Raw genomic sequence first — 71,821 nt, forward strand, 5'->3', positions numbered from 1 at the left:
TCTAGGATAACTATCCTAGTTTTCTTAACCCTTTTTCCTTTGACATGGCTTCCAGGACTTTCTTTAATCCTATTGCTTTCTTTCAGAGACCTTTGGCTTATCAGGGACCATCTAAAGCAGGCCACTCAGTTGAATCCAATGCCAGAAATCCAGTTTGACCATGAGATTGCAACTTCTCTGGACCTGAACATGTAATCCTTACTAATGCAACCTGGGATTTCCCTGACTATCTGTGTGTATTAGTCTCAACAAGTTGTTGCGTCTGATGCTGATATGACTATTGTGTTCCAGAAACAATAAGAACCCCGAGCAGTGCAAAACTAGGTATTTTTATGTCTACCTCTGTCAGTCTCAGATCCTCCCTTTTATATTTAGGTTTTTGTTGCTTTCATCTTTGTTAAATTGTAGCTTTTGGGAATTGTTCCAGAGTATTAGCCTGTCAAAATATTTTTGAATCTCCCTTCTGTATTCTAGTGTACTGACTAGGCACCCCACTCCCCGCAATGTTTGGCACCTAAAAAATAATGAACACATCTTCTAATTCTTCTTCCAAGTCATCATTTTTTTTAATATTAGAAAGAAGAATAAGGCTAAGTACAAAGTTCCATGGTAAACTGTTCAAGCAATTGCCTCAAATTTGTTTTTATTAATCAATCAACGTCTTGGGGAGAGAATTGTTCAGAAAGCTGCGAATCTGTGATGGTAACAGTAGATTCAGTATTCTAAGTGGTTTCCTTATGCTCGTGGCAGTGATAAGCATTTTATACATATCATCTCCTCATCATGACCACACCCACGTAATGATTATTGCTATATGCATGTTTCATATAATGACTACATTTCATATATGGAAATGTGTTTCCAATGCTTCATATAAGAAAATTGTGGCTCAGGGAGGTTCAGTAATTTTCCATATATCCAGTAGAATATGGGGCAGATCTGGAATTCACACACTTCGGTCCTACGCCAAAGCTCATGCCCTTAGTCAAAAGGCAGCCTGCCCCCAAACACTATCACTCAACTTAGCTGTGGGAGCCAGTGAGGAATGGCTGAAAGGTCTCCATGATCTGCAGGGACGTAGTAAATCTGTAACAAAAGGAAAGGAGAACACAGAATGACCTGTTCTTCCTGAGTCCAGGCTGGCTCCTAGGAATCTCCTCCTTCCCTTCCAGAGCACAGGACTGACCACTTTGACAACCTATGCTATCGTTTTGCACAGGAAACAATAGCATGATTCCTCACCTGTTGTTTCCAGTACCCATATTTTTCCCTTTCTAAAAGCGAAGTGTTTTCCAGCCCCTGCTAGTAGACATCACTTCCCTTTCACATTCTTGATCATAGGTTCCTGACCATAATTTTAAGATCAAAACTGCAAACTCTTTGACTACATTAGGATGTCCTTCTTCTACACTTAGCTTGACCTCTTTCAAAGTGCTTATTGGGTACTAACTATTAAAATGATATCCTCTTCCCTCAAGTTCTAATCTTTTCTTTGTTTGCTTTCTTCTGAGATGATATTCCTAAAAAACGTTTTGTGTGCTGTATAATTAGCATTTACCAAAAGATGGGAGTCAATTCTCTTAAACTGTCCCCTAGAGGGTCCCAGAGAACTGAGATTGTGTGACAACATATTCAGAAAGGATCACTTTTACCCTGGCTGTTGTGGCTCAGTTGGATGGAGTATCGTCCATACGCCAAAAGGTGGCGGGTTTGATTCCCCGTCAGACCACATACCCAGGTTGCAGATCAGGGGCATGTGAGGGAAGTGATCTATGTTTCTCTCTCACATTGATGTTTCTCCCACTTTCTCTCTCTCCCTTCTTCTCTCTAAAATAAATTAAAAAATAAAAAAGCAACACTTCCATTTTAAACTTTTCATTAATTTCTATTTGATGTTTTCATAAATCTCATAAAGTACATTTCTAAGGGAAAGTCTTGGGTATCAACCAGTAACCTAACCTCATTTTATAGATGAAAAAAAGCCCGGCCGGTGTGGCTCAGTGGTTGAGCGTTGTCCCATGCAGCAAGGGGTTGCCAATTTAATTCCCGGTCAGGGCACATGGCCAGGTTGTGGGCCCGATCCCCAGTGGGCGGCATGCAGGAGGTGGCCAGTCGATGTTCTCTCTCATCGATATTCCTATCTCTCTCTTCCTCTCCCTTTCTCGCTCTCTAAAATAAATTAAAAAATTAAATATATATATATATATAGATGAAAAAAAAAGAGGCCTGGAAAGACCAAAGGACTTGCCCACCATAACATAGCCAGTGAGTGAAAGAATCATCTTATATTAAAGAAATGAAAAGGGTCATAAAATGAGTATTTCTCTATTTTTGTCAAAATTCATAAACGTGAGTTTTAGGAAGTAGTTCCAATATAATGCTAATTTCTCATAAATGTCCCTTGTACTTAAGAGATACTTCAGCTTTGATGTTGTGCATTGTATGTGTTTATTCATGCTTTAAAGGTTATATTTCTGCTCTACATCTTTCCACGTCTTTATTTGCAAATTTTCCCTCACAGATGTGTATTGGTCTACTGGTTGCAATTTGAAACCAGATTGTTTAGTGTTCTCACCCTTTGAGATTGCTCCTTCTTAAAGCAATAACATAGAAAATGTCCACAATGATGGAAATACCTGTCCTGCGTTAGTCTGGCCAGGAAAGAAGCGTACCTCTCGCATTGTGTATGTCAGATATCCACCAGTATTAGAAAAAACTCTTCTGTGGCTGTTTGCATCATTTACACCAAGCCCCCCCACCCCCATCTTCCATTCCTTAACCTCTTTATCTCTAGGAAACGGGAATGTGAAGACTGTACTCTTGGCAACTTTATACCCCACAATTAAATAGAAAAGCCTAAGGACTTCAGAACACCTAAAATATGTCGTAAAATTACTCCTGCTCCTCAAAAGTGCAAGAGAAAGTAGGAGTTTCCACAGCCACAATGATTTTTATTGTCCCAAGTGATTTCAGCTTTACAAATGTATTGGTTAAATACTACGGTTGAAGAAATTATATTTCCTTTGCAATGTGTGCCTCCGTCTGCATAATCATGAAGAGTCAATCACGAGATAATTCCACTCTTGTTTAAAATTTAAACACTGATAATACCGACATTAGTCCCTCCTATTTTGTTTCCTCAAACCCAGATTACTAAAACCTCTGTGGTAGCAAAGCCCTATACATCCAAGGGCAGGTGCTTGAATTGGAGTTTTACACATTTAACAAGTAATGCTTCCAAATTTACAATAAAAACACAACCAAGATTCCCCAAAAATATGATCATGAGAAGCCTTGACATTAAAAATGTGAGAGAGAAACAGAGTCAGGGTGTCACAGTAAAAAGTGTAGCTGGCATGTTATTAATCAACTCAGTGAATAATAATGCTTCTGATGGGTAAGAGGAGGGGGTAGTCTCTCGATATGTCAAAGTACGTCCGTGCTACCTTTTCTCTCTTCCTTTTCCTGTTTATAAATCCTGGGGAAAAATAACTCTGGAAAGACTTAACAGTCCCCAAATACTGTCTTCTTAAGTTCAGAATGAAGGAGAGCGGACAGCAGCTTGGTGCTAGGGGGTAGTGCTGAGTTGGGAAGACCTAAGTTGGGATTCCCGCCTCCACTTTCTAACCAGGAGTTTAGGAGTCCCTGACTGACGGAAGTCTTCACGTTGCTGGCACCCAGCTCCAGTGTCTTGTGTCAATGTTGAGAAATTAAATTGCTGTGCAAAGTGACAATGTCAAATATTCCTTCACAAGCGTTGTTTGAATGGATTCTCACCGTCATTCCCATTTCATAGCCCAGTCCACTGAAGTCCACGTTGTTAAGAAGCTTGTCCCATCCCTGAGAATGAGAAGGGTCAGGGTTCTGACTTGACACAATACTCCTCATTCGAAGCCTTGGTTTTTTTTTTGTTGTTGTTGTTTTTTGTTTTGCCATTCTATTATTTTTGTGTTTGGAGAAGATGGGAAACCCTGGCGAAGCGTGTGATCTGTGAAAGAAAGTGCAGTCCATGAAGCAGCCACAAAGAGGTGGTTTATGCATCATAGGTGCCAAGGTGAGGAATAGGGGGAGGAAGGCTGATACAGTTAGATAATTCATAATTAGATTTTCAGACGAAAGGAGAAATAAGACATGACACTGCTCATAGGAGATCTTGATTAAATGTACTATTTTTCGGTAACTTTTTTTTTTTTTTTTTTTTTAAGTTTTAAACCTACTCCAAAAGCCGCCAGCAGAGGGCTTCCCGCTAGGTGCATTCGCTTTCCATCAGTGGCTCCGGAGCTACCGTGAAATATTCCCTCTCTCCGAGGCTCAGAAAAGGAGGGTACTATTAGCTCTCCTGTCTGTTGGAATAAACGAACATAAATATAAGTGAAAGGGGAAATAGGAATATAACTATCTAGGATGTCTTCAGCACGCTTGGACCTGGGCGAGCGTGTGCGTGCCCTGAAAAAAATAATAATAATAAACGGGCACAAGGCCAGACGACAGGAAAAAACGAAATGATTATAAAAATGCGTATGAGTTGCTTAACTTTCCTTCCAAACCAGAGTTTGTTTTGCCTATGCTTTTGCATTTATTGAGTCCTCGCGGGAATCTTTCCTTACATGACGTCGTTGGAGGTTAAAGCAATGAACACAACACAAAGTTAAGGGCACAAAAAGACGGCTCAAGTAAGGAAAATTTTCTCAGCAGAGATTAAGCTTATATTTGTACATTTTTAAAGCGTTTGAACTTTGTAGGTGCTGAAACAATCGTTCCTAAAACTAGTAGATACAATAACTTAAATGCTCTTAGCAATAACAGGTTTTCAAGAACCGGAAGGAATCGCTAAAAGAAATCTAGTGGCCGTGTAGAATTTGCTTATACAAAATCCCGACAGAGGGCGCTGTTGCCCGTTCAATGACTTAAAGAAGGCTTCCTAGGAAAAATTTCCCGTGCAATTTCTAAGACTTTTTGAATAATATCCACGTTGAAAAATTGACTCGGTTTTAATTATCGTTATGTATTTCTTTGGCTGTCTCTTTGTGTGTGTGCATATATTTTGAAACTTATGCTTCATTCTTAATAAAACTAGACTGGTTAATTTTCCTAAAGAATTTATATAAATTTTAACCAAATATTTCAAGACGTTTCTAATTTTAAAATTAGCATACAATAAAATTCATATGCAAAATTTTAAATTATACATATATAAGGCTATAAAGTAGTTATACCGATATATTTTTAAATCGTTTGTATATCAAGTATTTCTCTCGGTGTTTTTTGGCTAAAGCTTTAGAGTTTATTGATTTTAGTCTAATTAATAATATAACAAAAAGAAATGAAAAGTATGTTTAAAGCATTTGAAGAAAATTAAGATTTTTCCAAATGCTTTTCATCTGGGGTAAGAATAATCTTCAGATTTAAAAAAAGATAATGGAAATATTTATTTGAAAGGGAGAAGACAATTATTCCCATTAATAAAATGGTGTCTAGAGAATCTGAATTTCCAATTCTATAATCTTTATCTTTACAAAATATTGATCTGGGACTGATTTTAGGTCTGGAAAGGGTGGAAAGGAAGGGTAAACACCCTTTCAAGTCCTGCCACGCAATAAAATTAGGAAGAATGCCTTCCCATGTTCAAAACAGCTCTGGGGGCAAAGAAAAAAAAATCTCTGCTCATGCTTCTAGTGGAAAAATCTGTATAGATTTTGCATAATGTAAGGTGTTCATATTTAAAGTAGAGTAAAGGAAGGAGGGAGGGAGGAAGGAAGGAAGAAAGGAAAGTAGGAAGGAGGGAAGGAAGGAAGGAAGGAAGGAAGGAAGGAAGGAAGGAAGGAAGGAAGGAAGGAAGGAAGGAAGGAAGGAAGGAAGGGAGGGAGGAAACAGGATGGAGGGAAGAAAGAAAAGATGGGGGAGGGAGGGAGGACAGAAAGGCAAAACATAAAAATTGAAACTGGAAATGAAGGTAAGGTTTATTTCTAAAGTTCCTTCTGAAGCACCTTCATTGTGTTCCTTTCATTTCACCTCTCATTTTTAAAAATTCAATTAAAAATCTTCCGAATTGTTCCTTCTGCACTCTATGAAGAAGCATCTCGTTGGTTTTTGTGGAGTCGCTATCCACCTCAGTTGTCGGAGCCCTCTCCTCAAAGTGTCCGTCCCTGCTCCCGCCTGGCAGCACTCAGCAGTCCTGAGATTTACAGACAATCGCCCTTTGCAGATTCATTCTTATCAGGTTTAATAACTTCCACCCCAAATTGCCCTGGTCCCTCCTCATTCCCTCCTGTCATTTATTTTCTGCCCCAGGGGTAGAGATCTTCCACTGGACTTCCCTTCTGGCTGTGGGGATCCTTTAGCACCCTGAAAGCGAATAGAAATAAAATAGAGGGGGTGGGAAAAGGAGGAATGAGGTGACTATTCAGCTCGTGATGATATTCAGAAATCCTGTGCCTTAAAGGGCGCCCATTTTCCAGGTTTGGTTAAATTCGTTCTTCTTGTTTACGTTGTCTCTTTCTCTTTTTTAAACTATACAAATCACCTTACTACAAAAAATACATTCAAACCAAGCAAAACCCCACACATTACAAAATATGTTTCACTATGTCATTAAAGAACATTCTGCTCAAGCTTTCCAAAGGTTTAGGTGATCATTTTTTGATTCTCCATGATTAAAACCACTTAAAAGTTAGTTATAGACAACAGATGTAAATATAAAATGTATTATGTCTCTGCGAAGAAAACTCCAATTTCACTCACTGTGTAGACGGGTGTGTGTGCCTATGTTACTTCCAACATCTGAAAAAAGAGAAAAACTTCATAAAATGGAGATTCCAGCCAAGAAAAAATGGCACATGAAATCTGTTAAAAACGCACACAAACAGCACCTAAAATGGCAAACGGTACAGACTGAAGTGTTCATATAGTATTTAAGTTATCAAATGTGTTGGTCAAAATAACCAGAAAATATTAGAAATGGTCATTGTGGTGAGCTGGCTTTTTGTTGTACAGTGCCAGAGGTACAGGTTTAAAAAAAAAAAAAAAAAGTTGTGTAGCCATCAACACTGAGAGATCACCCTTAAAATCCCCAAATCAAGCTTTCAAAACACCCTCCTGCTGAACACACATGAATAGGAGCTTTTGTGTTTAAAAATCTCAGGAATGGGCTTCCTTTTAAAATCTAGATAGAAAATGGGGGGCTGTTGGCCCCCTGGTATCTCATTATGAATTTTAAAGACTTTAGTTAGTGGCTACAATGATTCATCATTTTCAATATAGAGGTTTTTAAATGTGTACATTTATATTAATCACACCGAACAACCATTTCTCCTTTAAATGCATGTTTAGAGTCTGTAGACTGCATGACCCAGGGGTGCTTATATAACTAAATGTGGGTATCTGGGTGTAAATACGTGTTTATGATTTTTATAATATATATGTCTGTGGGTTGCATCTAACTCTTGCGTGTGTAATAATGTTTATCTCTCTGCTGAGGCTTACTTCTCCAGCCTATTGTTTGAGACAACAGATATAAGTTGCGATGGGAGAGGAGCGTCGGATTTGGTGTGTATCCCCCATTTCCAATTATAGATGGATCATTACAGACAGCGGAGTCCTGAGAAGCCAGACATCTGCTCCTCACATGAATGCACTCACCTCCTAGAGACCAGGCTGCCATCATGCTCTGGAAGCTCGTGGAGAATGTCAAGTACGAAGATATCTATGAGGTGAGCGGACACCCCAGATGCATCTTAAGAGTTTTGTAGATAGAGAATTTGAGCTTCTTGACGCTCCAACTGATATATATTTTTTATGCTCTATACTCGCAGATTTCCGGTCGGTTTTCTCAGCTTTCTCTAACTTTTAGAAAAGCTGGCTTGGGGAGACTTCGCTATGCTGAAAAGGGACTTTAAGGTTGAAATCTGACTTAGAAGATTTCTTTTTTTTTTTTTTTTTCTTTTCTTTTTCTTTCTCTCTTCCTCGCCACCCCCACCCCCATCCCCTTAGACTCCGATGGGGAAGGTGAGCAGAGAAAACAGACTGCTAAAGGCAGAGGCTCTCCTCGTTTTGAGTGTGGGAGAGAATTAGGTTTTCAAGCCTCATTGGTAACAGACTCGGGCTTTTAATTTTTATTTTCAATAAAATTTCTGAAATCGACAACAAAAGGATCCAAATAGAGGACGGAAAATTATAAAGAGGGACGTAGATAGATGGGTGTCGATAGAACACAAGCCAAGGAGTCGTCACAATTTTTTTTACTTCTTTACCTGGGTTTTGCTTCTCTAAGGGTCAGAGCGTCCAAATCACCCCGTGTTTGGGCTTTTTTTTTTTTTTTTTTTTAGCGAATTTGCTATCCCTGTTCAGTGCGTATGGTTCTCTAGCGCAACTCTCCCTCCGGCCGGAGAAGTTGGCGGCAACCGGGGCGCCTGCAGCTGGAGGGGCCGGGCGGTGCCCGCGATGCCCTCTTGGTCTCCGGCGCCGAGCGTTGCGGCGGCGGGGCGGCTCCCGGACCAGGCGGGCGGCGGTGCGGGGCGCGGGGCAGGGGCCGTGCGGCGTGGTGGGGACCCGCGGAGCCGCATTCCGTAGCGGGATGCCCTTGGAGACCCCGAATTAGGTACAAGTGGAAGAGGGTAGCGACATTTTCCAGGGACGTCGAGGGAGGAGAGAGAAAAGCCAGGAGAAAGGCGATGGGCGAAGAGGAGTTAGAGAAGGGGAAGGTTGGAACTGGAGACGGGGCAGTGGAGGTTGCAAAGAGTTGGAGAGAGGAGGGAGGACGGGAACCATCCTGGGCGGCGAGCGCAGGCAGAGCTGGGTTGGAAGAAGCGGTCTCTGTCGGATGCACAGAGCATCCCCCCCCCCCCCAACCAGTGGGGGCAGCGCGACCCCGCCGTTCCGGGACATTTCGGGAAAGCCCGGCCCCGAGCCGCGCTGCGGATACCGGGAACCGACCGCGCACAGAAGCGGCCCCGAGCTCCGACCGATGCCGCTGGCCCAGTCTTGCGGGACAGACGGGCTCGCCCGCCGCGCCCTGCAGGCAGAGCCCACGCCCAGTGCCCCCCAGCTCTGCCCAGCCTTGAATCTTAATTTTGGGGTGAGAGAGAGAAAGAGAGATTCCTCTTTCTGCCAATGATACATGATCCTTGGGGTTTCCCTTTCCTCTCTGTGGTTTTGTACCGACTGTAACGAAGAGCCTCGCCTCCGCCTTGCGGTGTTTATTTCGGCCTCCTTTCTTTAGCAGGCAGGACGACGGCAAAGTAGAAGACGCTATAACTAGCGTAAAAACAAAACAAACAAAAAACCTGTGAGCGGCTGAATGGGCCTGACACTGGCGGGGATGGGGCCCCGGTGTAAACAGCTCGCGGTATATACATGGAGGGATATCTACGCTCTCAAAAGGAAGCAGGACATAACTTGTTCTTTGATTATGAGAAGTAAACTGGCTAAATGAGAACGGAGGGAGGGAGAGAAGAATGAAGGGAGGGCGAGAGGAAGAGGAAGGGGTGGAGTACAAGAGGAGTAGAGAATGAAGGGGAGGGAGAGAGGAAAAAGGCAGAGAAGGGGAGACAGAATATTGCAGGTATTCCCAGCTGCTAAATTTTGTGCTAAAAAATATAGAGGAACCCGCAGCCTGGTGGAAGGAGCCAATTTAAGTCGGGAGGAAGGTTGAACTTTAACAGAAATGGCAGTCAAGCCAGTTGAACGGGTTCCTGAAATATCCGAAAGGTTTTCTGTTGCCCCTGGCTTTGCCTGGAAAGGATAAGTTTAGTGTACCTGAAGATTGATTGCATATATTTTAAATTGAGGTAAAAATCACAGACTGTGTGAGCATTAAAGAGAAGAAGGCTGCACCAGGGATGAAAAGTCCCCTTCTCACCTCTGCCCTTTAACAATAAGCATACTCTCCAATATTCAGTGAAGGTCTGTAAACGTCACTGTAAACAACGGGGCCCACCGGTTTGCTTTTCTCTCCCCTCCAAAAGAGGAGGCAACGCCTTTTTATATTTATTATTATTCTTATATTTTAATCTGCACACTAAGCACCCAGGGCGATCAGTTCTTCCCGTTAAGAAAGTCCCCCTCCAGGAACAAGGACACCTACGTTCTGCACAAGCCCCCCGCGATGCTCTCCCTCACTGCCCTGTCCAAGGAAACAGAGGCTGCTTTACGCGTGTCCCCAGCTCAGTTAATTGAAGTTCTGCCTCTTTCCTGCTAAACTTTTTCCCCAGTCTGCCTTTGCCAGCCCCCTCGTCTGATTACATCTAGTAATTCTCCACTGAATGAACGTCATTTACAATAGTAGGGGAGCTCGGCGCTGGCTGCTGCTTCACGCTCCATTTGTCCTCCATTCTCCCTTTAAAGTACTCGTGTAATATTAATAGTCATGAATATCAATTATTATGAGGCGGTGTAGGCAAGCGGAGGGAGGAAGGGGCGCCGGAGCAGTCTGAGCCCAGCTTCGGGTGGAAGAGGACTGTTTCTGGAGCCCGGAAGAACGGCAGAAGAAAAAAGGCCAAAAAGACAGCAAGAGACCGATGAACAGCTCTGTGTGTGACAGGCGGCACCAATCTTGTTGGGGGGGGGGGATTTTTTTTTTTTTTTTTTTTTTTTTTTTTTTATGGCTTGTCCTGGAAACACCTCAAGCTCAGCTTCTGTGTCCAGCTCATTTTTTTTTTTTTGCTGGACTCCTTGATTTTTTTAAATCATTGTTTGATTTTGAGCAGTAACCAGGCTTTTTTTTCCAGATGTTAGTCCACACCTATTCATCCATGGTGAGTTTGGATTCACGTTGTACCAGAATTGCATGCTCCCTCCTCTCACTGTCTCTCTCCGTCTCTCTGTCTCTGTGTGCATTTCACTCTCTCTGTCTCTGTCTTCCTTTGAGCGCCTTTGGCTTGGTAATTTAGCACCATAATTGGACGAGGCTGCAGCTGCTTCTCTTTGCATTGTGTGTTCTCCGTCTGAGCTCCTGGAGTCAGCTGGGGAGGGGGAAGGCCAAAGACAAAACTTTTTATTTGCCATTGCAGTTTGGAAATTTAGGTGACTATTTCTCCAAAAGAACCATGAAGACTTTACCATGGTATTTCCACAGAGGAGAGGGAGAAACTTAAACACCCTCCCCCCCTTACCCACACACACACACCTCCTCCCTTTTTCACTTAGTTTACCACTCCAGATAGGACCAACAGGGAGTTGTCTGGGCCTTTTCTCCCCCCGCTTCCAACCTCAGGTCCTTCATTTTCACACCCTGGAGTATATAATAGCATTAGCTAGGAAAAAAGCAACCTTAGAAATAACTCCTTCAAACCACAACTCAACATGGGCTTAGGATATGATTTCTAACGAGATCCATTTCAATCAAACACTATTTAAATTAATTCCTCTTGGGGAAGAAGAGGTGACTGAGAACTCAGATGTGGCAGATGCCTCAGAGCTCCTGGAATGATCAGGTTTTGTGATCAGGAGCTCCTGGGGCAGCCCACTGGGTTGCCAGTGAAGGAAGAAGTTGGATTTGAACTGGAGGAGCAGCACAACTAAGAGTGTGAAGTTTTATTTGTTATGCTTTGGAACTCTGGCAGAGTTAGAAAAAATGGGTTAAAGCACCCAGAAGAGCAAAAACTATATGTAAGACTGCTATATTTTTAATTAAGGAATTTAGATTCTCCCTCCATACACAGTTATTTTCCCCTCACCCTTTTTGCTGGCTTTGCACTCCCAACTGAAGGCTCAGATGTCGGCTATGTGGGTGATTCTCCCCCCCCCCCCCCAAAGCCTTGCATTTGGAATTGCTGAAAATCATTTGCCCCTGAGTCAACTTGGCAGTATAAGTTTCAGACTCTTGCTTCCCCTGTCCCGGGAAGAACGTACTGAAGCTGGGCTTCTCCATTTGTCGCTTGTATTTTTTTCCTCCCCTTCTGTCTTTCTCTCCTCTCCTTCTCTCCGCTCCCAGGACCGGCACGATGGCGTCCCGAGCCACAGCTCTCGGCTCTCCCAGCTGGGCTCGGTGTCCCAAGGACCTTACTCGAGCGCCCCGCCGCTGTCCCACACCCCATCGTCAGACTTCCAGCCGCCCTACTTCCCGCCCCCCTACCAGCCGCTCCCCTACCACCAGAGCCAGGACCCCTACTCCCACGTCAACGATCCCTACTCCCTGAACCCACTGCACCAGCCCCAGCAGCACCCCTGGGGGCAACGGCAGCGGCAAGAAGTAGGTTCCGAAGCCGGCTCTCTCCTGCCCCAGCCTCGGGCCGCCTTGCCCCAGCTCTCGGGCCTCGACCCCCGAAGGGACTACCACTCGGTCCGCCGGCCGGACGTGCTGCTGCATTCAGCGCATCACGGCCTGGACGCGGGCATGGGTGACAGCCTCTCGCTGCACGGCCTCGGCCATCCCGGAATGGAAGACGTCCAGGTAACCACCACCAAACGAACAAACGAAAAATCGACAATAAGTAAATAGCGAATACTCCGGGGAGGGGAACAACGGGGTGCGGAACAACAGGGTGGGACCGCTCTGTCTCCTTTGGGGGAGGTAGTTTCCATCTTTAGAATAGGACGCGCTGGACACAACCTATATGACAGTTTGTGTGTGTAGGTACGTGTATGGCTCTATAGTGGCGATTTGTGGAGGTCCAGTTATGAAAGTTAGAACCACTAGAAATGAATAATAAAGGAGAGAAATAAATGTGTATAGTTTGATCATTTAGGATCATCAGAATCAAAGCTAGATGTTTTTATCTTGCCTTAGCTACCGGCTCCTTCCTATTCTCTTGCGCTTTGTGTTAGCAAGCTGGGTATCTCCCCAATGCACCGCCCCCCTGCCCCCAGCACGTCCCATAGTGATCCTGGCAGGATGACTTGGCAGGTGAAGACCCCGCTGCCTAAGGGTTGGGGCTACTGCCTGGAAGCACCGGGGGTCCTCTGTAGGCTCTAGAGGCTCCTGCTGGATTTGCAAAGACTTTGTTAAGCATGACAGTGCACATTGGAAAAAAAATATGAGCTACATTTGTCCAAGACAGGTATTACTTCAAATGTCCCATGACCTGCAGAACCCTTTTCCAAGATAATTGAATTTCAGAATCGTTACCCAAGAATTGGAATATTTGTGGGGAGAGACCCAGAAAGCTATAATTCTGTTTGGGAGACCATGAGAACAACTCTCATCTTAGAGATTCTTTTCACCGTTTTGTCTATTAAAGGATTGTGAAGTAATATTCTTCAGGTCCCTCTTCAGCCCCCCCTCCTCTATAAATACTCTCCCCTCCTCAAAGCCACCATCCCAATTGAAAGGCATCACGTGTTTATTTCTTAAAACAAAAGGCTCAAAACACTGCCCCTACCCATACACTATCCCATCTGCAAGCTACACAATGGAGCCTGATTTGGTTGAGAATACTTGATTAAACTAAACAAAGAAACATCAAAGAAATGATTTCTAAAACCTGTCTTGGTGATTCTGAGCAGGTTTCCTTTTTTCTACTTAGTTTAAAGAGTCTCTAGAAAAGATAAATATGGTTGAAAGGTATTTAATTGACACTCGGGTCTCATTGACATAGTTGTATACTCTGTGTATCATTTTAGACATACCTCTGAAGCAACGAAAAACGAAATGGGGAAGAGAAAGGGGTGCATAAGTCCTTACTCTCTAGTTTGGTGGGAAACAATGTATGTTGAACAGTTAAAATGTGGTGGCAACATCAAATGCTGTCTGTGCATAGTATGTGATGGTTTATTGTTTTAAAGGAAATTCAGTTATTTATTATTTCCTGTATCATCTGATTTGTGGTTGAATTTACCCACAGTAATAAGAATGATAGTTTTGTTGATTTAACCAAGCTTGACTGTCCCTGTCTGGAGATAATGCTCATTTCAGAATATCATATGAGAAAAATATTATTAGTTGTGGGTTGTTTTTTTTTTTAATGCATTGGAGTAATATGTTTCTGGGGGTGTGTAGTATTTTAATTAACCTTTCTGAGTACAGTTCAAAGTGCTAGACAATGAAAGTGGATCAGCTCACACCATTGCTGTTGGCAATGCTAACACCGGCAGGCACCTTACACCCCCCACACCCTGCTGGCCCAATGGCTCAGGTGAATCAACATAGGAATTCCCCCCCAAAGAGGGAATGGACTTATTTGGTTTTAGTTTTGTTTGTTTTTTTAAGGATATAATTGTGAGGAGTTTTGAGTGTTTGACCAAATGCAAAGGGCAGAGAAAAAACGGGGCCAGGTCTGTGCCTTTGGGAGAACATCCCTGTCAAAACGTGGCACAGCGGGGAACACACACTGCAGAGGTGAAGAGAGCTCAGAGGGTAGAAGGTGTGCCCCGGCCTGAAAGCTCCCCTACCCACCCCACCTCTGCCCGGTTTCTTCCCCCAGAAGCATCCCATCAGGTAGTCCGGCGAAATGGAGACGTGGTCTGGGTGACCCCTGGGGCAAAGGGTCGCAGGGGATACACCACCCGCGCCTTTCCCTGACACGGATGATTTCGCCAAGTTGTGTTTGACTTCACACGGGTCAGATGACAAAGAAAGAAGGGGGAGAGGATATATACCTAGGACCAGACCCCTGAATCCAGAGGTTCTACTTCCGACTTGGGATCTGGAGCTCAGCGGGGGGCAAAAGTTACAAGAACCTGTCGGGCTTCCATGTTCCCTGCAGCTACCGAATGGGTTGGCTGCCGGGTCTTTAAAAGGGACCCGAGAGTGCCTGGGCCTGGACCTTAGTAACTTACTTGTTCGTTCTCAGGGGCCTAGAGATGTTCGGGATCCCCTTGACCCCCATCCCAGCCGCACACCAGACGCATGCCGAGGGTGCTGTTGGGAGGTGGACCTTACAAGGATGGGTATTCACCTGGCCGAGGGTTGGGGGGAGGTGCTGTTGTATGACACGCACACGCATGACCACCGCCCCAACCGTGAGAGAAGAGGAGGAGAGCTAATTAAGCAAATGCTTCTAATATTTTTTAAATGAAACTATAAAACCCTGTCAATTTCTATTTCAATTTACTCACAGTGGCTATTAAACTAGCAAATCGCTGTTTGGGTTCTGGGTATGCTACATTTCACCCAGTGTGTGTGTGTGTGTGTGTGTGTGTGTGTGGCGGGCAGGGACAGTGTTAAAAAGAAACTCAGAAAAACAGCATCAGAAAGAAAGAGGGACCTACTTTGGAGTTTGCTTAGTTACCAGGAAAACCTCTTTCTTCTTCCCATCTTTGGTCTCTAACCTCTCATCACCTCTACCACTCATGAGTATAAACATTAAGGATGTTAAGTCAAACCTCCCAACACGCGTGCACGCGCACGCACACACACATACACACACTCAAACACACCCTGGTGTCTTAAAGCAACCCCTGGTATCACTTTTAACTAAAGAAGTCTAGTAATTATGAGTCTGAGTTGTTTTTCTGCGCTTCCGCATGCAGTCCTAATTAAATCTTTACGACCCTCCCTGTGACGATTAAGCGCCAGCATGCTGCGTGAATATCCTGTACAAAAACCCAGCAGGCGGCCGTAATTAGATAGAAAATCAGACAAGAGCCTTCTCATTAACTACCACAACTACCCCACGTCGCTGATGAGGCGTATATACATATTTACGTACTGATGTGAGCGTGAGGTGTGGGGGCGCGTGGGTCCAGGCCCGTGAGAATGCGGGTCTGCCCGCCCACAGACCCAGGTGAACGTTCTTGTCCTGCGTGGACACGTCGCCACTGGAGACACGTGAACATAGATAGCTGTGAATCTCGTGTGTGCGCGCTTGTGCGTGGTGGGGGTCTCCTGAGGAGTTTCCAACAAGTTACATGAAATCTTTTTTTTTAAGTTTTTTTTTTTTTTAACTATTCCTTAAGATGTGCATGGCATGTTCCAACATGGAGAACGGTTCTTCTTGAGAATAACAATTTTCCTCACCTTTCTGAGAACAGAAGAGTGAATCTTAAAAACCAAAAGAAACAAACACACTTGCCCTCTCCGTGATTAGATCATCTCGTTTCTAATATGCTGCTTATTTAGGGTAGACACTGTCTCCCCTGTGATGAGCACACACCTTGTCTGAGGACGCAGCACGAGTGTGTGGGAGGTGTTGTGAAAACAGTGCACTCTCAAGTCCTTTGCTTTTTACTTCTTTGTACAGTGGGCGACAATTTGGTCCAAACTTAGATTTCTGTGGATCAAGGAAAGCAGCTGTACATTTCAGAAGAACCTTGCATTTATTTTCATCGTGGGGGTAGGGAAGGGAATCCACTGCTTTTGGACGCCCAGGGATGCACAGCCAGACAGTAAGAAACTCATTCCAACAGCTACTTCCCTTCAGAAGTGGTGCCAACACCCAGAGTGGAAACTTTCCTCCTGAGGGATGAAACTGTGGCACAGAAGATGAATGCTCTTTGCCAATACCTAGGTGCTGACTGGGAGCATCCAGGCCTCTGTGTGTTTCTGTGTGCCTGCAGTTAGTTACTGCCTTCCTAACAGGTGTGCTTCTTGCTGGGAAGCTGCCGCAGCCGCGTTGGGAGGGGGAGCACATTGTGCGGTTCCTCCGGGGACGATTGTACAGCAAGTAGTTCATGGCGCACAGGGATGTGTAGGGACTGCAGTGGCTGTGCGGTCCTGGCGGCTCGCAAAGGTGTTCCTGTGTGTTGCTGTTTGCATTCCATTCCAAACTGCTCAGACTTTAATTAAAATCCCATCATGTAAACTGTTATGTATTTGTAGAAAGACTCTGGAGTTAAGATGCACTGGGATAGAACAGAAAACTGAAATTGCTCTTACTAATATTGGTGAAAATCTTTCAGCTGTTGCCAAATTTTCGCAATTCATAAGAGCAAATAATATAAAAGTTTATATGTCTATGTAATATCTGTGTTTAATATAATAACTAAACCAATACTGCATCCCAGATGTCTCTCCCAGTTTCCTTTTTCCTCTTCTTTCATTGGAAGAATGTATAATTTGGGTGAATTTCATCTCTGTGTCGATTTGGAGATCATAATGATAATAATAAAACCCCCCTTTGTGAATTAATATAAATGGAAATAACAGAAACTCCAGTATGGAATGACATGATTTATGTGTGCGATTCTTTAATATCCAGTCAATTTGAATAGTGATGTTTTTATATTCACAGTCAGTTGAAGATGCCAATAACAGCGGCATGAATCTATTGGACCAGTCTGTCATAAAAAAAGGTATGGATTATTTCCTCCCCAAAGTAAACAAAGTTTGCCTGTGCATTTGTGTCTTTATGATGAGTTTTGACTTTAGGGGAATTCATTATTTTATAAGACACAAATGTTTGTTCACATTGATAGAACACCGGCTGTCTGGGTGAAAGGGCATGTCGGGAAGAAGGAAATGGGGAGGGAGGGGGGAAAACCACAGGCAGAAACCCGGATGAGAGAGACTGAGGGACAGAGACTTGCTGTTTTTCTCATGGTACATTTGGTAGCAATTCTAGATACTATCTTAAATAATTGAACTGCCATCATGGATGGAACTAGCTGGGAAACACCACTTTCAAAACGTACTATAATTATTTCATTGATAACTGGAGTTTGCTAAACAAAACCCTATGTCATTGAGATAGTCCCTTTTTGCCTTGATTGTATTTGATTTTTGTGTGTGTGTGGTGATTTTGTTCCCAGTACTCTGTTTTATGAGTTGTTTCTTATTTTTTTTAATTGTGCCAAATGTGTTGCTAAATATGCGTATCCTGAGAGGCTGAGACAGCCTAAGCACATTTCTAAATCTTCCCACGTGTGCGTTCATGATTTAGTGTGACTGTGGAATCACCCCATACTGTTAAAGGGCACGTGATATTAACAAATGTTTGCAGTCTCTTGTACAGCTGTAAGCAAAATAATTAACTAATTAAACTAATTAAATGTAATTACAATAACTCATTTCGGGCGTATTGCAGCTGCTTAATTTTTCCCCCCTCTTCTCTGACAGTCACTGAGAGAATGCCTGGCGATTAGTGTGGTTGTCAAAAGGCCCGAATGTCACTGACGTGCCACAAATTTAGGAGCTTTGAATGTGTAAACAGAACAATCTTTAATTATCACAAGAACTGGTGTTTGGAGATATAGTTTTAACTACAGTAACCCTTTCTTATCTGTGCTGGAGCAGACCTGTCCTTGTTTGATGTCAACAATCCTTGGTTTCAGTCATTTATGATTCATGGCAGCCACATGACTTTCACAAAAACAATGAAGAGAAAAGATGTTTTGGAATAATCCAGAGTCAAGCTGGTATAGTAGGAGGGTTGTGAAGTAAGGATTCCAAAACGGGTGAGGTATTCTAAAATTTCTTTTACAAAGGCACAGAGTAGCTCTGAGCACTGGGAGGTGGACGCTGAACTTAAAACGATACCATTTGGCTTTGCAGTTTAGTATCTGAAGACGAGTAAGGTCTGGGGCAAAACTATTTAAGTGTTGCCTTAAACATCTCTCCCCCTCTTCTTTGGACAGTATCATTTCTTCAGTGCTTAATGCCAGCTTTTGGGTTTGCTCAGTGTCCCAGTGCTTAGATATGCAACTGTGCTGACAGCTCACTTTCACCATTTCCTCCTGGGTCTTCTCTTTTGGTTAATTGCTGGTTAATGGGAGAAGGGGGGGGGGCAATTCTTTATTGGCTGCTTTTGTTTCTTTTTTGTCTGTTTTAGTTGCCCCCCCCCCCTTTTCATGGAAAGCTAGAACTCCTGAGCTCCGCGTTTCATAGCCTAGAAACAGCATTTCAGCTGGCAGAGGAGCATGCCCAACCGATGACCAATCAGAAATATCATTAATAGCCAGGCCAATAAAAATATTTGGAACTTAGCTTGCCTAACCAAAGAGAGCAAAACATATTCTTAGAAGTGTGATGCTTTCCTCCAGGGCTTGTGTATGTTTGTCAGCAGAATGTGAATATTTATGTGTAAAGGTATCTTCAGAAATAAGAAAAGGAGAATATTGACTAAAGTTACTGGTTTTGTTTTGGAAACATGCAGTATTTGTTATGGCCCCCAAAGCTGTGTTGTTGGTTTTTGTTTTTTTGTTTTTTTTAATGTGCAACTTAAATCGCCTAAGTGGCACCCCTGTCACTGTATTGATTTAGGGGGTGTGGTGTGAATGTGAAGTGTTAGGTCAACTCCATTATTTAATATTTTAGGTATTTGCTTTATTACATGAAGAAAATATCCTAATATCATATTTTTATCTTTAGAGAGTCATGGGCAAAATAGAAATAAGTGGTTGATTTATTTTTCAAAATTACTATGAACCACTTAAAAATAAGGTTATGGGTTCATTAGCTCCTTCTCTGCTCCCTGGTTTCCCATCTTTGTCCCTCCCCTCACTTTCATGAAGGTTGTCTCTAAACATTAATTTCATAAAAGAAGAGGTAGGAAAGTTTTCTGAACATAATGTTTTAAATTTCAACAACTGGCAGGGGACTCAGTTGCTTCATTTATTTTCTAATGGGCTTTTAAAGAGAGTTTTAAAATTCTATCTTGTTAATAAAAGTGCCCCAATGGGCCCAGGTTTGGGTGTCTCTGCCTGTGTTTATGAAGACAGAATATGTAGGCATAAAAGACCTCTCTCTCTCTCTCTCTCTCTCTCTCTCTCTCTCTCCCCCTCTCCCCCTCCCTCTCTCTCCTCATTATGGAAGGCCATCCCACTTCTAAAATTTAACCAGTCCAAATTTTCAGCCATGTTGATATCACCCCATAGATTGTAGGCTAGCTCTCTTGTTATGTTTGCTATGTGGGCTTAGCTGACATTTCTGAAGTAATTTAGTTAAGAGGAAATGAGTTGTTCCCAGTAGAGAGAGCAAACGAGTAGAGTGAAGGTAGCCAGCGTGATAAATGGCTCTTTCATTTGAGGATCTCCAGAGCTCGTTTACGGCTAATTTTCTGTATTGGCCCCCTTTGAGCTATTAATGCAATCGGCAGGGACCGTGGCCCCTCTCCTCTTAGCTGCCCCATTAGAGCTCCCATTAAGCTGCCAAGTCTTAGAGTCTCAACTCCATGGCAGGGGGGGGGGGGATAATGAAAGGTGCTTTTTAAACTCTTCTAATCTAAACCGGCAGAGGGTGGTTAATACGATTTGAAGGGGGCTGGTCAATGAGCAATCAATAAAGTAATAATGAGAAGGATTCGGTACATTAACAGTCTAAAAATCCAACGAGACATTAAAAAATCATTCTTAACTCTCAGTTCCATTACAATTGGGAATCTGGGCTGGTTGGGGTGGGGAGGATGGTGCCCAGCTAATATGATCACTGCCAACATCCTACACACTAACTTTTTAAAAAAAGAAAGTCTCACCTAGGCCTTAAGAAAAAGTTTTTGGTGCAATCAGAGGCCAGTTTGCAATTGGTTTGACACCTTAGGCATCAGAAAAAATGCTGGGATTTCTTGGAAAGGCTAGCATGGCTGGAATCCAAGGTCCAAATGTTGAGACTGTGGGGCATTTTCATTGGTCTTGGGGATATCCTGTTTGGTTAGTTTCAGTTCAACCTCATTCTCTCCCTCTTTCCCGTTAGTTCTGGCCCCTTCCCCACAAAAACACTTTGATTAGTGTGGGTTTTCTTTTTGGGTAGGGGAGAGTAAAAAATTTGCCAATTTCAATTACAGTGGTTCTGCTGGGATTCTTGCTTCTGACTGAAAAGGGAAAAAGTGCGGAGAGTCTGTCAGTGCCTCTGAAAGGGTATGTTTCTTCTCAGATGGAGAGATTTGCCTTTCCTAGAGCTGACTTGGATCCCAAAAAGTAGAAACTCTGAGGTACATTCCAGCACCCAGGGAGTAATCAGAGTCCATAGAATTTCAAAGCTGGGAAAGTTAGACATTCTTCTTCAACATACCCCACCAGCCCCAGTGTAGGCACTCCAGAGAGCAGGTGAATTACTTTCAAGGTCCCACATGTCAAGTAAGTGATGAGACCCAACTCAGTTTCTAGCTTCTTATACTTTGTCCCTAAAGGATGCCAACACTGACTGTTTGTAGCTTTTGTATGTCCCAGCTTTCCTTGTGGGAATCCTTTTATTTTCTTTCCAGGATTTCAGTACTCATTTTATACACTTGTTATATGCATATATTTGGAATAAAATTTAGCTCTCAGGTCCGGCCGGTGAGGCTCAGTGGTTGAGCATCGACCCATGCACTCAGAGGTCACCAGTTTGATTCCCTGTCAGGACACACGCCCTGGTTGTGGGTCTGATCCCCAGTGGGGGCATGAAGGAGGGGGGCATGCAGGAGGCAGCCAATTGATATTCTCTCTCATCGATGTTTCTATCTCTCTCCCTCTCTCTCTAAAATCAATAAAGAAATTTTTTTAAAAAATTAAGCTTTCAGGTAGATGAGAAACAATGCAAGTATAAGGAAAGGGGTGATCTGTTGGTTAGAAGTAATTATTTCAAGCTATGCTCAACCTCTTGGAGGCTTCCTGGTATTGTTTACATATTTAAGTCCGTGTACCTCTCAGAAGGACTTAATCCTTGAATCTATTTCTCCCCTTCTCCTTCACCGGTAGATCATATTCACAGAGGGTCTGTTTCCAGTCAAACACAAAGATCTCAAAGCTACAATTTCACACTTAAGTTATAGAATACAGAATTATAGGAGCCAGCCCATTAATATTTTGGCTCTGTATAGTCCAATAATAAATAATATTTTCTCTAATCAGCTTTCCTTCCTCTTTCTTAAATAAAACTCTAGTCACTGTAATGAAAAAAATCGATCAGTTTTTAAACCATTTCCTTCTCCCCAAAATAATGCAGGGGAAAAGGGAGGCGGGAAGCAAGTTTTGAGGGCATTACATCTAGAAGTTGGCCATGCTATCCAACTGAGAACTGAAGAGAAAAAAAATAGTTTTAATATATGCACAGAAAATTGTAAACATGTAAAGAACTGAAAGCTTCATGCTGAGTTTTGCTATGCTCCATTTCCTTACCATTTCCTGCTGTCGCTTTAAACCTATCTTAGTCATCTCTGGGTTCCGTGAGCAGGAACAGTGTACTCATAATTACTAACAAATCAACCGGGGCCCTGTTGCTCTCTGGGTTTATTGATAAACTGGAGGAAAGCAGAAGGGAAAAGACCAAGAATAAAATATAGGGTTAATCAGCTGAGCTAAGCAGGTATGAGAGTGGAGGGAAAGGTTAGGGTTAGGGCTATGGACTTAAAGGAAAGTTGGGACAAGGAATGTGTAGACTCTAGTTTAGGAGACTAATGCTAAGATCAGGGTAGAAAGAGGGTTATAACCTGTGGATGAGAAAATAGATAGGAATATGATTGATACTTAAATTTAAAAATGGAATTAGCTGAAGCATGTCTGTTCAAATAGTCTCTGGATTAAAAACAAACAAACAAAAAACACCCCCTCCCCGAGACAGCAGTGTGCTGACAGGATTGGTGATATTTAGGTGATAATGTATATGCAGAAAGGAAGGCACAGCCCTCGGGAGGGAGCAATATACATTCCCCAAAGGAAATAGCTCTTGTCAGGTAAATCAGGCAATTAACAATAGTGAAATTAGAGGGCAGGTTATAAAGTGTCTCTAAAGGCCTGGCTCTTTAAGAGATTTGGCATCTGGGACTGTGAGAAGCAGGTAAAATTCCAATCCTTAGGAGATATTCAGTTATCTGGAAACTAGGAACTTACTATTTTTAGCTTAGTGGGTTTTGTTCTTTTAAAATATTCCAAGTAGTATTTAAATATAAAAATGTTGCTGAGTATTAAATATGAGATTTTTATACAATTTATTTCTATAGTTAAGACCATGTTAAAATACAAAGGGTCATCTATATTTTGGGGGAAAGTTTTCCAAGGTTATCTAATGTCAGTTCCCATGACCATAAATTATTTGTTTATAGTGCTTGAATATGAATTCTGACATATGGAAATCAGAACTGCTGAAAGGAATAAGATAGATTAAAACAGATGTGAATGCTGTATAAGAGAATCAAATGATAGATGTTTCCACCCCAATCACTGTCTATTAAGTGAATTTAACTTCACATTTTACTCAGATTTAATTAACACTCACACTTCAACTTTTCATTGGTTCACTCTTAAATGGGAAGTAGCGTCACTGATGGGAATGTGATGAGTGGAATGAGAAAGAAGCAAAGCCCTCTGTAACTCACCACCACCACTTCAGTGCACAGGATCCATTCTTATCTAACATCATTCATCTGCCCTGTGATAAGGTCTTGGACTCCGTGGACAGAGCCAGAAATCCAAAAATATCTGCTAAGAAGTAGCAACAGGGAATTCTTTCGTCCCCACACCCATTCCCCTAGGAAAGCCCTTTTCCAGAAGGTCTTTGTAAAGGGCTAAATACAATTCGTAGAAAATAAAAGATTTAGGACCTAACTGGCTTTTAGGAAGTATGAATGCTGAAATCTGTGGTACAGAGAATAAGCTGTTACAAAAATATTGTGTTAGTCTGTTCTACACAAGGGAAATTATACAACTTGTTTGACATATAGGATTCTAGGCTCCAGGTGGCAGAAAGAGCATATCTTCCTAATACCAGAATCACAGGGTGAGACAGAGTCTTTATTAATGGAAGCCTCCTTTTTCATGCCAGATGAATGTTTCAGTAAATCCCCTGGACTGGTGATCAACAAATATTGTTTGAATAGTTGGAGGCTTCATTACCCAATGGAAGAAGCTAAGATGTAGGGCAAGCAGGGAGGAGAATTTGCCTGCCCACTGGCTTCTAGAGCGTGCAGAAAGAAAATGGGTTTCAGAAGTTTAGAAGTACAAGGGGAAGAGAGTGCCAGGGAACTGGGATGTTGACCATTCACGGCTCCTCATTGCCAGCCTCTGGTTCTGCTGAGCTCCACCTCTTCCTGAGGTACAGATGACACTGAAACAATTAAACAGAAATACAGGCTGGAGAGACTGTGTGTGCCTGGGTAGCAGTGGCAACCAGCTGTCAGCTCTTATTAACTTCTGCATAAAACATACCTTGAGTGCGGTTTGTTATCAATTACTTGCCGAAATGAAACAACTGGGGCAAGGCAAGACCGCAGCTCATATGAATTAGAGTGACTGGTTGATTGATCAGGGCACCTGTTGTAAATCATAACTGCTCCAAACAATCACCAGCCGGTGCTTTATGTTAATTTGTAAACAAAATTCATGTCACTGCGGAATTGCTTTCACTGGAGAGGAGCATTTGGGTTCATTTTGAAATGAATCTGTTGTTATGATGTAGGGATCCAGTTTGGAGAAATGAGCAGCTCTTTTGGACCCAGCTCCCCAGCTTAATGGTATTACTTGACTGTTCTTCGGCATTTGATGAGGCCCAACTTCCTGATCCTCTCCAGTGATGACCATGATTTGGGTCCAAAGGGAGAGGAGGGAGGGATTCCCATAAGAACCACTGGCATTACCATTTTGTATCATTCATAGTGATAATCACCTCAGCACTATATGTGATTATCTTCAGGAGACAGATGAGGAAACCAAGATTCAGAGAGGTTCAGTGAGCTGTCTAAGGTCACACAGCCAGCATGTGATGGAATAGGATTTGCCTGGTTCCGTAGCACAATCCAAACTCTGGGTTGAGCCTTTTATCGATTTGTGTAGTGAACAGGGCTGTGGCAAGCGACACTCATCAGTCGACACCCATGGGGTAAGTTTCCAGAGAAGCGATGGCTTTTCCATTTGCTTGTACACAGCTCTGAACGCACCGCAGTCACTGGAACAAAACTTCCTCCTCCAGCTTCCCGCTTGGCGCCCGCCCCGCGGCCTGGGCCCCGCGCACGCACGACACATTCTATCAGCCGGTCACCAGGATCGAAACCCGGTCACCTTTATGGCATATTTTTCTCTCTCCCTCTAGTTCCGGTTCCTCCCAAATCTGTGACTTCTCTGATGATGAATAAAGATGGCTTCCTGGGAGGCATGTCCGTCAACACGGGCGAGGTGTTTTGCTCAGTGCCCGGCCGTTTGTCTCTGCTCAGTTCCACTTCAAAGTACAAAGTAACTGTGGGGGAAGTTCAGAGACGGCTGTCGCCCCCCGAATGCCTCAATGCCTCTCTCCTCGGCGGCGTCCTCAGAAGGTAAAACGCCCCACACTGGTTTGGATGGGGTTAGGGGGAGAGCGCGCGCGCCGAAACCGACGTGGAGCCGGACGCGGTTGCTTAGCAACCGAGCGGCCAGCGCGCACAGCGTGCGGGGAGCCGCGGCTGCCACGTGCTCGGGGCCGCGCGCGCAGTCGCCTCCCTCGGACCCACGCGCCGCAGGCCCGCGCCGCGCACGCGCTGCCTTGCTCTCCCCTCCCCCCCGTGCTGCGACCCTGGGAACCTCACACTTTCCCGGCCCTGGCCCGGCGTCCCGCTCCCTCCTACCCCCAGGGCGCCTCCAGGCATTCTAGCCAGCGAGACCGGGGACCTACACACACATACCGAAAACAGAAATTTCACGGAGTGACCCTCTTCCTACCTGCAGTGTACTCCGAGCAACCTACTTTGATTAAAAGGCAGTTGGCGGCTAAGTTGGTGACAACCCACATGCACGGTGGTGCTTCATAGTTTGACAAACTCTGTTGTAGACTTCTGACCTCCTTTCTTAAGTTCTACTACCCCCAATGATAGCAATAACACCACTGGAGAAGTATCAACAGTTATTCCTTGGGGCCATTAAGATGCTCCCTAATATTGGAGGAAGGCAATCAATCCATAGACTGTGAAAAATAGGGGAGAAGATGACTTTTATCTTAAGATTTACAACCTCCCCAAAAGTCCCTGTCAACACCTGAACCCTTTGGTAATGTCACTGATACGAAGGTGACATTGTAGGAGATGAACTTCCCCAGTTAGCCTAGTATAGGGGTTGAAAGTCCCTTTCTTTCCTAAAAGTGTCTGTGTAAACAGTACAGCAAGAGAGGTCAGAGTAACTGGTTCTTGGCTTGTATTTTTGCCCAGGCCTTAGCACAGACAAGGAGAGCCTTGGGAGGAAGTGAGGGTGTTGACCCACCGGCTTTTCTCACTTTGAATCCTCTAGCTGTGCTCTACTTTGGTTCAGTTTTCAAGGGAGTTCTTGGAGCCCCAGAGTGTGGAAGTTTCTTTCAAACACCCCCAGGCCTTGAGCGTGTGTGTATAAAACTTGCTATGAGATTAAGTGAGATAATATAAAGTGTTTATCACACATAACTAAACTCCCTAAAGTGTTAGTTTTACTGTTGTTATGATTACCATCACCATTAGTTTCATGTTTCAGTCTTCCTTCCCCTTTTAACCCAACTCCATTTTATAGCGACTCTTGACCCCTTCCTGGCAAAGCCCACCTGTTTCAGCTAGTGCCTTCTCCTCTCTGAACCACACAGTTTTCTCCTTTTCTGCACGGTTGTGCTCACCCAGTTTCTGCTCACCTAACTGGCTCCGTGACAAGGAAAGAGCTGTGTGTGTGCATATGCAACTTCTACCTTCTCTAGACTCACAACCTACACCCTAATCATTGCCATCTGCTATCATTTTTTCCCACGAGATAAAAAAAGAAAATGCTCAATATTTTATGCTCTGTATTGTAGAAATTAAGCCAACCTCAGCAAACTATCAGCAAATAACCAAAAGGAAGAGAGGAGGGAAATGTGCTAACCTCAAGTTAAAAACCTCTTCAAGCTCCACTGGGCTTTAGATTGCTAAGTCTAAACTTTGTTTCAGGAACACTCCGAGGTTAATCAGAATGTTAATTCTTGCAATTTCAGAGCCAAATCGAAAAATGGGGGGAGATCTTTGCGAGAAAGGCTAGAAAAAATCGGTTTGAATTTACCCGCGGGCAGGCGCAAAGCAGCAAATGTCACGTTACTCACCTCCCTGGTGGAAGGTAAGCAAGACGTGTGGCCATTTCACCAAGTGGCTGAGCTTAACTGTCGGCTGAAGGCTGACATTTTACACATTTCATGATTAACTGGAAATCATTGCAATTGTTGTGCCCTTATGAGTGGATGTCAAGCGACTGTTGGAGAGAGAAGTTCAAAGGTCTTTTTACTTAGAGGGAGCAAGCAATTGTAGAGAGGCCAAGAGACGCGGATGAAGGTGCTCTGAAGAGGACTCAGGTTCAGCCTCTAAGCCAGTGCAGGGTTCACCTCTGCCACCAGGTGCAGGACCCAGTGTCTGAAATACCCTCTAAACTCTTGCAAGAGTAACTCTATAAATAGCAGTTCATTCTATACTCCTCCTTTTCAGATTTTACATCTGAATCAGTAGTAGAAAACATATTGTCTAGTTATGAAACTATTATTACATTCATAATTCCTAACAGTTATTTAAAAACTCCTGTCACTCCCAGGGCCCTATCTCCTGCTGATTGATTAGGAGGGACGTCTTGTTATTGAAATACAGCCCAGGAAGGCCAGTGATGCCTAGGAGAAAATTGGGTGGGAGTTGAGGAAACAGGGAGGGGAATCATGTATGATCTTCAGTGTAGATTCATCAGTTGTGAGTTAAAGAGACAGAGTTATAAAAACACGTTATAATTTGCCTATCATTTTGAGGTTGGGGATATTTATGATGTATACTAAAGAAATTTTCTGAAGTCTAGAAAAAGAGGATCTGCTGGTGAATTTGTGGGATGGGGAAAGGAGAGGAAATACAGCCAGATAGCCCTAATGGGGGAAGCTGTAGAATTTTATCTAGAGTCTAACATGTATATTTTTCTTCTCTTTTCATGGGTGTGATATTATGGGACTCCTGTGGGGAGTTGGTTTTGGAGGAGGGGGTTCTTAGAATATTTAAGCAGCAACCATCAAGTCATCACATTTATAGGTATTACACTTTGCCAGCTTTAAGGCAGGGTTGCCTGGCCCAAAGTTATCCTCCAGGGGCAACAGTCACCAAATATTCAGACCACACTTATTAGTAGTTGACTCTCAGCCTGAGGGTTTTACTTTTCGCCCTTCAGGGAATTGGTATTATCACGTCCCTCATTTTGAAAAGCAATCAAGGTAATTTCAGCCCAAGACAGGCATTTGGATGGAGGAGGGAGGAGACTGAAATTCCAATATGTGGTTGGCAGTTTCCAGTTTTATGAGTCGTCGTAAGCACCATGTCTAAAGTCTTTTGTTGTTATTATTATAATGATGGTTAAAAATAAAACATGGTCCTTAAAAATAATGTGGCTATGGGATAATTCAACGTCTTTCTTTTTCATGTTTGGGACCTTTCCTCAAACCCCTAAGATTGTGCTTTAAAGGGTAATAATACCTTATTTGAGGGGGGCTTCCACCTAAGCCGAGGAATTTCTCAGATATCAAAGTTTTCTATAAAGTCCTTAAGTAGGAGGATGATAACAGGGATCTCTGAAGAGGAGAAACCTGAAGCCTAACTTAGCTGGAAACAGACAAGGAGAATAACTATTTCATTGCAGGGTAAAAATACTCATTCCATGTACATTTTTCGCATGTTCTTTAATATATGTGAATATCTGTACACATAGACTTATGTGTGTATATATTGGTTATTAATAAGAGATTTCTCCTAATATAACTATAGGAAGATACAAACAATAACACAAAAGATAGGATGACTTTTACATTTATTTAAAGTGGTGTAATGCTACCGAGAAGAGTGGTATCTGGCTTGAATATCCAGCCTCGTGTCTAGGTGCAATTGTAAAGTTGTAAATTCCTGAACATATCAGCCCACGTTTTCCTTGAGACAAAGCATGGAGTGTGGGAGACCTGAAGCTATTCAGGGAATATATAACTAGGACTTGGCTGGAAGGATGATCAGGGAGAGTCTGGAGAAAGAGGCAGGAGCAAAGTTTGTTCCATCAACTTCAATTATAGCCAGAGAATCATTTTTGCTTCGGGCATCTGTCACACCTTTGCTTTTGCCCCACAACTGCCCCTCTCTTCTGTAAATAATAAGAACTGACCAGGGAGCCTGCCCTGCTCTGGGATGATGAGGGACTGGGTGCTGATTATTATCTCTGCTGCTGCCTTTTTCAGGAGAAGCTGTTCATTTAGCTCGGGATTTTGGGTACATCTGCGAAACAGAGTTTCCTGCCAAAGCTGTTTCTGAGTATTTGAACCGGCAGCACACGGACCCCAGTGACCTGCACTCCCGAAAAAATATGCTGCTGGCCACCAAGTGAGTGTCACAAATGCCTGACTTCTACCCAGCCCACTCACCTGGTTTGGGAGGAGGGGGAGGGGAGGGCAGTGCAGACCTCCTTTTTTTGGGCAAAGAGAGTGCTCAGAGGTAGAAGTAGCATTGATTGGCAGCCTGTCTATTGCTGGCTAGGAAGCCCTCCCTACTCAGCTCGCTGCACCTCCTCTGATGCCCCCACCTCCCCAGTTCATTGTGGGCTGTGGGTCTGTCACTGTCTCCTCTATTTCCAAGTTTCTGGGGTAGGATGGCTTTTTAGAGTTGTCTTCTCCAACCCTGGAGATGTCAGGCAGATCTGTTCCAGGTTGGTCCTTGGTCCAGTTCTTCCCTAGATCCCTATGTGCATATTTCTGCCTGGGTTTCACCTCTCCCTGTCACACCCACACAGCCACGTGTGCTCGCTCAGGATGTCTATATGTCACCCACGTGTGCCCATCTCTACCCGCAGCTCTGATTACTCTCTTTCCAACGTTGCTGTTTGGCATCTTCCACAGACGTAAAATTTACTACAACTCCAGAGGGGAAAATAGTAAATCTCTGGCTAAATTTAGGTCTAGAGCTCATTTGAACTTTTACAGTGGGTTTTCTATTTATTTGATTTACTCCTGTCTTTGGCTTCCGTGTCATATTGTTGGTGTTTTATGGCCAGCTCAGGCCTGCAGTGGGCGGCGCTGCGTGCGCCCGCGCGCTTCTCCAGCCGGCGAGACCCAAACAGCGGCGCTCATTTATTTAGTGCTCCAGGACGCGGTTTGTTCCGTTGACAGTGTAATTTAAAGAAATATATGGAAGGCTGAAAAATCATTTGCTCAAATTTGTCCAGATGTTTTTGAGACGTGATTGGAATTTGATTGCCCCTTTCCGCAGGGTCAAAAAATATTAATGTCCCAGAACTTTAATTGCTTACAGACCCTGGTTTGGGCTTTGAAGATTTAAAACGTTTGACTTTAAGCATTTGTTCTCCCCAGTTCAGAATTTCCTTTTTGGCACTTCGGTAATGAGTACAAACTTAAGGAAAGACTTAACCATCTCTTCCAATGATCAAAACCTGGCACCCACCCTGTTTTTAGAAGGTTTTCCTCTGATGTGACATTAGCAATATAATAGATCTTTGTCAGTAAATTGTCCTATCCCCTGCCCTTGTGTCTGGTGGCAGGGCACCAGTTGGTGCTTTATAAAAGAGTAAAGGTACTTTGGGGGGGGGGTGTAAAACCAAACTGTGCAAATTAGATAACAGGGTTCCATGAAGGACTTTCACGTCCCTAAGGAATGCTAGCAGCTTCCCTCTTGAAGCCTTGCGGCTTAGGTCAGCACTTTTTAACCTGGAGTGAGAATCACAATCGTCTGGGACTTTATCAAAATGGTTCTGTGGACCTAGCCCCAAGCCCCCCAAATTGGAATCAGTGGGGGTGGAGGCCTGGATGTGTGCATTTGAACCCCACAGGTGTTTCCGACATACCTCTGGCTTAGAACTGTCCTATTTAGGTCAGAAATGTTACCTGTTTCTTCTTTGATGTGAGGATGTCTGTGAGCATTTTGAATGGATAAACCACCAGGAAGAGGGTAGAGAGAGGATGCCTGATTGCGTTCTCTAGCCACCAGCCTTAAAACAAAAAATACCTTTCAGGTGCTGCACATCAGGGTTGGGGAGGAGGTATTCTCCACTTAGGTTCCCCAATACTCCTCGTGGGGGTAATCTCCTGGGAAAGGATGCCCAAGGGGCACTCACATTGGTCTCTAGGCACCTGCCCAAATTGCCTGTTGGCCATGTCAGGTGTTACCAGGTGTCAGGTCATCCCAAGGGGGCCTGGGGCTGGAATTCTGTAGTTTTTTATTTCTCACCATCCCCCATAGACATGGTGGAGGCAGGCTGATGGAATGAGCCTGCCAGTCGGTAAAAAGCTGTGGCCTTGGGGATGGCATGCCTCTGACTGCCACCAGAGCCAAGCTCTTGGACCTTCTGGGCTAAAACCCTCCTGTCCACCTCCTATATTAAGATTTTCTCAAGTAAACTCAATCTGTAGTTAGGTACACAGGATTACTAAGGCTGGCAGATTCCTCTAAATTGTAGGTGCCTTGAGGAAAAAAAAAAAAAACCTTCAACAAATAAAAGTCTACCCTCCCCAGTGTCTTAACCAGCTACCTTTAGGTTTTATTTAAACAATGTAGGAATCCTTTTATATTGACAACAATTCTGTTGTACAAAAATTTTCAGTCACCTACACTTGAAAGGAAAAATGAAGGGGCAGAAAATTACCTCCCTTCCCCAATACTGCAGGTAAACAGATTTTTGCTTTGAACGAAATCAGCATTCTCTTCTGCAATAAACAGTTGCTTGCCCTGGGCCATGCAAGGCTCCAGCAATCTGCCTCTGTGCGAAGGACAGGCTTGTGGCCCAGGGGCTTAAATCTTTCAGGGCTTTTTGAGCCTGATCGCGAAGAGGTTGGAGAGGGTTTTTTAAAGAATTGCCAGGTTAGAGCTAACAATTACTGAATATTCCAAATCAATCGCTAAAGCCAGGCGGATTTCCCAAAGCAGAGTTATTTGGTCCTGGAATGAAGGAAAAAAGACTGGAAAAGAGGAAAAGGCTAGGCTTTGGGATGCAAGGGGTGCATACTCTCCCCACCCCCGCTTTCCTTCAGTCCCAGCTGCTCTAGAAGGGCAAGCGCTGGGAAAGGAAACAGAGCGGAATCGCTCACATTAGCCTCGCTCTTCGGCTCTACGGTGACCAGGCGCCTCTGGGCTTGTGTGAGCGTCTCCTTTCTAATGTCAATGACAACGACACTAAGGGTTCTCTCCCCCTCCCCCCCATCTCTCTCACCCCTTTGCAGGCAACTTTGTAAAGAATTTACGGATCTGCTGGCACAGGACCGGACGCCGATCGGGAACAGCCGGCCCAGCCCCATCCTGGAGCCGGGGATCCAGAGCTGTCTCACGCACTTCAGCCTCATCACGCACGGCTTCGGCGCCCCTGCCATTTGCGCTGCGCTCACGGCCCTGCAGAACTATCTCACCGAGGCCCTCAAAGGCATGGACAAGATGTTCTTGAACAACACCACCACTAACAGGCACACGTCTGGGGAAGGCCCAGGTAGTAAAACTGGAGACAAGGAGGAGAAACACAGGAAATGAAAAAATTAAAAAAGGAAAAAAATGTTTTAAATACAAAAGGAAAACAGAAAAAAAAATTTAATTTTAGCTTTAAAATATTGGATTGGCTTTGGAAGAATTATATTAGGTAGAATACACATACAATCAAAATTAAAACAAAAAAAGCTAAGTAACTTAAAAACTGAGGCATACAACGGAGCAACAATATCGGTTCTCAGTGTCTATTTCAAGATACACTTGGAGACAACCGTCCGGATTTTCCACTTCGGTTCTTTCGAGCTTAGTAATACTGATAATAAAAGAAAACCATGTTTTCCCCCCCCTTTGGAAAATAAACATAAGACTAAACATGAGAAAACGCTAACTTATTGGAAGAAAATCGGAGAAACTGTTGGTATCAGTGCTTTGACAGCTGGTTGAAACGCACGAACTTTTTAATTTTTAATATTTTTTTAGGAAACTGTCTGGAAGTCCCTGCCCTTCCCCCTCACCTCAGCCCTCTCCCCACCACCCTTTTCTACATTGCCCTGTCTTCCTCAAGCTGTCACCGGAATCTTCCGGGATGAACACGAGTGTGGTTAGCCCTTTGCGTGGTGTTTCGGTCCTCTCAGTCTCCCCACCCCGCCTTGTGTTTCAAACTCACCTGTGCACAGCTCCCCAGCCTGGGGTTTGCCTACTTAGGGAGGGCGAGGGCGGGTGGGGCTGGAGGCCCGCTGACATGTGGGCAGTGGCGACAGCTTCTGGTGCCCGCGGCAGAGCAGAGGCTCCCGCGGCTGAGGAAAATCCGGACCAATAAGTTGATTCAGACTCATCATCAGTTCCTTTCAGAAATGTTACTAGTTCCCAGGCTTGCCAGCATCGGCATACAGAGAATCTTGCATTTGTTATAATATTTGTGTCACCTACCAATTTTAAGAATAATAGTAAAAAGAAAAAAACACAATATGAATACATTGATTAGTATGTAATTCCTTCGGAGGGGTATGTACCATTTCATTCTCTTCTGTTTTCCAAAGCTTTGCCCGCATGGTTTATGAGCTTCTTCAAAGAGGACTGGGGCTTCCTACACAATCTATAAGGTACAGAGAAAAAAAAAATTCCGATCCCTTTTTTAATCAAAGCCTGTGTGTCAGAATTCTGCAGGTGCACTTCTTTAAAGAAGCTCAAAGGGAATAATTTAGAAAGTGGCCAATATGAGATTGAAGCAGCTTTGAGTCTAGTTGCTAACAGATACCTCAACACGAAATTCTGGGGGACAGCTAAGCTGCAAAATGAATTGTAGGGGAGAAGAGTAGGGGTTTTTGGAGCCCAATATTTTAACAGTGTTGTCCTGCCTTTAAAATGAGTTCTATTTCCTTGGGCTCTTTGGCGGTTGCTGTTTTGGCAGGCAAAGCAGCAGCTTTGGAAATGTTCCTGGGGAGGAGGGTGGTGCAAGCTCCCATGTTTCAGCAACAATTGCTTTCTTACAAGATGCTTTATGAATGAGGCATTTTTCCTCTCCCAGACGTGCACTTGTTTTGGCATATGATGGTAAAATAATGCAAAGTGAAAGGAGATGTATTTCAGCTTTGAATTTCACCGTCTGGATACACTGGGACTATTCCTAGTGGATAAAGTTTCTTGCATTTACTATCTCTCACTTCTGGCAGCCCCGCTCCTTTCTCGGGCTTCATCTGAGCGCTATCAGGAAATAAGATCTGGAACCCATTGTCCCCACCCTCCTAAAAGCAGTGGGAAATTCCCCGCGGGGTGGGTGGGTGAGATAGGTCTCTAAATTTAGTATCCATACAGGCACCTTTTGATACAAAGTAGACGTTATGACTTTTGCAACATCCCTTGAAGATAAAGATCCAGATATCTGTTCCACAGAATTTACAGTTAGGATCCTCTGGGCCTCTCAGTTCTGACGCCTGCCCAGGGTGGGTCTTGGCCTTGGGAGGTTGAAGGGCTGGGTTTAGGAACCTGCTGAGAGCTTTGCGCTGACATCTGTGTGGGGGAGGGAGTTAGGGAGCTGGTTTCAGGTCAGCAGGAGGGCCCAAGCAAAGGTTAGGGTCCCATCTCAGCCCCTCTACTGCCAGCTCCTTGGAGGGGCTCTGCCCTAGAAGAGTTGAAGGAGTACCAAGGCCTGGAACCAGACCTTACGGAGAGTGTAGACACTCCATGCCTCCCCAGCTCAGAAGCTGAGCCTATGTCTGAGGGCCTGGCCGCTTGCATTAGATGTATTCTGATTGCGAAAAGGCCGGGAAAAACCACACTGAAAACCACCGTCTCCTTTCCTTGCAGGGCAACGCGCCCCACGCGTGTGACGTGCGAGAGACGCGATGGAAGCGCCTTGCTCTTACTGTGCAGGTCCTGAGAGCGTGTGGGCCACTCGCGCCCAGTCGTGTTGAGGACATAGAATCAGCTGCTGGAGGGGCCGCGGGCCGCGTGGGCCCTTCCCGCTCTCGGTCTCATCTTAAGGGCTAAGGCGACCGAGATAGCCCCATTCTCCAGTAGGTAATGGGGAGGTGTCCGAGGGCTGCAGGCGGGGAGGGGTCTCAGTGCTGCCTAGGCCCTTTGCTACCAGCGGCCACTCGGGGCGCCTGTCCCCAGAGGGCAAGTGGCCTAGAAATGTCCAGGGAACCGGAAGTTTTCCCCGCCTTTGCTAGGACGAAAACTCCATCCTCAGGCTCCTAACGGCGGGTGACGGGATGGAATATGATCTTACTTGGCTACACAGGCTTCCCTGGTCCTTCACCCTCATTCCTACGTTCCTCTCACACCCCACAAAGTAGAGCTGGGTGTGCGTCTCCTCCGCCCCCTACCCCCTGTGGAGAGAGCTCGTGCCCCCTCACCCTCCCTCACTTCAGCTTTCTAGTACGACTCCCACCCCATTTCTTTCCTTAGCTAGGCTCTCTATGTTTATCTGATAATTGAGTTATTAAAAGATTTGGTTTCCTTGGGCCCATAAATCAATAAACAGTAGGATTAACGCAAGAGTTTGCCTTTTAAATCAAGGGAAACAGTTAAAGCAAGCCTTCTTGAGCTTTGTTTTCAAACCAAACAGGTGAGTTGCAGCTCTCCCCTCACCCTACGCTCTTTGGACAATTTATCAGGCCCCCTGCCCCTCTCAAGTGCTCGGTGGCGAACCAAAATGGCTACAGACAGAAAGGAGGAGTCAGGCTGAAGCAGTATTGCCCTCACACTTTCCAATTTGTAAGTTCCTTTGGAGGTTCTTAAGGTCTCCTGACCATTCTCTGACCACCACTGCCTCTTTCTATAAAATTGTGAGTCTCAGGGGAGCCCTCCACCAATATAGCAGTTCTGGGTAGGATGCCATCTCAAAGTGATCTTGAACTTCTCCCCCAAATTGGAAAGGTACCCCACCCCTGCCTCGCCCCATTTATCTTGCCTTTTCTTTCCTTCTCTCTGGCTCCACATCCTTAGCGTTCTCCACCCCCACATAAAGAACCGAAGAGGCTTTTAAAAGACCATGCTGTTTTATTTTCTTTGGCCAAGGAAACTACTTTCTCTCAAGCAATTATTTCATATTCTAAGAAAACTTTGGTCAAATAGAAACCCAGAAACCCCGAACTTATCTACACACTACACTGTTCCTCTGGTACAAAGCCTTACTTAGAAGGGCAACTCATTCCTACTTACAGTGTTTATAGAGAATTTGTCATCACATCTGATATCCTGTATGCGTAATAAATTTTATGGAAAGGATATAACCTTAAATCATCTGATGTTGCCTCAAAAGCCCAAACAGTGTTTTCCCTCCTATGCTGATGTATGTTAAGTTATCTGGGGGAAAAAAAAAAGAAAGAAGTTAAATATCAAAATTTGTTTTATTTTCATTTAAAAGTGGAACAAAAACTATTCTTTAAATGCCAATATTGACTCCTCTGTTGAGTTGGTCTCTAATTCACTAACATTGTTTCTGCCACACAATCAAGAAATATCAATCTATTGACTCTTCAGAAGAACTCTGGAGGGTATCCATGTTAAGTTTGTATATATTTATTTATGCTTAATTTAATGGGAATGTGTAAATATGGCGAGCAAGTAGTTTGGGGTTATTTATCTGTGAATCTATACCTCTGTGAATGGGTGGTTAAAAAAAAAAAAAAACCCCGCTTGACCCTAGATAGAATCCTATCTGAATTTTTCTGTTCTTTATAGACAAGCTGTTATGGTAATGGGTAGAAATTGGTTTATTGTCCAGTGTTGATCTGATTTACATAAATAAAAGGATCGTTGTGTTTTCATCTTCAGTTTCTTGAATATGGATATTGTTTAATTCTACAAACAGAAAAAAGAAACTATAGCCAAGAGGTTTTTTTCTTTTTGTCCCCCCTCACCAAAACATAGTCAATGTTTTTGTTACATCATAAATACAATAAATTTTGCTTCTCAGAATAATGGACACTTTTGTTTTCACTAGGAGGTGTTTTTAATTTTTTTTTTAATTCCAAATTGACACTCTTCTCTCCCATTTCTAACCAGATTTGCAATAAAAGCTCATGTTAATGGTATCTCTTGCTTTATTTTGCCTTTTTAAAGAATGAGGCATCAAATTTACATCCCACTAAGTATGTAGTTACTGGGACATGTAACTAAATTTAAAGGGTTCTGGGTGCAAGTCAAAGATGATGCTCCCCTCCCTACTGCAAGTAGTCTAGTGTTCTGGCACAGTGTTCCTCAAACGAGATGGTTCCTGAGAGATGCCCACAGGGCCAGGTATGGGCTGCTGCTCCCCAAACCTTGGGATCTGGAGGAGGTAAATGGCTCGCTTCAGGACTGAACCCAACCCTGACCTCATCAGCAGTGCAAGGCCCTCCATAACCAAATGAGGAAAAGCACCCTTGACCCAGAGGAGGAAAGGCTTAGCTGTTTCAGGGGGTTGGTTCTTACCTGCGGCTCCGAGGCTGCTTAGAGAAGCCAGTGCTTTTCTCATTTGGGTTAATGGGCTGCAGCCCAGTCCTAATGGGCTGCAGTGATCAAACATCTCAATCTGTATTTCATCCCAAGGTTTGGGCGTCTTCCCTGAGGCTAGGAAAATAAAGTCGTCCAAGATGTTACAGAGTTTGGACGAGTCACTGTTCCTTTTTGTAACTCAAGGTCTTTATCTATAAAGACCTAAGGTCATTTCCAACGTCATCATTGCTTAGTTTAATTATAAAAAGCAGAAACAGCAATATGTATATACATTTGAGGATAATTAGCAAAGCTAAATCTTGATAAACCCAGCTTGCAAAAGTACTTAACATAGTTGGTGCTCAGTTACTTAATAATATGCCTCCTATAACAATTTTCTGTTTTTCAGGTAATCTTTCCCAGTTGGACTGCCCTATAGGAAAAGAGAGAAGGGACAATGTAATCTCCTTTATGTGAGATTTCCCACTTCATGGCTTCCTTATTAATTAAGGGGGGGAGGATATCATCGCTAGAACTATAAATGATTGACTCAAAGGAAGGGAAGTAGAAGGAAGAAAAGAAACACCAAAGGAAGTGTGATTAAGAATGCATGCAATCCATTTATCTAGAAAGAAAACAGGTATAAGCCTTTGTCTCTCACTCAACTGTATTATATTGAGTTTCCTTTTCATTTGTTTTTTTGGAGAGGGAGGGTTTGGTTACCACTGGGATTACACAAAAGGGGTGGTGAGTAATCTCCATATCCTATGGCAGATTCTTCTACAGAAGGGTTAGCTCTTGCTCTGGAGAAACAGACCTGTCATCTATTATCCCACAGGTAAATTATAGACCCCCTTCCCATCATCATTGGACAAGGAGAGGATCTGAGACAATCACCTTTACTAGGTAAAACCCCAGGTCCTGAGAGGCCTGAATGTGAGAAAAAAAGAACTGGAGGAAGAACCTGGAAGGAAAAACTGGGAAGGGAAGGAAGGGGTAGGAAAGCCTGAAACCATCTTTGCTTACAAAATGGCCCTGGGCCGCCTGTCGCAGCTCCTCAGCCCCTTTGTTACTGGGCTGCGGAGGGAGTGAGGAAAGAGCCACAGCTGGAACAGCTAGGCCAAGGACCCTGACCACAGGCCCGGCAGGGGGACCCTAGGTGACCTTGGAGGAGGTGTAGCTGTTGCCCCTGCCCGCCTGGAGGCAGCCGGCCGGGGTGAGCGGTTTACAGTGCTCCAGAAGCCCGCCCGCCGGTATTAGCGGCTTAAGGGCCCTGATTAAAAATAATGCTAGGAGGAAGACCCGATTATTTTTTTATGAGGCCACATTCTTTTTCTTCATTTGCAAGTAACAGCCTCGTAGGGTCTTTTCCTAGGGATCCTGGGCAGCCTGAGCTTAGAGCCACCAGAGAAATGCTGGCCTGATGGGACGTGCCCCTTCTTGAGGGTGCTCTCAACGCCCCGACATAAGTGCCTTCCGCGCTGGTACTTCGAGGGAGGTTGTCTGTCATGTTGAAGCCTCAGAAATTAAACTTGCAGCTCACAAGTCCATTAATTTTAGCTTCCCATTAATCTATTTATAAGTGAGCCAGCGCTGGCTCCATAAATACAGTCCTATAAAATTGAACTCCTTCCCATAAATCTTCCAAGTTGTTTATTTACATCTATTCCCTCTCCCTCTAACGAGCCTCATTTAACTTAGGGAAGACCCGGGCGGACCCGACCAGCGACGGGAGCGCCCAGCCCTCCCCAACTTCCCCGCTGGAATCCTGGGCTCTTGGGGAAGGAAGGAATTGCGCAGGGATAGGAGGGGGCAGAGGAGGAAAACTCATTTTTCCTTCTTGACTTTGTTTCCTTGTTTCTAGCCCAAACTCACGCTCTCCATATTTCCCATCACAAGCTCCTCTTTGATTTATATCGTCATAAACAGCTTTCTTGCAACTATACTTCCCTCATTGCTCGGGGTGAGCTCCTTTTTCACTTCCCTGGCAGCCAGTATTTTTAAATCAGACCTCATAAATAACCTCCAGGCTTCCTTAGGATGAGGCCAGTCAAACCTCTCTCCGAGCCACTTTCTCGGCGTGGGTCCCTCCGTGCCCCGCCCCCAGGTCACAGACTGGAGCACTCCCATGGCCTTTCCCCCGTGTTTGCAGCTACCGACAGCAACGAGGAGACTGGTCTGGAGCGCGGTGACACTCACACCCGGGCAGTGTCCGCGAGCTCACGGACCACGCGTGCGCCACCCCAGCCTGCGCCGAGCGCATGCACCGGGCTCCGCTGCCGGCGTTTAGGCACGCTCTCGGGTTGCTGGCAGGGTTCAACCAGCGCGCACGCACGGACGCGCGCGCACGCACGCGCCGCGGCGCCCCGGGGCGTGATTTAAGCCTCCGCGATGCCCAGGGCTCGGCCTGCCCTCCCGGCTGGGTTTCTGCTGCGCGCTCCCCGGTCAAGGCACGGAGTTTGCAAACGACTGCTGCGTGGGCAAGCTGTTTATGCTCAGAAGGAGGGTGCAGTTTTGTCACACAAGTTCAGCACGTTCCACACTGGTCAGAAGCTAGCAAGGTCAGGCCGCGACTTTTTGCCTACTTGTTCGAAACCTATTGGTTCCTGCTCATCCTGCCCCACCCCTCCGCCCCCCATTCTCTCTTCTCTTCAAAGGGCTGCAGCCTTCTGGAGCTGTAACTCAGGTGAGAGGCGTCCAAACCCAAATAGGGGTCACACCTGCTGCCGGGAGAGGCCTCTGCATAAAAATGTTCTTTAAAAAATTTTAAAGCAGTATAATAGCCAATGGACTTAGCAAAGCGTGACCTGCCCAGGCCGCAAGGAGGGCGGTTCTGGCAGTCATCTGTGACTCGATCACCAGTTAACGTTCTGGACGTGCCTGCTCTCGGAGATATTAGTAAACATTTCAAGGATGTGGCTGTCAGATGTCATTAGCCACCGCACTTAACTGGGAGGAGAGCATGGTCAGGGCATATGTGCGTAGGATATTTTGGGGAGGTCAGAGTCTGCCCTGTGTAACAGGAAAATGTTCTGACTTGCACATTTATCAAATGGCTAGAGAAAAGGAGCTGGCACATGAGCAGAGGGATACAGAGATGTGGGAAGGAGAGCTTGACTCGCACTGGGCATGCAAGTCTTTCCAGAGTGGAAACTACGACTCACATTAAACGTGTATACTGCACAGACTGAGGTGGAGGATCAGGCCAACCCAAAGAGTTCTAGATCCAGCCAGGTGAACCCTTGAGTCCTAAGCGGGAGAACTCTGCTTCCGGGTGTGTAATAAGAGGTGGGCAGCTGGGAAACATCCCATCACAGGAAGAGCCAGTGGCTGTTCAAGCTGGCAAAGTGAGTGTGAGTGTATTCCGAGTTTCCAAGGAAAAAGGATTTTACATACTTTATACACAGCAGTGGGTTTTACTGCTAAACCATCGACGTTCTAGGTTTGGAAAGGGGCGGGAAGGGGTTGTACTACATGGTTGGGAAAATCCCAGTCAGTTTAAAGAAAACAAGCATAAAACCAAACCTCAATGCTCCATTAGCTAGCCTCCCCCACCCCTTCCAGCAACCCTCTTCCCCCCAAAAATGTGCCAGCACTGCTTCTAGATCAAGGTATTAATGTTGGACCAGGATGAATTTTGTGTATATGTTATACTCCTAGACAAACGATTCTGCTAGTAAACTGGGTGAGAGACTGTTTTTTGGTTGGAATAGTTTACACAGACACACAAACACAATATCATAATATGGGAACTCCCCAATACCTGCACCAAACCAATAATCACAACAAAACAATATTTATTCGTGAATGTTCTTTGTCATGAGGGTTCCATATGTTAAGGATAGAAAAAAAGATTTTTTTCCATTTCTTGGGTATTAGGGCTCTTGCTTTAAGATAGAATTTTTTTGGCCAGAGATTTCCAAAGATAAGAAAACGTCGGAGATTTGAGGCAGAAGCATAGTTCACTCTTTTTGTGGGTGATTTCACACACTTCCCCTTTTACTATATTTTAGGAGGGGAGGTGGTAAAGACAGGAGCCCTACTAACAAAATGGGCCCACTGAGTGATTCATTCACTTTTATGTTCAATCTAAATATTCTTTTCTTCTTCAAAGATCAGGGCCATTCAAGACAATGGGACTAAGTAATCTAAAGGAGGATCAAGCTGATCTGGGTTCCTCTGACCTTTTCCCCTTCCTTTAATTCTCAATAGTGAACATCTGTGTTCGGTGGCCAGTGTCTGAAAGTAATAAAAACAATTAGAGCTTTTTATTTTTTCTTGGAGGAGAGAGGTTTGGGTGCCAGTGTTGAGAAGTGAAAACTTTGTCTATGGTACTGTTTTTTGCACAGTGAAATTGAGGGAACAACAGCCAATAGGCCTCCCTGCTTTGCAGGCCCCGAGGAATCTAGGGTGGCAATGGTGGGCACCAGAGCTACCAGGTAATTCATGTTGCTCCTTTCCTTATTAGATTGTGGGCATTTTCCCCTAATCCTGTCATTTGCCAGGTGTATACCAGGAAAAGAAGATAATGTCTACCTCACTCCTGCCTTGTTGCATTTACTTCCAGCTGTGAGGACAGTTAAATTAGGTGTCTGAATAGTTCTCATTCTACCCTAACTTTTGTGAAGGCTCTTCTCTCTCTTCCACCTAAGAACAAACTAAAATCAAGCCAAACCCAACTTGCCAAAACACAGATACCCACCACATGTTAATCAATTTATTGAAAAGTGTTTCAGTTTCCAGTGTGCAAAATTGGGAAATCCATCAATCTTGATGCCATTTGAAAGGGTTCAAGTTCTGAAAGAAGATATTGCAGAGATAACCAATTAGAGAAACATATGTCTAAAACAAACATCAAGAGTGAAATAACATGTTTTCTTAGCACATGTTGTCCTAATGGCATTGTGCTGTGGATTTTTTATGATCCAAAGCTTGTTTCTTATAGAGGACATACATCTGGTCTTGAATGAGTCAGCCTATGCATGTATGAAACTACATAATTTAAAACTCTTGGGTGATGTTAGAGTTGAAAAGTGAAACTCTAACTATGTCTGTCTGTAACTGTATATCTGTCTCTTGGAATCTCACTTGCAGTGATGATTTGGAAAACCCATCCTATATCTAATATTCTCAAATTTGTGGAAGGGGGTGTGTCTAAGAACCAGTAAAATGAAACTTTAAAATGAGGGTAGAGTTTCCCAGTCTACTGGACACTAGATGTCTTCCCTGCATGTCATCATTCTAACATTGATACAGAAACATGAGTTTGCAGTTGACTTTTTCTACATTTAATCACATATGTGTATAGGCACAGACAGAAGACTGTTTTCATTCATCATTTCTTCTTGATGTTAAACATGTGTTGGGAATTTTGGAATCCTGACTGCTCTAGATCATATTTGTGACTTTGTTCTTACATATCCAGTTTAGAGTCATACAAGGTGATAACTAGGTTATTCTTTCTCTCTTTTTTTCCTGTTAATAACTCTGTCCTTCTTCTTTTCCTCTCCCCCACTGCTTCCCTCCTCCCCAGCATTCTGTCAAGCAATAGGCTGTAAAATAGTTATCCAGACCAGCAGCCAGGCAAGTGCCGTTTGAGAGTAATTTCTGCCCCAAGCGTTTAGCCCAGGGCAAAGCAAGCGTGCTCTCTAACTGATCAACCTGGATATTTCATTATTCATTAATTTACTGTTTAACCAAATCCCACTCATTATCAGAGGCAACGCTTGGCAGAGCCCAGCGAACAGTAGCAGTTGGTGTCAGGCGTGGAGAATTGGCCCATTTGATCCTGGGCTGTTTTATTATTCAACACCACTGACTGAGAAAAAGGTCCATGAATAATAAAGAGCCAAAGCGTGTTTGAACTGAGAAGCATGACACAGCCTTACAAAACAGCAGTTAGAAAATTAAAGGCAAGGTGGCCCAGACTTTGCATTTTTTATCTTGGCTGTGGGCACAGACATTTATATCCTACATTGTTTTCAGTGATTTTTTTTTTTTTTTAAGTCCTAAGACAGAGGCATTTGTTCAGTCAGTCTCACCCTTTCAAAACAGACCATTGAAGAACTCGGGAGCAAACTTACACAGCGAGAAACAAACATGCCTCCAGATGGGAACTTGAAAATGTAATTTCTAACCTTACAATCAGTTAGGTCCTTTGTGGCCCTTCTCAGCTATGAGGAAGATTTGGTGCTTTTAATTCTCTTTGGACCTGTCATCATTCATACCCTGGGTTGGTTTAATAATATAATTCATGATGCTGATTAAATGCATGTTAAATTCCTTTTCTGTCCAACTGGTTTCTTGGACAAGTTTTTGGGTCCCTAAGCACCTGGCCACAAAGGGCATATAGTAAAGGTTTACGGAACCTATAGGTAATGTCTACAATCTCAGTCATATGAGAGAGAGAGGAGGGAGTTTATGCTTCCTCAGAAGCACCTTTTTTGAGTTTACACAGGCAATAGTGGTCATGAATTCTTTCAGGCTCTGTTGGGTCTGTAAGTGCACAGTTGAATTAAATACACTTGTTGGGTCCATTGATGGTAGGCCTGAAGGTATAACTGTCTTTAGGACTGACCTGTCTTGTCATTCTATTCATGTGTCCTTTTTATTCATTGATTTATAGCCCTTGAATAAGTATGATGAGACCTATAACAGTAATGATAACCACCTTTTGTATGTTGCCTTCTACCTAGCAGCCCTTCATTTTATCCACGCACAGCCTTCTTTACACAGAGACCTAGAGCATTTGAGCTGTGGCTTTTCCTATAGCTGTGTAGGGAGAAGTTTCTAGGGACCAGTAAAGTCCACATGGGCTGCTCATGCTCATAAAAAGTGGTATGTATATATAGTATAAATGTAAGTATATAATGTATATGTAAAAAATCTCCCAGGATTCTTTAGAAGTTGGTCAGGATTGAACTGCTTTGATGCTAAGGCACTCAGAATGGCACATTAAAGCCCTAACCAAAGGTGGTGGTGGTGAGACCAAACTGCAAATGGTTTTTAATGTTGGAAACTGTAAACAAAGGTTGAAAGCATTAGGGAGAGATTTGGCTTATTCTTACCTGAGGATATTCTCTTGCCTGCTTTGAATGCATTTGGAAATTGTTGTCAATATATTGAATTTAAAATAGGACAGAATGTTAATATGGAAAAAGCTCTTTTATTATTATTTTTTTCTTTATTGATTTTTAGAGAGAGAGAAGCATGGATGAGAGAGAACATTGACTGACCACCTCCATCATGCCCCCACTGGGGATTGGGCCCACAACCTGGGCATGTGCCCTGACTGGGAATCGAACTGGTGACCTCTTGGTGCATGGTTCGGTGCTCAGCCACTGAGACACACTGGCCAGGCTGGAAAAGGCTCTTTGAAAATCATCAACCTGACCACCTTATTTTACAGATGTTTAGAGAATTGCTTGTCCAACCTTATGCCCATAACTCCTGATAGAACTGCACTTAGAACTTTAGTTCTAGGGCGCACGTTCCTCTACAAAGGAGCTTAGAGCTTTGGTTTCTATTCTAGATATCAATGTCATTTTTTTTCCTGCATATCTTTTTATAGTTTGTGTGTGTGTGTGTGTGGTACGTGCCCCTAGCGGGAACCAAACCCGGGACTCTCTGGTCTGCAGGCCGACGCTCAGCCGCTGAGCCAAACTGGCCAGGGCTATCTTTCCATAGTTTTAAGAAGAAGCCTTAAAATATTCTGATCCCATAGGACATTGAAGTACATACAGTATTTTTAAAAGCAGATCCATTACAAGGAATATTTTTTGGAATTATAATTTTTGGCATTAATTATAAGAATGGGATGAACATTGTTCATCCAACTTAGTTGGTATTGGAGAGTCAGCTTAAGAACTCCATCATTTGCATTCCTAATATGGTGTGCCTTACTTCACACTGAGATATTGAATCTTACTCTCCAATGAAGTGATTTAGGACTCCTAAGATTCTCTGAGGCCCCTTTAAGTCCTTGGGTCTTAGAACTTCAAAGAGTCTGGAAGAACAGTGTGTGGGAGGAACTGGTCCTCATAGTCCCCGGAGAAGAGACACTCTGTTGGAAATTGTGAAGGGGAAGAAATCTCAGCATTTTTTCTGGGCTCAGTGGATTGTAGGGATAAACAGGCTTAGTACAAATATCACCTCATCTGGGAAAACTTATTTCCTAACTCCTTTACTCCTGTTATAATTACTCTTTTTAATTTCTCTTGCCATGAGTCTCAACCCTGGCTGCACATTAAAATCACCTAGAGGGAGTTTAAAAAAATACTGATGTCCAAGCCATCCTCTGGTTTATTTGATCAGAGATACCAGTATTGCTTCCGAGGAACCCCAGGTGATTGTAATGTACAAATCTATATTTTATGTTCTCAGAGCACTTTTTTGATAATATGTCACTTATCCTCTGATTATAAGTCTCTCTCTGGCCACCTCATATTATAAATGTTAAGTGATAAAGACCATGTCTTAGTCAGCTTACATAATATGTAGCATATAGTAGTTGCTCATTCATTCAAAAGGTCCTTACTGAGCAGTTACTAAGTTGTAGAATCTGGTGCCACATCAGAAACAAGACAGACCTGGTTTTTTACCTTATGAAATTTATAGGCTTTTATCCTTGATGACAAATATGTTGATCCTGCATTTGTGAATCTGTGAAAGGTTAGCTGATAGCTGGCCAAGAGGCATCTTACTACAACATAATTGTTGAGTGCTTCTTATGTTCTGGCTTCATTAGGACAGATGAGCCAGGCTGCAAGGGCTCCTGGTTTGGGCATACTGTTTTATTTGCCCTTTGGATTGACCTCCTTGTGTTTCCTAAACCTTGTACATTTGTGACAATTTTATTTAAATCCCACTGAGGCAAACAGTGACTCAGATTTTTTAAATCTAAAAAGTTTCTACAAATTGCTAAAATACCTTATGCTTTTAATCCCTAACACAGGACTCTAGATGATAAATAGAACAAGTAGGTGTTTACAAATTGCTTCCATTTCTTTTACTATCATTTCACTCTGAGTTAGGACATAGTATATTCTTCAAGTAATAAAGAATTTGACATCTATATCTGGATGTTTTAATATGCCTCATGAACATTTCCTTCTAAGTCAAAGGTGTCTATATAGATAAAATAATTATAAACTATTTGCATTTCATTTTATGAAGTACTTTTATTTATTTAGGGATCATCATTTAATTTGACCATTGCAACTATTTTGAGATATAAGATGAAGAATAAAGCACTTCTCTTGATTTTACAGGTAGGAAACCTAGGCTTTGGTTGAGACCCAAGCTCGCCTTGCAGGAAAGTGGCAGAGCAGATTAAGTTCTATGCTCTTTCTTCCCTTCCATACTGCCATTCTGCCTGTGTGGCTCAGTGGTTGAGCTCTGACCCATGCACCAAAAGGTCACTGGTTCAATTCCTGGTCAGGACACATGCCCAGGTTGTGGGCCAAAACCCCAGTGGAGGGCATGCAGGAGGTGGCCAGTTGATGTTTCTATCTCTTTCTCCCTTTCTCTTTTCTCTCTCTCTAAATCAATAAAGAAAAAAAATTAAAAAAGAAAAAGTGTATTCAGGATACATTTAAAACAAACAAAAAACCCCAAATGTAAGTATGTATCCATGCATACCATAGATATAAAGAAATAGTAAATTGTGTCACAGTACTTGAAATGCAAAACCAAGCAATCTAGCATATTACTGTATAAATAACAAAATATATTTTAGAGCTAACTAATTTATATCATCTGAACAAAGATATATATTCATTTGTGAGAAATTTGAACTATACAATATTTTTAAAGGATGCAACTTTATCCCTGACTGGTGTGGCTCAGTTGGCTGAGTGTTGTCCCATGCACCAAAAGGTCTTGGTTTGATTCCCATCAGGGCACATGCCTGAGTTTTGGGCTTGATCCCCAGTAGGGGGCATATATACAAGTAGACCTGAAGTAATGAAAGATTCTTTTTAGGAGTTCATAGAGTGCTAACTTTGATTAATACTTAAGGTTGTTTTATAATTATACTCTCAATTATTTGTATGTAAATGGGTGCTCCTAAATGCTTGAGGATACTAAAAACAGTATATTCTCTTAAACAGTTTATGTACTTTCCCTCTAATCTTTATTTATACAAGAAATTTGTTCAGCAAGTCTTTACACCATTGATATGGTACAGGCAAATTTCTGCTCAGCCAGACCTTTGTTAGATCAGAAATTCTGATTTAAGTGTGTCTGAATTAATGAGGTTTTACTTTATTTGTAACTTAATAGCTTTTTCACCGTATATCTGCTTTTACATACACATATAGCCTTATTAATGTATATGATTTTATATATTTAAACATATTCTACAGAGCTACTGACTGGATTTATCAATGACCCTGAGACGTTTCAAATTATTTTATAGCTTCTTAGCATAGATTTGCCTTAGTCCATCTGTAGCAGTGGAGGAAAAATTCTGTTTCCTTAAGTCCTTTTATAAGGGTGCCAAAAGGTATAAAAATATGAAGCCATTTAATAGCCAGGCTCTTTGAAAGTACCAAGCACACACAGTGTGCATGCTAAGTTTAATCACACTGATGGATTTCCATGTAATGTCTCAATTCCAGACTCCCTCATTAGTGCAGTCAATCTTGAGGTTCTCCCCGGTGAGGGAAGGGTGAAGGTGACTTCAACAATGATGAGAGGACGGCTGGATATTGCCAACACCCAGAAAAAGGCAGTGGGAAAGATCTCTACCATATGAGCCTATAATCCTAGCTGTGGTCAATGTGTTGAAAGCTTTATATTTCCTGACCACAGGATCTTTCTATAAAATGAACAGGGAGGAGGGATATTCCCAGGATTAGCCAGCTGGCTATTTCTATATGCTTATTAAAATTTCTGGAAGAAATGGTGGGGCCTTTAAACCCTTTTAAAATACATCCACTTGAGAAATCATAAGCTTTTTTTCTTTACCCAAACTATTTAGTGCAAAAATCAAACTTAGATTTTTGACAATCACAGCAAAGAAATGGGAATATAGAACATGATGGTAAAAACAGCAGTCGTAGCAGAAGCAAGGAAAGAATCCAGATGTCACTTCACTGGAAATCTTTTTCTCCTCGAAGGACCTGCAGGTCAGGCTTTTTAATTTTGGACAAAACAGTTTCGTTTCATCCCATGCAGGGTGCAGGGACAGCCTCATCTTTTGGAGGCTGCATGCGGAACCTGCTGCCTCTTTGTATTCAGTATCCACATGCTAGTCCCCTAGCTTGCTGAGTGAATCCCTGAACAATAGTGGCATTAAGGAAAGCAAAGCACAGTCAATGCTTTTGGCTCTTTGTTTGGTGAAGAAAAACAAGCAACTTAACACTTAACATTCATCAGAAAACACTGCATCATAAGGTATACTGTGGAAGCAGCATTAAAGTTGGGTTCGTTATAGAAGAAATCCTCAGAGTGTTTAGTCAGAACTGCCAGACCCAGGGATATTCTGTCTTACAATGTTCTTTCTTCTTCTATGTTTTGTTTTAAAAGGGAGATTTAATAGGTGAAGCCAAGAAAAGCTTTCTCTCCCTCAATCTCTCTCTCTCTCTCCCCTCCCCCCTTTCTGTCGTTCTGTCTATCTGTCTGTCTGTCTGTCATCTATATATCTTCTATCTATACCTACAATCTATCTCTCCACATATTTATATAATCTGGATATAAAAATAGATAGACAGATGAAGAATAGATATATAAAATGTTCATCTCCATTTTATTCTTCCTTTTCCCTGAGGTAACCAAATCTTAATTTTCAGAGATAGGGCTCTTAGGATACACATAGAGAGAAATCTAATGTACTTTTACTATCTAAAAATGTTACTATTCAGCCCTGGCCAGTTTTGCACAGTGGTTAGAGCATTGGCCCTTGGACCAAAGAGTTGATGGGTTCAATTCCTGTCAAGGGCACATACTTTGGTAGCAATTCGAATCCCAGCCCTGGTTGGGGTCATGTGGGAGGCAACCCATTGATGTGTCTCTCTCAAGTCTCCCTCTCTCTCTCTCTCTCTCTCACTCTCTTCCTCCCTCCCACTCTACCTGAAGATAAATAGAAAAATATCCTTGTGTGAGGATTTAAAAAAGAAAATTTACTATCTTGTGAAGATACTTTAAAAAAAAATTTGGTATCTGCAGAACCAGTGCATAAGTGTGCATATTAGCTTGGTCCTTAAGCAAACTCAAAGGAAAATCTTTTGTCGAAAACTATAATGAAAACAATAGTTTATATTTGTTTAGCTTTTGACAGTTTATAGTGTGCTTTACATAGTTTGTTTTATTTAATCCCCCATAAGTTCTCTGAAATACTGTGGGTCACAAAGAGTTGGATTAATAAAGGGAGGTTGGAGAAAGTTAATAGGCTTATTCAGTGACAAGCAGTGAAGAGATTTTCAGCTGATTCTCTGAGTCTTCCAGTCTAATTGCCAGTGGACATCCTGCCGCACCCAAGTCCTCTTAATGATAACAGAAAAGGCACAGTTACTAATCTGCAACTATTTAGGTGAATAAGGTCAGAACAAATTCGATTATTTTAAAGCGTGTGTGTGTGTGTGTGTGTGTGTGTGTGTAATCATCTAGTACCTAAGAAGGGATTGTACGTCAATGTTGAGGATAGTGGCATAGGAGAAAGCAAGGGCACTCTTTTTTGAGACATCACTGTTTTTTGGCATCTAACCATCAGAATTGTGAAGCATAGGAATACAAAAAGTAGCCTAAATGATTGTCCAAAGAAGGAAGAAATGTAAGGATAGAAAGGAAAGCAAGACAGAAAGAAGAAATAAAAGAAAGAATGGATTAAGGAATGAGCAAGTGAATGAAATGGCTAGTAATACCACTGTGCTTTCTTACTAAAAGCCTGCTCTTTAGGAACCTGAAATATTATGCTTAGATTAGTATCTGCCAGTCATTTAAAGAAGAGTTTGAGACATAAGAAGACAGTCTTCTTTCCCCCTAAATATCTCTTCTACTTGATTTTTTGCTGCCAGAAATGTTCTTTTTTTATCCTCACCCAAGGACATTTTTGCATTTATCTTCAGATAGAGTGGGAGGGAGAGAGAAGGAAGAGAGAGAGTGAGAAACATCAATGTGAGAGAGACACATCGAGTGGTAGCCACCTGCACGATCCAACCAGGGCTGGGGACAAACTGCAGCAGAGGTACATTCCCTTAGCAGGAACTGAACCCGGGACTCTCTGGTCTGCAGGCTGACACTCTAACCTCTGAACTGAACCATCCAGCGCCCAGAAAGGTTCTTGACATCAGGCAACATTTTCCAGTTCTTTATTATAAGTTAAAGATTTTGAAACACAAATATACAGGTAAAACAATACATAGCAGACATCATTTTCAGTCAAAGTAGAAAGGATGCTTTCAACTTGTTTTTTGTTCGGATATAGGGGAAGTATTTATAATTAAAATTTTTTGTGTGTTTCAGTAATGAGCTGGAGTGGCTACTGAATCCCACTCTCTCTCGCTCTCAATTTTTTTTAGTTTAAAGAGGGAATTCATTTGAAGACTGCAAAGGTTTTTGCAGGGATTCCAATAGCAACAATGGGTTAATAGCTAGAATCACACCTTTCTGAATAAAAGATCATGTTGTAATCACAAATTTCTATTTCTGGGTTTTACAAGATCACACAGACCATCCTAGAGAATGTTCCTCCCTGTATAGTGCACAAGGGACTAGAATGTGGATTCATTTCTGCTTGCTTTTTGGTCCTTATATTCCTTTATGCTGGCCTCAAACTTGTCAAGCACACGTTGGCAGACGTTCATGAGCTCATTCAGGCCTCGCTGAAATGGCTCAACAGCTGGAAGACCACCTCGAGTCTGAATGCGTAAATTAATTTTACTCTCTGAAGGATAGGTTGTAGTGTATCCACAAAATTCCACTTCCAGGTTCTTCATGATCACGTAACAAAGAGAATTTCCTAGGTTATGGTCCTCCTCATGCAAAACAAATGCCCCACAGTGTCCATCAGTTCCAGCTGCCTGAACTATTTCCAGGGCTGTCTTCCTCTCGCCTTCAGCCTTTGAGGTCTTCAATCCAGACATTTTTCTCTCCAGCTCTTGGTCGTCTTCCATGGCAGGGGCAGCTTCCGGGATCCTCAGGTGGTGCTGGTTGACTGGACGGTCTTTCCCACATCGAGAAACGTGCGTACGCAGCAGGAAGGAAAGAACCGCCCCTGAACTCCACTCTCTTAACCAGTTTCATGCGCCCTCCCCCCACCACCCTGTGATACTGAGAAGATGCCACTTGTATTGTCAGTCTGCACTTTGACATCTTGTAAAAAATGCATGTCTGAATTTGATCTCAAGAAAATGTCATATAAACCTAAATTTAGGGACATTATACAGAACAAGTGGTCTGTCTGTATGCTTCAAAAAATATCAGTGTGTGAAACATAAAGCATGGCCAAGGAAATGTTTCAGATTAAAGATGACTAAAGATATATGCAACCAAATGAAATTTTTGATCCTGTATTAGAACCTGGATCAAAGAAAAATTTGCTATTTATAAGGACTTATTGGGGAAATTGGTGAAGGTTAAATATGGTCAATAGATTAGAAAATAGTTTTGCATCAATGTTAAGTTTTGTGATTTGATAACTGTCCTATGATAAAGGATGTGATATGTGCAACTTAAATAGTTCAGGAGAGAGGGAGAGAGTAAGTTAAATGTAATAAAACAGAGAATCTGGGTGAATGCAAAGCTATTTTATTCTTGCAATACTTGTGTAAGTTTGATAATATTTCTACATAAAAATGTTTTTAAAAAGTGAAGAAAGCATTTTCTTTTCAGAGAGGACTTTTTTTTTTTTTTTTGCCGAAGAGAGGAAAATCGAATTGTGCATTTGGGCTGTTTCTATAACTGATAACTTAGCAGCTCTCACTGGTGAGTAAGAGTCATGGACTTAGATACTATCATATTTCTTCACATAAAATGTAAAATGCTAGTCATTTTTGAAGGTCTACTTTGGTCAGACAGCACAGCTCACATGTGTAACATATGAGATAATATTATGTCCTTAGCGTAAAAGTATAATGTAAGATGCATCCACACAGGCTAGGCCGAGGTCAGGTGTCATTTTGTTTAACATGCTTACCTGGACAGAGATTGCTAAGCAAAATAAGCCAGTCAGAGAAAGACAAGTATCACATGATCTCACATATGGAATCTAATGAACAGAATAAACTGATGAATGAAATAGAACCAGAGGCATGGAAACATGGAAAGACTGACGAACCTCAGAGGGAAGGGGGGAGGGGCAGGAAGCGATTACCCAAATAATTTATACGCATATATGCATTTCTCACGGACACAGACAATAGGATGGTGAAGGCCTGGGTGGGGCAGGAGCTAGGTAGAGGGTGGCCATGGGGGGAAAATAGGGGGCCATCTGTAATACTCTCAACAATAAAGGTAATAATAATAAAAAAAGATCTTGTTTGAAAATCTAATTTGGGACATTTTGGTAGAGTTTCCTCTCTTCAAAAATAATCACTTAGGCCCGACCAGTGTGGCTCAGTGGTTGAGCATTGACCCGCGCATTAAGAGGTCGCCAGTTCAGTTCCCAGTCAGGGCACATGCCCAGGTTGTGGACCCGATCCCCAGTGGGGGGCATGCAGGAGGTGGCCAGTCGATGTTCTCTCTCATGGATGTTTCTATCTCTCCCTCTCCCTTCCTCTGTCTGTAACATCAATAAAGAAAAAATAAAAAAAGAAAAAGAAAATGGTCACTTGTAGTTATTGAAAATACTTATAAAGATTCTTTAAAAGATAAAACATTTAACCATTAAATGCTCATAACAGAGTGAAATAGTTGTGTTTACTAAATCATTAAATTAAATACAGCTAGAGGAGAAAACCAAACTCTAATATTTGGAAATAATGATATTCCAGTTCTGTGTTCCCTCTCAGTTTCTTCTCCCCATATCCGTAGGATGCAGCAACATCGTTAAGAAAACATCTTGCCCTGCTTCAGGTCCGGCCACTTGTTTTTTCTGTTATCACCTGGTGTCTCATTGATCCATGCTTCATGCTGAGGCATTCCCTCTTTCAGTGGCCCTTGTAGGCCTGCTCACGTACTTGTGTCAGGGCTGATACATGAATGATGGAGATTTCTTACTCTCTCTGCCACGACACAGTTTAGCATTTGAAGTGCAAACTGCTACGTACTGATTTCCAGGGCTTTCACTATTTGCTTTCCATCTCCTGCCATATATTAAAGCTGGAAACGTAACTAGCCTCCCATTTGGTACTTGTTCAGTTATTTGGTAGCTGTCTAGAAATAAATCCCTCTCCTTCGCAGTAACAATGGGGAGGTTTTGAAGATTTTCTTGGATTCTAGGGATAGGAAATAGAACCGAGTTCAGGCTGAGCACTAGTTAAAAAAGAAGGTCTCCCCCACGATTCAGAAGACATTTACTTCATTGTTACTTCCTGTGTTTTGCTATCAGTGATCCCCCATGACATCAGCAGCCCTTGCTTAAAAGCTGCTCACTGCTGCCTTGACAGGCTTTTGGAGTTTAACTGTTTCATTCCCACTTAAATATGTCACATATATAAACCTTCCAGTGATTCCAGTGGGTTTTCCCATGACATAGGTCCTAGATCCAAACTACAATGTTTAAAAGCATGCCTGTTGTTGAAAACCAGCAGGTTTAGAACTGAGCTGTGGGGAAGAGTTGCCAGTGCACAGAGCCCGTGGGACGCCCCTGAAATTCTTTGCTGTCAAATTTTCACCACAACACAGAGACAGCTAGAAAGTAGAATGATGGTGGGAATTTGGGGGTTGGGAAAGGGAAATGTGAGGGTTTTCTGCTTATGTATACACTTCCTGATCCTTCCTTGTTCCCGGAAAACTAAAGTTGGTACAACTGTCCAGACCTCCACCAGAGAGCAATTTTTGCCACATCGTAGTTAGCCTGGTACCAGATCAGTCAGAACACAGCCGCTAGCAGGAGCTCACAAATATGGGGCAGCCACACAGGAAGAGAGATTCTTCCTTCAGCAGCAGCCATTCCTTGGGGTCTGTATAAACACCACCTCCGATCAGGTTGGCTTACAGATTGCCGTAGTGTTTACAGATTGTCCTGAAAATGAGATGTCATGTGTGGGCATCCCAGGGTGCAGTTCTTGAAATGAATTCATTATGAAAAATTAAAGTGATGTGGGATCTTAGTACAAGTCAAAAAAACCTATGCAGAACTGTAGATGAAAGGACGTTCGTACTGTAAATTATGTTATCATGGATGGGGAACATTTATATCAATCATTAGGGCTGGAAGACAAATTTATATAGAGGTAATTGATGAGTCACATTAAAAAAAAAAAAAAAGCTGATGTAGATAATAGATGAGTAGGGGGAAAATACCCCTGGTGTTTGGGCCTGAAGCTGTTCTCTGGGTCACAGTAGCTAACAGTCAGGAAATTATTTTTAACTGTGTATGTAAGAAAATGCTGAGTCCCTTTTCCTCTAGACATCCCTGAACATCCTAAATCATTACAGGTGCTAAAGCCATGGAAGGATTTTAAAGCACTACTTACAGATTCCAGAAGAGAAGGCCTGTGTGGTCTGTTTTACTGCAAGCACAATAAAAATTAGTGGGCCCTGTTTATTCATTACTAATCTGGTGGCAGAGATGTATCTTAATTCTTCGTGTGCTTTAAGTGCTGCTGCTATTATTTGTTGGGAAGTTTTCCCTTTTTTTCCTATTAAATCTTTATCCCAGGAGTTGTGTTTATTTGGCACTAAGTTAAAAGGAGAGGATGTTGTTAAAAGGAGGGACCACTTTACTGTTTCTATTAACAGGGCATCGCAGTACCTGCTGCTACTAAAACCCAATCGATTCCGTCTCTGAAGTCTGTCATCAAAGGGTGATTTGGGAACTATTAGAATTCCCTGATATAATTTTTTAATCTAAAAGTATATGTCATGGTAAAACAGTTGAAATGTTGTACAACATATTTCCTTTCTTTAGGTTTTGGTAATCTGATATTAACCATAACATATTTTAATTTTATTATTTCTCTATGAGATTCACAGATTTCTTTAGAGTTTGTATCCTAGAGGTACAGTGCATTTAAAAAGAAAACTACTGGTGAAGAGTTCTGTATATGCTGACATGTACAAAGAGGAGCATTTCAAATCTGGGACAGATGATGGGCAATATTTGAAATATCAGGAGATTCACATGGCCAGTAAGCATTTATCTGGCCATGCTTTAAAACGGAAGTGCAGAGCACAAAACAGAAATTCAGTGACATATGAATAAATATTAAATTGTGCAGTCTCTTCCTAAAAAGTGATCATTTAATTGCTGTGATTTCTCCTTTCCCTCAAAGAACTCAAGTGACTACTAAGGTTAAGTTCATTTGAAGTACGTCCAACTTCATGTTATATAGGCATAATGGAGTGAACGCTCCCAGTTACGGATTGGATGTTTGTGTCCCTGAAACTTATGAACTTTGTCCCTCTTATTAGGAGGTAGGGTCTTTGGGAGGTAGTCAGGATGAGGTGAGGTCCCATGGTCAGAACCCTTACGAATGAGATTAATGCCCTTATGAGTCATGAGAGAGCGTGCATCCCCTCTCTCCTCCCAGCCACGTGATAATACAAGGACAAGTCACCTTGGAAGAGAGCCTCAGCAGACTCAACCATCCCGCACCCTGATGTTGGACTTCCAGCCCTCAGCCCTGTGAGAAATAAATTCCTGGTGTTAATAAGCCACACAGGCCATGGTATTTTTGTTATAGCAGGTTGAGCTAAGATACTTCCTGTGATAATCCCTTTTACTTTTAAATCTGGTGTCCAAATAGATGTTTCCTTCTGGTTTGGGCAGATTTACACCTAGGACATTATACCTCACCAGCCTCTACTTAAATGCTCATTTAAGGGTCTCAGAAAGACCTCCTCTGGTATTCACCTATTTGATCTCAACCTGAGTTCCGGATGTCCTAGGAATACTGTAATTTAAAGCTGGTGCAATTTTGGAGGGCAACTGAGAGTCAGGTAAATACTGTGGTTTCTTGGCTGCTCCTCATGTCATAGGCATTCCGGAGGTAGGCCACTCAGTGTGCCCCAGGAATATGTGTAATGAAAACCATTTTCTGACTATCCAGGTCAAAGGCTATTTTTGACTTAAGTTTGGGTGCATCTTACATTGATTTGGCTGCCATCTCATTTCTTTGCAAAGACTTGTTAATGGTAGTACAAACAATGCAACTTGTTTTTGTGAAGAAAGGTTTTTCTTTGTTTAGCCATCGATACATGGTTTTGCTCCTGGTGCCCCTTCCTATCTATGCTGATGTTCAAACAGTTAAGGGATGTTCAGATGTTCTTAGCTACATGACTTTATTTATTTTTGCTCACCAAGGAATCCTTGTATAGGAATTCAACTTAATTGTAATAGGAAAAGAATGCCTGTAACAGGTCAAGAATTCGGCAGAAAAATGAGGACACGGTGAAAGAGGGAAACTGCTGCACCCATGAGGTAATCAGAGCGCAATAAGAAACAAGAAATCTAGATACTGCTATGGTCTGATATGTAGTTTTACTTCTATAATATGAGACTTTTGGAAGAGGATAGACTAAGCCTTGCGATTATGATGTCAGTATTCTTATCAAGAAAATGGGACCAGAACCTTGATGGACGTGATGACCTCCCATGAGAACATGCCTGTCATAAAAGATCTCTTTCATCCCTCTCCAGAAAAGAGGAAACACAAGAAGCAGCGCCCGGTACAGAGCCCCAGGTCCTGCTTGGTGGATGTGGAATGCCCAGGGTGCGGTGACGTCAGCACTGCCGGCAGCCCCGCACAGAGGGCAGTGTTGGGAGTTGGCTGTTCCAGTGGCTTCTCCCAGCATCCAGGAGGGAGAGCAAGGTGACAAGAGGATGCTCCTTCGGAAGGAAGCAGCACTAAAAGCCCCCTGAGTGAAGATGCGTGGGAGACGTCTCCATCGCAATAAACACACTGGGGCTAAAAAAGAAAATGGGAACAGAACATTCACATTTTAGTGACATTACAGTGTTTAAGTGGATATCTGAAAGACCAATAATATGTGATTACTAAGTATACTTAAACTCTTGAGAAAAAAACAAATCACTGTGTTAAGTTTCTAAGCTATGAAAATAATACAATAGCCTAGCAGAGATTATTTCTCTCAATATGAGAAGAAACCTAGATCAGTGGTCAGGACACTGGGCACCAGTGCTGGCTCCATGACCTTGGATAGCTCCCCTTACCTCCTTGGGCCTCAGTTTCTTCACCTGTACAATAGGAGAGCGAGGGTGGACTAGTGGGACTTGATGACTTTCAGCTCAGTGACTGTGTGCCTTACAAAGGCATTTTAAGAAATAATCATCCGACCTTCTTTATTTTCTTTTTAAAGTTCTCCTGTTGTGTATGTACCCAGATGACAGCTGGGGGCTCTGTTCAGTCAACTTATTAATGAAACTATTACTGAGTTTGTTCAGAAGATTTGCAGATGTGCTAATTGGCAGCTGCTCCATTCTTCTCAGGGGGTGATTCCAAGCAAAATATTTGGAATTGGGTGTGAAATACTTGTTCCTTATCCCTGCCTGGCAGATTTGTATAGAAGAATAATAAAATTACCCTAAGTCAGAAGATTCTCTGGTCTGATCCACCTCTTCTAGGACTTTATGTGCAGGAGGGAAGGTTAGGGCAGTTTTTCATTTTCTATGAGAATGTCAGAGCTTGGAACAATAATGGAGTCTGGAATTGCTCTTCATAAAAGTGTATGAAATTATCAGTGGAAGGGAAGGGAAGTGCAGCAGGTGAGATCAGAGATATAAAAATAATTTTCCTATTACAAAATAGTTTTCTTTCTGTAAATGGCATGCAGGGCTAATCCACCCTTATACCCATGCTAGGTATTTATCTGGTGATTCATTTCTTTGCACATAACTTCATACTATATTATTATTGCAATAGATTTTCCTCTAGGAGCTTTCCCACGTGAGTAACACCCAAAGCAAAGTTGTTTCTGTTGACGATGCAGGTAACTGGGCACAGCGTAGAACTTCAAACCATGCATGAGGCACTGCATGAAACATAACATCCAAAGAATAACAAAAATCATGAACTTTGAAAGTTTTGACTAAGTCTGCAAGAGAAATGGGGATAAGGCCACTCAACTATCCCAGGACAAGCCAGCCACAATGCCTGCTAGGAACGGGCATTCATGTAACCCTAAGAATGTAAATTGAGTAATTATTCTGCAGACTTTAAAGCCACAGAAGAAGCCTGGGGTCAATATTAAATGCAGGGGAAAAAAAGATACTGTGCTTAAAATTCTGTTACAGAAACTTGAAGACTTTGTCAGATTTCCAAGGCTTTCTCTACATAGAAAACATTCTGTTGAGCACATGCATGATACATTATACATGCATACGTTTTAGGGGTTTATGGGTGGTGGTACAGGGAGTAATTATGGACTGCTGTTCAGAGAAATGGCAAGAGGGAAGACAGAATTGCGTTTTAATGCCACAAATATTTCAAACACACGCGGAGACATTTTTAGAAAGGGGAGAAGCTGAGCGGGAGAATGCAGAGCTGTCTCTAAGGAGATTTGTTCGGAGCAGAGGGACTTCCAGATCATTCTCTGGAGAGTGGTCTTAGAGTTAGAAAGAATTATTGAACACCTGGAGCTTCTGTTTCATTTCCCTACTCAGTATCTGTCTGGAAATGACACTTTTCTGTGTTTGCTTTCTCTCTTCTTAGCGAAGGAGATCTGGCTATTCCTCTTCAGAACATGAATTTATAAAATAAAAAAGAGTTTTTAATTCTAAATTATTTATATTCAAAGTTCATTAAGTCAGGCCCATTTCAGTCCATTTCTATGTAATTCAGTTTAATTCAGAAACATGCTCTACAATTCTAAATATGTGTGTCAGTACGGGAACACCCAGGACTTATTTTTGTTACTGAGCTAACTAGATACTACACTAGATCACATTTCTGTCATCCTTATAGAGACAACACTTGTCCACGCATGAAAACTGATATAAGTGAAAAGTTCAGTAATAATTCGCCCTGGTCCAAACAAACAGAAAGATGAGCAGCCTTATGTAGTGAGAAAGAACAACTTGGGAGTCTGGCTCTATCATTTACCAATAGTTTGGTCTTGGGGAAAGTTGCTTAAAACCTAAGCTTCAGCTCTCTTATCTACAAAATGGGTTTATAATATTTACTTTATAGGAATATTCTAAAATGAGTAGGCCGTGTAACCATTTAGCAAAATGTCTGGCAAATTCAATGTCTGACAGAATTCAAATCCATACTAGTTTAGCTAACTGTCCCCACTCCAATCTCTCCCTGCTCCCTCCAATGAAAACTGCCCCCACAGGAAAGAAGATGTGTACTGGAGGTTATGTCCCTCAGTAGTGGTTGAATCAACAGATTGCCCCTAACATAGTTGAAGACTGGAGACCTTCAATGTAAGTCTGACTAACATAACTCAACTATGAAACCTAACAATTTGAGTATGGCACCAATGCTGTGCTTGAAAGTTGTGATTTTTGCTATATGTGGCTTTTTGGTATATATTTTAAAGGGATAGTGACACTTTGTGGGCCTGACCATTTTAGGGCTTTATCTTATTGACAACAGGCCTACCGTCTGGAACAGCCTGAGGCCACACCTCCTCCTAGGGTGTTTTCCTTGCTTTCTGTAATCTAATAGGCAGTAGCCTAGACCCCTCTTAAAGAGGCTGAGAAAAGGGCATGATTCCACTTGTAATTTGGGGGAGTGAACCCAAGAGAAAGAAGTGAGGGACTGGGAGCTGCAAAACCGTTGAAAAGGGAGCCTATCAAAAGGTGTTGTGTTGTGGAACCAGTCACGGTGGTGCACCATCTAGGTGAAAGAAAGCCATCTGTATTTGACTACACTGGCCCTGAGTTGTCTGTGGAGTGCGAATTGCTGTGTTCTTCCAGGAGAGCCCATGCTGGGGAGTGGCTGGGTGCTTCCAAGGCACCTGTCCCGCATGGTGTGGCTGAAGTGGCTCTTCCTGGCCACTTAGGGAACATCTGGAGGAAAGAAAATGTCCCAGAAAGGCATAAGAAGTATCTAATTCAGTAGTGTTCTTTCCCTTTCAGACCCTTGAAGGACCTAGTTTCCTTGGAGACCTGTCTGGTGTGGTGAGAAACTAGAACCTTTTTACTTAACTCTATAGTAAGTCCACAGGCTTCAACTACTTTAAGTTTACTGTCTCCTTAGAGCAAAGCCTGCAACAGTTTGTTTGGGCATTTTCAACTCTGGAAGCCAGAGTTCAGGAGAGGGGGCTGACCCAGAGAATGGGAGGAAGAATTCAAGGATGCATTATTGTTTGGTCACCCTCGGGGTGACTGGGTCTTGATCCTGCTGGGACTTTTGAGGAATCGTAGGAAATGTTTCATTTTCTACCGGGCTTAGGGAAGTGAAGTACATCTCCTCAGGTCACAGGGCTAATAGAGGCAGAGGATGGGTTTTAATCCTGGTCTGTGTGACTTCCAAGGCCTTCCACTTAACTACTGGGCTATTCTGCTTGCCTGTAATTGCCTATTGTCCTCAGACTATCTCATGCCTAATCAAAACCCACTAATCTAGAAGATAGTTAGGCAGGTTAAGAGCAACATTGTCACACATTCTTCATCATCAGGCACAGATTTGATCTCCAATGGAATCTCTTGTAAAGTGTTGTGTCATTATGTCTATACAATTCTATCCATTATTGGACTGTTACTAGAATTTAAAACGATACGTAGATTTTCCTTCCAGGGGTAGTTCCCAGACTAGTAACATCAAATGCAGCAGTTAAGGTCTCTCGAAGGAAAGCATTACTTGTCACATGCATTGTCATTGTTTTCATGGAAAACAATTAGGAAACCTAATGCCTAGGGAGATATTTGTCATTATAATGACTTAATAGTATATGAGATATTGTACACCTTGGACAATTTTTCTGTAATGAGAATGAATGCAACTGTCAAAATAATATTTTTGCTTAATCATAACATTGCTGATATTCCTGAGATTGTCTGAGTGTGTCTGTGGCTTCACTGTTTATGTTGTAGGCAAGCTTAATCATGTGTGGATGGTGCTTTTTGATGTTAGTGGGGAGGTTGTTTATCTGTCTGTACAACTGCTTAGGACCCGCCTAACCAAAATTACAAGCAATGCTTGTCTTTAGTGTCTTAAGCTTCTTTTTGGTATTGGTCTTTCCTTTCTCCACAATCTCAGATGCCAAATAGCTCTGTTCAATCAGAAAGGCTTTGTTATCCCTCATATGTATAGTTCGGTGTGGACTTCAATCAGTGTACTGGTGTTTATTACCCTTGCCCCTCCTCGTCTCACTCCTTCTGCTCCAACAACCCCAAATTATCTCTAGTAGCGTAAACCCAGCATGCTGACTCTGCTCTTGGCTCTGTGTGTGCCCCACCCCCCTCGCTCTGTAAGGTTTCCTCCTTTTTCTTTGCTTGACTATCTTCTCATTGTTTGAGACTCAGCTCAGGGAGAACCATTTTAGGAAGTCACCCTTGACACTCCTGTACTTGGCAGGTTAGGAGACACTCTTTTCTGGTCCTATAATGTTCTGTATAGACCCCTGTTATTACACTTGTCATATTGTTTTATAGCTGTTGTTTCTGTCATGCAGAGATCTTCTGGAGGGCAACAACTGTGTTTTATTCACATCTGTCAACTCAGCACCCAGTAAATAGTAGGCACCGCATATATGTTTGCTAAATTGAATTTGAACTAAATTTAATATTTTGGGGGACAGTTCTTCTCTTGCTCCTAAAATAATACAATAATATAATCAAAAGAGTATAACATCTTATACTCAGGGGTTATAACTTGGTGAAAAGTTAAGCTTGATCTACATAGTTTCATTTGATTAAAATAATTTTACATAATCGTGTGTGTATGGGGGGAGAACGAGGTTGGAGTAGCAAATGTCGTTCTGAATTTTAACTGATACAAAAAAACCCCACAATTTTTAAACCAAAAGCATAGTGTTTGGTTATAGTGATGTGTGCCAGTTCTGAATTGTTGCCTAGCTAACTGGAAGCTTTAGAATATTTTTTAAATGTGTGTGCTTGGTAGATACAGCCATGTCCTGAAAGTCATAACCTTGAACCTCTGTACTCAATGCTTCTGTCCCTGCTCCTTGCAGTTCCTTCACATATGGGACAATTACCATATATATGTAATCGTTTATACTTGGATGTTCGAATCCAGTGCTTAGGCAACCTACATAATTCTAACTTTTAAAGACTGCATAAATACATGCTCATGGATATTAAGGGAATTTCCAATTCCCATTTCATACATAATCATGCCATGCATTCTAAAAGCAGAGTGTTGGGGGAAAATCACAAACCAAAGTCATTTATATCTAATACCATTAGTGAGAAAAGTTTAATATTAAAATGGTAAACATCAATTATTGCTATCACTCTGACAGCTTGATAGAATGAACTAAAACATTGAGAACTTAGATACAAATACATGTTTTGTTGCAATTTAATTGTTTGGAACTCGGTTCACATAAATATGTGGATATACATATGGTTCGTTGTTTACTTGTACTGCCACTGTTTCAGAAATGCTTTATTTTAATTTTGTTCTCTACTATTTTCCTAACCAGTCTACATTCAAAATTTAGTGAATTCATTTCAGAATTTTTCTTTGTACAGTGTTTGTGATTTATACTGGCTTACTCTTACACGTTTTTGTTTCTGTTATTCAGCAGTTGTATGTCCAATTTATCCTGCATATTTTTTTCATGCATAAAATACTTTGTCACGATGTTAATATTTTACATTTATTCAGTGATATTAACTGTGGACCCAAATGTGAGTTTATATATATGTGTGTGTGTGTGTGTATGTTTTGTATGGGGGAGTTTCAAAAAGAAAAGATGGTCCTCTCCACTTACTGTGTGTGTTGACCAGGTTCACCAGACTGGTCCTGTGCTGGGGGCTGGCCCTGCCCCAGAAGGGTCCAGACCTCCAGGCTCTTGACTTGCTCAGGAAAGAATTCAAGAATGGGTTCCACTAAGGGTTTGAGTGAAGTGAAAGCAATTAAAAAAAAATGTTTTACTGATTTTAGAGAGAGGAGGAGGGAGAGAGAGAGAAACATCCATTTGTTGTTTCCCTTATTTATGCATTCATTGGCTACTTCTGTACATAACCTGACTGCAGATCGAACCTGCAACCTTGGCATATCATGATCACAAATGTAGTAAATATTTTAAAATCTTATGTTAAAATGCATAGGAAGAGCCGGTGTGGTTCAGTAACTGAGCATTAACCCATGCACCGAAAGGTTGCTGGTTCGATTCCCGGTCAGGGCACATGCCCAAGTTGTGGGCCAAATCCCCAGTGGGGGACATGCACAAGGTGGCTAATCAATGTTTTTTCTCATTGATGTCTCTATCTCTCTCTCTCCCTCTCCCTTCCTTTCTCTCTAAAAACCAATAAAGAAAAAAAAAAAAATAAAACACATAGAAAGGAATTCTAGAATGAAATGTCTTAAAACGTGGAATAATAGATGTTTAAAAAAAAGCTTTGTCTCAGCAGTTAGAGCATCTGCCCACCGACCAAAGAGTTGTTTCTGGCCCTGGTCGGGATCTTGCAGGAGGCAACCAGTCGATGTGTCCCTCTCACGTAAATTTTTTTTTTTCTCTTCTCTCCCTTCTACTCTATCTGAAAATAAAATAGAAAAATAACCTCAGATGAGGATTAAAAAAAAAAAAGCTTTTCTATGTTTTACAAATTTTCTTCTATGAATATGAATTACTTTTATAACACAAAAATAAAATGAGCATTTCATTTTATGAGCAGAGAACAGATATCTCTTGTGAAAACTTGAACAAAATTATTAATAAACATTTTCTAGAGCAATTTTAAATTTAGAGAAAAACAGTAGCAAATATAGAAAGTTCTGATGTACCCCTCACCCCTCCACAGACGCACACTATTCCTTATTAGCATCTTGTATTAATATGGTACATTTATTGCAAATGATAAGCCAATATTGATGTACTATTATAAACAAAGGCCTACTGCTTACATTAGGGTTCACTGCTTGTACATTCTGTGGATTTTGACATGTATATAATGACATGGATCCACCATTAGAATATTACAGACTAATTACAGAATAATTCCACTGCCCTAAAATAACCCTTTAAACATCTTTAAAGCCTGTGGAGTCTGTATTGACTTCCCATTCTGGTGTTCCCCTCTTTTTTTAAAAAAAGATTCTCACCCTAATTCGATTTTTGGCTCCATGGAAAACTCCACATATTCAATTATTTCACTCTGAAAAGAAGTCCTAGGGTTTGAAACATGGTTGGATCCGGGGACTGTTCATGGAAAAGTAGCCTCCCCAAAGGGACCATTCATAGACATGTAGCCTCCCAAACTTCCTGATTTCAATCATGTAGCTTTTCTTGTGTGTTACTTTCTCTTCTACTATCTTCATTCTACTCATACTGGGATTAAACTCAATTCCCTTGAATTCCCTGAAGCTGTCTCAGAAGCTCCAGACCTTATTTAGTTCACTCTTTCTGTATTTATGTAACACTTGCCAGTCTGTGGCCTTCAATGTAGTATTTAATTGTATGTTATTACTGTTTGCTGATGTTTCAAGTAATTTGATCTTGTCTCCATAATCGGAATGTATGTTTCCAGAGGGTAGTGATCAGAGTGGTTGGGACCATCTATATTTATATATAGATATATTTATATAGAAATTTGGTAATTCTTATATATAGTACAATCTTCAAAAGCATTCTTAATGCACTAATCATTATAGGATCTCAGACCAGATGGTAAGTAGAGATGTACCCTGCACTATTCAGAATGGTTATTTGCATCTTCACATTCACTGACAAATTGTCAATTCTTTTATTCATGAAGATCTTTTAGACCTAGGGATTTCAAATCTATAGAATGAGTTTTTTTTTTTTTTTTTGGCTCAGCATAATTATTCATTAAATATTGGCTAAATGGAATTAATTTGATTTTAGAAGTAATGTGAGAAACCAGTAGTTTTATGTTTAGAAAGAAACAGAAAGGAAATAGTTATGTGAACTGTAGAAAAAAAGTAGGTTGACAAAAATTATGCCTGAACTGTTTTAACTTCTGTAAGTACATGGTGAGTATAAATAGTGAAAAAACTCTCCTGAGTATTAAGTATGTTCATGGTACAAATAAGAGAAAATAAGTATATTTACTTACAAATGTCCTAGAGATCTATAAACTGAGACAAGCCCCATTCTTGTTGAGACTCAGAACCTCTTCTATAAAATAGGGCTGATAACCTTCTTAAAAAATCATTCCAGATAATGTCTTGTAACCCATCTCGACTCTAAAATGTTAGATTTTAAAAAATATTTTTACATTCTCTGCACTGAGTAGACAAAGTTCATTTGTGTGTGTGTTGGGATGGAGAGTTTCTGTTAAGATTTTCTTATCCTAAAGTGAGATTGTACAACCAAAACATAACCCTCCAAGGAATCTATGGAAACACCGACAGATTTAGCAGCAGGATTAAATTCTAGGGGTGCAGCTCAGAGTTCAGATGAAGGCATTGGAAACCCTGGGGCAACTGAGAGAGATTATGTTATTAAAGGAATCTGAATAGAATATAAGGTGTTGCAAAGCAGCATCTCCCTGTGTGGAGGGATCGTTACTGATGATATATAATGAGAAATGTTCACCTGTGGGTGTGTCAGAGGGGAGTGCTTTTTGAGAACTCTGAATGAGAGGGGCTTTGGAGGGGTCATGAGTAGAAACATGAGCCAGGGAGCATGTGTGCAGTGGTTTTTAATTATGTACCTCTTGCATATGAGAAGCTTTATTTTATTTCAAGTAGAACATAGCTTTTTGCTTTTAGCATTGTTGTGTTGATATTCTCTGCAGTATTCAGCTCAGAGCCATTCTAGGTGCCCAATAGCTACTTGTGGAGTGATGTGTGAACATCTGCTGGGGACTGACCAAAGGGGCTGTATCTCTTGACCTGCAGCAGTGAGAAGTAAGAAGAAGGTAGAAAAGAAGTGAGGGGAATGGCTGAGCTATTAACAGGCTCTGTGAACAGAAATGGTAGCTATAAATGAAGAATTCACAACCTGAGAAGAATCAAAGTGTGTCTCTGTTCCACACAGGTAGCTGATGCAGGCAGCAGCTACCTCCTACCTCAGAGGCAATTAGGGAGCTAGAAGAAACAGTTTCCAAGTCTCTGAGGTCATTTGCTTTACTCTTCTTGTTTGAGTAGAAAGTTCATTAATAATTATATTAGAAACTCAAGAAATAAACCTGGGTCATTTTTTTTTTAATGAAATGCTTTTAAAAAAATTGATTTTAGAGGAAGGGAGAAAGAGAAACATTGATGTGAGAGTAAAACCTTGGTCAGCTGCCTTCCACATGCACCTCAAAGAGGGATCAACCAGGGATCAAGCCTGAAACCTGGCATATGCCCTGACCCGGATTGAACCAGCAACCTTTTGGTGCATGGGATGATGCTCAACCAACTGAGCCACACTAGCCAGGGCAAATCTGGACCATTTTTTAAAAAAGATAACTATTTGCGAATTTTTATCAGATGAGACCCAACCTGAAAGGCACTGTCTTAATACCAGTAATCAGATTAGACATTGTGTTTGGCTGTGGTTGATGCTGATCTCTAGGGACAGCGTACCTGGAGTGACTAGGAATTGAATGTGTTGAGTCCTCTTTGGCCCGTTATTTCCGAATGCTTTGTAGTTGCTGCTCAGGACCAAGTGGTATGCCTCTTTACAGCTGTGTGGCTGTTCAGAAAAAGAAAAGATTAAAGCTCAGCATGATCAAAAACTCACAGTCCCAGAATGGTGGAATTAGGATTTGGTTTGTATGCTCTACAGAACTATTTCAACTCATATTGCAGTCTCTTGTTTTTCCTCATTGCAACCCGGTGAATTAAGATGATAAACAATAAGGATGAATCCTCTGTTTTCTTTTCGTAGGAAATTATCTTCACCCATTTTTGTCTAGTGTCTAAAACTCAATGGCAAAAGTTGTGTGAATACTTACTATAGATTTGAACAAGGACTAGGGAACTATTTTTGAGAAACAACAGCACTGTTCTCAGAATATTCTCTCAAATATTTGAAAAAGAGTCCCAGGAAAGCTCCATTCAGGGTTCATACATTAAATGCTGCCCAATTTCATTGGAAATGAAATACTTCCAGTTTTCACATTACCTTATTGATATTTAAATAATCTTGTAGAGAGTTAAGAATACAGTTTCTGGAGCAACACTGCCTGAGTTTCAACCCCAGCTCCTCTATTTACTGGCTAGTTAACCTTCAGAAAGCTCCTCTGTTTCTCAGTCTCCTTATTTGTAAAATGAAGATAATCACAGCATCAGGTGGGTTATTATGAGGATTAAATAAATTTTATAAATTACTTAGAATATTACCCAGCACATAGTGAATTCTCTATAGTATTTTTTTTTTTAATCCTCACCCGAGGACATTTTTCCAGATAGAGTGGGAGGGAGAGAGAGAGAGAAACATTGATGTGAAAGGGACACAGCAAGTTGCCACCCGCACGACCCAACCAGGGCTGGGGACAAACCACAACCAAGGTATGTGCCCTTAGCAGGAACTGAACCTGGGTATCTCGGGACCGCAGTCCGATGCTCTAACCACTGAACCAAACTGGCCAGGGCTCTATAGTATTTATTTAAGTAATTACATAAAATTTTCTGTTCATAAAAGTAAGACCTTGCTGAAAAACCCCTTCAATACAAGCAAACTGAAAAATTCCATTATTTTCTATTTTTGGAGTGAATATATATAGAATCACACTTCAAACGAAGACCCTCTATGCTTTCAACATAAAATAATCAATATATTTGATTACCTGTATGTCTTATTGTTGTTTTTTTGCCTGAGGAGAATTGGAATTGAGATTTATTGTTTTAAATGTATGTATTGCTTGACTGTCTCCACTTGCAAACATCACAGTGACCAGTACCAAGCTCTAATCTTACTTAGAACAGATTAGGAGGTGGGGATTTGGCAAGATCAAAAGTACTGGAAAACAATAGAATCACAAAAGATAAAATAGTCTCTGAGGTTTGAACTAGTTAAAAAACGGTGACATTGGACACAAGTGACACGGTAATTGCCACCGAGTTGATACCTGGGCAGGATAACAAGAAATACATTCTATCCGGAGCTTATTTTTTATTCACATGTTAGTACAGCATTTATTAGAAATCTTTCCTGGTGCAGATTTTAACTGATTTTATAGACTTTGAAAATATACAGAAGACAGGAGAGAGGCAAGAGATAGGGAAATTATGCCAGATTACCTGCGTTACCTCTTTGGAATCTAAGGTTTTTGTGACATTTAAAATAATTCTGGCTTTTTTTGGTGTTCCACTGAGGGCTAGAGCCGCTCCGAGAGTACATATATTTATTCATCTTTAAGAAGCCATGTAGTTACTCTGCCAGCCAGTTCAGGGAAATGTCCAAGGATAGAGACCAAATGGTGATGTCAATATATTTAGCATTCTGAGGGGAGCAGAGAGGACCTAATATATTGATGCTTCTGGCCTAGCTTTCCTGTTTGCCAGTGGTGACTGTCACCATCAAATATAAATAATGGAGCATCAATCTCCTTTCTGTGTGGTTCATTTGGTGAACTTCTAATCCCCCCCCACCCCCTTTAATCCTCACCAGAGGACATCCTTGTATTTATCTTCAGATAGAGCGGGAGAGAGAGAGGGAGGTAGAGAGAGAGAGAAACATTAATGTGAGAGAGACACATCAAGTGGCTGCCACCCACACGACCCCAACCGGGGCTGGGGACAAACTAAAACTGAGGTACTTGCCCTTAGTGGGAACCGAACCCGGGACTCGCTGGTTTGTGGTCCAATGCTCTAACTGCTGAGCGAAACCAGCCAGGGCAGACTTCTAGTTCCTTTAACTATGCATTTTGGTCCATAAAAGTACTTTATTTCTCAGAAAGCCATTTTACTAAGTCACACTGAGGGTCAGATTACTAACTGAATCAGAGGAAATTATGAAAAAAAGGTCTCTTTTTTGTGCAATATATTGACTTCTTATTTAAAATTTGAGAAATGGGGATTTGATTCCATAGTCTCCTATTAAGCGAGTCCACTGTATATTCTTATAAAAATCACCAACCTCTCTAGGATTTAGAATTTTTATTCCAGAATAGCGGGGTATATGCTATTTCTCAGCCATTTGCATATGTTAGAATGATATATGAAGTCTTGCCCAAAAAAATGTTCTTCAAGGAGTTTGAGTAGATGAAGGGCTTGGACATTTAGAACAAAAACTTCATCTAGTTTATTTAAAAATTCATTGACAGCATATTGGAGTTACAATTCATGTTGGGGGATCTTGTAGTCCATGCCTCTTCCATTTAGAAATGGAAGAGTTGTGTTCCAGAGGGGACTCATCTCACCTTGGAGCTATAGCAGAGGTGAAGCTAGAACCCAAGGCTCCCGACTGAGCTCACACAGCCTTAATTCTGCTTCACACAGGGCACTGCTTAAAATGTTTGATTCGAGCTTTAAAAATGTCGCTATCGAACATGGAAGCAAGCCAGTTGCCTTATGATTTTTATTTTTTTGGGGGGAGGGCTATGAATTATTAGTTGTAATTTTGCACAGGCCGCAGTGTTACAGAGTGGGGCTATCGGAAGACAGCAAGTTCATGGGTGTTAGATGTTGTGCTGCAAAGAAGCAATGTAAGAAGAGGAGGGAGTTTTGGGGGGCACATGATAACATCACAACACATGCCTCTCCCAGCACCAGCAGCAAAACGTGAGATGACCAAAGCCTCTGAAAGCAAGCATAAGAGGGAGAGTGCACGTTCTTTACAGAACAGCTCCCCAGCTCCCAATACTTGCAGTATTGAGCTCTGAGAGGATAAGAAAGGAATTAACTATAATGTATTATTACTGGTAAAATAAAAACAAGGGCAGCTGTCATGTGAGCAGGACAGTAAAACAATTTGGTAACTGAAGCTAAAAAGCTCTTCTAAATAAAATAATTAAGTTTTATATATATATTTTTTGCATCCTTTACTTTGCATTCCTATATAGAACTTTGTGTTATTCAGCTTAGCATGGCATGATCACAGTATACTGTAAGTTGTCTGTCTCCAGCACCAGCTCTAAATTTAGTGGGAACAGAGGCTTCATCTCCGTCAGCACATAGAAAGTGCCTGATAAATATTTGTGAAAATAATGAATGAATGAATGACACTTCTCTTCCCCTAGCCCCTAGTTTATAAATGGCCAAGAGTAAAACTGAGATAGAAAATGATGATGCATAAAATGAAGAGTTATCTGCTTCAATTCATTTATCAAGCAGTCAGTATTTTGAGCCTCTGACAGACGAAAGGCAGGCAGTTTTTATGTGACTTTTTCCGATGGCATGTTTTGGAGATTGCCCCTCCATTAACTTCTTTCTCTACAATTTATAGGTGCTTATAACTCTGCAGAGCAGATTGAAGCTGCCCCACAACCTCAATAGGGAACTCATGTATTCTAAACCTAAGGTGTTGAATCATGGCCCCACATGAAATCTCTCCGAATCACATCGTGTACAGTGATTGCACACATGGAGGGAACATCACGGGGTGACAGTCGAGAAGACTGACGGCTTGGGGAAAAGGGAAGGTGCCCAGCTTGCTGAAACGAATTTTCATGGGCCTCCCATAAACACGGAGGATGAGAGAGATTTTTGATCTGTAAAACTCAGGCTGTGATTCCAAAGAAATAAAATTAAACATCCAAAACTTAATATCTGTGAGAATGTCTAACCCTCCATAATAGTTAAGCATTCAAAGAATGAAGTTCTTACAAGCTATCTAAACAGGGCCGTTCTTGTCACCCTCCCCCCCCACCCCATCCCATCACCACCCCAAGGAGTAAGCCAATAAACTAAAATCAATGGTTTGGAGCTTCCTTCCATTCGGAAACGTGACAGTGTCTTCACAGTAATTTGAATAGAAATTAAACACTAAGAGTATAGGAAACAAGATAAGCTAAATCATATCAACTCTATATGATTTTTAGCATTAAACAGACTTTTTCATATCATGCTGTGATGCAGTTTACAAGTTTTCCAATTGTATTTTATTTTTACTACCCGCTTCCCCTCCTTTGGGTTACATATATATCAAATGGATGATCTGAAAATATGTTTTCTTCTGTCTCTCTCATATTCTGTCATATTCTCTCTCTCTCTCTCTCTCTCTCTCTCTCTCTCTCCAACTGCAACTAATGAGGCAAAAGCCAGTCCTCTGGATCTAAACTCAGCAATTTCTATTTCCCTAGTTCAGCTGATTTTGTTATTCTCATCCATTTTTTTATAATGGTTATTTCTCAGCTCTCCAGTTGACCCAGGTAGAAGGAAAGCTAGTTTGTATCTGGACCTGGTGCTAGAGGTCACAGGACGATTATGTAACAGGACTGAGAAGCTTTGCAAAGCGTTTTAAGTAGCAGAGCATTTAGTGGAGTGCAAGAACATAAAAGTGAAACCACAAACCCAAAACATTTTGCAATTACCGACAGAACTGTGCTGTGTCAGATAATGCTGGGAATAGCTCAAGCAGAGAGAGAGGCGAACGTGGCAATAAAGACCTTACATTCTGATTCTGGAGCAACCTAC

General features: G+C 42.2%; 2 protein-coding genes across 5 annotated transcripts; one reads left to right on the top strand and one right to left on the bottom strand.

Annotated features, from left to right (window-relative positions):
* The first annotated feature begins 7,604 nt into the window (after window positions 1-7,604).
* Window positions 7,605-36,501, top strand: TFAP2B (transcription factor AP-2 beta). 4 transcript variants are annotated; one of them, XM_036249211.1, is made up of 10 exons: window positions 7,605-7,709; window positions 10,725-10,751; window positions 11,930-12,388; window positions 17,106-17,166; window positions 24,812-25,031; window positions 26,678-26,796; window positions 28,922-29,063; window positions 31,910-32,169; window positions 33,206-33,268; window positions 34,473-36,501. In XM_036249211.1, exons 1-9 carry the CDS (start codon window positions 7,629-7,631, stop codon window positions 33,265-33,267), a joined length of 1,431 nt encoding a protein of 476 aa, XP_036105104.1. In that variant the 5' UTR covers window positions 7,605-7,628; the 3' UTR covers window position 33,268; window positions 34,473-36,501. The 4 variants fall into 4 exon arrangements, with proteins under 4 accessions (XP_036105104.1, XP_036105106.1, XP_036105105.1 ...); XM_036249213.1 differs by lacking the exon at window positions 10,725-10,751; XM_036249212.1 differs by lacking the exon at window positions 34,473-36,501 and having other exon boundaries at window positions 31,910-33,264.
* A 14,299-nt stretch (window positions 36,502-50,800) lies between these two features.
* LOC118620692 (DNA-directed RNA polymerases I and III subunit RPAC2-like) lies at window positions 50,801-51,202 on the bottom strand. The gene has a single exon (XM_036247718.1). The coding sequence runs from the start codon at window positions 51,200-51,202 to the stop codon at window positions 50,801-50,803; it is 402 nt and encodes a 133-aa protein (XP_036103611.1).
* Between the last annotated feature and the right edge of the window lie 20,619 nt (window positions 51,203-71,821).

Source organism: Molossus molossus, unplaced genomic scaffold (assembly GCF_014108415.1).
Source record: "Molossus molossus isolate mMolMol1 unplaced genomic scaffold, mMolMol1.p scaffold_m16_p_8, whole genome shotgun sequence".
Lineage (NCBI taxonomy): Eukaryota > Metazoa > Chordata > Mammalia > Chiroptera > Molossidae > Molossus > Molossus molossus.

Excerpts from the sequence above, each read along its gene's own strand:
- LOC118620692 (XM_036247718.1), bottom strand. The coding sequence starts at position 51,202 with ATGGAAGACGACCAAGAGCTGGAGAGAAAAATGTCTGGATTGAAGACC.
- TFAP2B (XM_036249211.1), top strand. The coding sequence starts at position 7,629 with ATGCACTCACCTCCTAGAGACCAGGCTGCCATCATGCTCTGGAAGCTC. Across the intron at positions 26,797-28,921 it reads ACTCACCTCCCTGGTGGAAG|GAGAAGCTGTTCATTTAGCT; the intron begins GTAAGCAAGACG and ends TGCCTTTTTCAG. Across the intron at positions 32,170-33,205 it reads CACGTCTGGGGAAGGCCCAG|CTTTGCCCGCATGGTTTATG; the intron begins GTAGTAAAACTG and ends TGTTTTCCAAAG.